The sequence below is a fragment of the Triticum aestivum genome, chromosome 3A, assembly GCF_018294505.1.
Source record: "Triticum aestivum cultivar Chinese Spring chromosome 3A, IWGSC CS RefSeq v2.1, whole genome shotgun sequence".
NCBI classification, from domain to species: domain Eukaryota; kingdom Viridiplantae; phylum Streptophyta; class Magnoliopsida; order Poales; family Poaceae; genus Triticum; species Triticum aestivum.
The window spans coordinates 559,183,373-559,255,461 of NC_057800.1; the positions used below are offsets into that span (position 1 = coordinate 559,183,373).

General features: G+C 42.5%; 4 protein-coding genes across 4 annotated transcripts; 2 read left to right on the plus strand and 2 right to left on the minus strand.

Annotated features, from left to right (window-relative positions):
* The first annotated feature begins 19,788 nt into the window (after positions 1-19,788).
* On the plus strand, positions 19,789-29,771 carry LOC123062213 (alpha-mannosidase I MNS4). The gene is made up of 17 exons (XM_044485630.1): positions 19,789-20,031; positions 22,644-22,763; positions 22,856-22,948; positions 23,503-23,589; positions 24,531-24,621; positions 25,121-25,176; positions 25,557-25,629; positions 25,738-25,847; positions 26,191-26,241; positions 26,471-26,559; positions 26,852-26,933; positions 27,016-27,129; positions 27,332-27,411; positions 27,654-27,789; positions 28,293-28,363; positions 28,450-28,666; positions 29,156-29,771. The coding sequence occupies exons 1-17, from the start codon at positions 19,879-19,881 to the stop codon at positions 29,552-29,554; spliced, it is 2,022 nt and encodes a 673-aa protein (XP_044341565.1). The 5' UTR covers positions 19,789-19,878; the 3' UTR covers positions 29,555-29,771.
* A 128-nt stretch (positions 29,772-29,899) lies between these two features.
* Positions 29,900-30,662, minus strand: LOC123062214 (photosystem II reaction center W protein, chloroplastic). The gene is made up of 2 exons (XM_044485631.1): positions 30,429-30,662; positions 29,900-30,334 (listed from the first exon to the last, which is right to left on the minus strand). The coding sequence occupies exons 1-2, from the start codon at positions 30,499-30,501 to the stop codon at positions 30,012-30,014; spliced, it is 396 nt and encodes a 131-aa protein (XP_044341566.1). The 5' UTR covers positions 30,502-30,662; the 3' UTR covers positions 29,900-30,011.
* Positions 30,663-33,321: 2,659 nt separating this feature from the next.
* Positions 33,322-35,507, plus strand: LOC123058636 (transcription factor BHLH148). Its single transcript, XM_044481341.1, has 3 exons — positions 33,322-33,876; positions 33,966-34,265; positions 35,116-35,507. The coding sequence occupies exons 1-3, from the start codon at positions 33,451-33,453 to the stop codon at positions 35,119-35,121; spliced, it is 732 nt and encodes a 243-aa protein (XP_044337276.1). The 5' UTR covers positions 33,322-33,450; the 3' UTR covers positions 35,122-35,507.
* A 774-nt stretch (positions 35,508-36,281) lies between these two features.
* Positions 36,282-38,362, minus strand: LOC123056986 (protein FAR1-RELATED SEQUENCE 5-like). The gene is made up of 2 exons (XM_044480179.1): positions 36,799-38,362; positions 36,282-36,724 (listed from the first exon to the last, which is right to left on the minus strand). Exons 1-2 carry the CDS (start codon positions 37,730-37,732, stop codon positions 36,282-36,284), a joined length of 1,377 nt encoding a protein of 458 aa, XP_044336114.1. The 5' UTR covers positions 37,733-38,362.
* Positions 38,363-72,089: the final 33,727 nt, after the last annotated feature.

Consider the following 72,089-nt stretch of genomic DNA (forward strand, 5'->3'; position numbering starts at 1 on the left):
TTCCTTTGCATTTTCGACACGGACATAAAACCTCTGTCAGGTTATTTTCCTTCATGTCCTGCACCGCCGACCACAACCACCTGTCCACCATCGTTCCATTGACCATCGTGAACTCTGCATGGTAATAATAAACAAATTTATTATAAAAATGCATGCATTCATCAAAGTCATACAAAAATTCGGCATGACCTTCCTTAAAAGTAGGACATATATAGATCTAGAGTTTGCCCGGAATTCGCCGAAACAGAAATAAATCGACATTTCGGCAAAACATAGGCAACTCAAATGCACAATTTGGCGTCAACTCATGCCACACACACAATTTCCATAAAAATATCACACACACATGCATAAACATATTTCCATTTTGCAAAAGCATGAAATATTAATCACACCTCTATCTCGAGATCGAGCACACGGTGGAGATGATGATGTAGGGAGGTCAAAAGTGCACAAAGCTCTTCTTGACAAAGAAAGATCTAGTTAGGGGGCAAATAGGTCACTTAACTAAATGCTACATCTACCTAGCTAGCTATTTTGGGAGGAGACAACTTCAACTAGTGGAGGGGGGAGGAAAAAGAGAAAGGAGATGAATTAATGGAGGTGGTGTAGTTATAGCTAAGAGTAATGAAGAGAGAGAAAGGTAGGTAGAAGAGGGAGAGTAATGGGGGGAGAAGTATTGAGGAAGAAGAAGAGTGAGAGAGGGAGGATGTGGGAGGTAGGGGAAAGGGAGGAGAGGAGATGGGGAGGGGGAGGTGGAAAAGGTGGTGGGTGCTGCGTCTTAACAGTAGCGTGGGAGAGAAAGCGCGCTGCTGCTAAGAGCGTAGCAACAGCGCGCTTTCCTGTCACGCGCTACTGCTAAACGGGCCAACCTTGTGCACAATTTCAAAATTAGCAGCAGCGAGGTGACAAAAAAGCGCGCTGCTACTATGGCATTAGCAGCAGCGCGCTCCCTGGCGTCGCGCTACTGGTAAACTTATGCCGCTGTGTACTGTCGGTGGATTTTTGTAGCAGCGCGGTTTAAGCATCACGCGCTACTGCTAAGTTTGCACCAGTAGCGAGCTTTCCGTAGCCGCGCTGCTACTACTTAGCAGCAACACCTGTTTTTATGCCGCGCTGCTGCTAAGATTTTGTGTATAAGGTTTTCCCTAGTAGTGACAAGATCTCGTGAGATAAGTTAGTATGAATCGACACAAAACCTTATCATTCTATATTGTAGAAAATAACTAAAATTATAATTTGACATTGCATACTAAATGCCTCTGCATATTTTAGAGCCCTATCCTTAAATAGAATCATTAAACAAGCAAACATATGCAAACAATGCAAACATAACAGCAATCTGTCTAAACAGATAGTCTGTAAAGAATGCAAGAGGAATCATACTTCTTTAACTCCAAAAATTATAAAAAATTACCACATTGTAGATAATTTGTTGTTACTCATTGTGTAAAAATTTCAAGATTTTATCATGGTCTGACTATTCACAAATATTCAAAACATAACATCAAACTTTCTTTTTTTAAACAGCAACATATGGACTTGCAAAATAAGCATGGTAAAGGCTATACTTGACCTTTTTATTGAAGTAAAAGATGCAAAATATTACTATAAATAACATCAAGCAAATCCTAATAAAATAAAATGACACTCCAAGCAAAACACATATCATGTGATGAATAAAAACATAGCTCCAAGTAAGTTTACCGATAAACGAAGACGAAAGAGGGGATGCCTTCCGGGGCATCCTCAAGCTTAGGCTCTTGGTTGTCCTTGAATATTACCTTGGGGTTCCTTGGGAATCCCCAATCTTAGTCTCTTGCCACTCCTTGTTCCGTAGTCCATCAAAACTTTACCCAAAACTTGAAAACTTCACAACACAAAACTTAACAGAAAACTCGCAAGCTTCGTTAGTATAAGAAAGCAAATCACCACTTAGGTACTGTCAAAACAAGATTCATAAATTTTATCACATGATTCCTACTATACCATACCATTTCTACAATTTATATTAAGCAATATAAGCCATAGAAACTAGAAAACAAGCAAACTATGCATCGAAAGCAGAATCTGTCAAAAACAGAACAGTCTATAGTAATCTGTAACTCTCGAATACTTATGTAACTCCAAAAATCCTAAAAAATTAGGAAGTTCTAGGCAATTTTTTTACTAATCCTCTTCAAAAAGAATCACTATTTTATCGCGCTTCTGTCAAAAATGAAAAGTAATCTCCTGGGTGCAAAAGTTTCTGTTTTTCAGCAAGATCAAATCAACTATCACCGTAAGCCATCCCAAAGGTATTACTTGGCACTTTATTGAAACAAAAGCTATAAAGCATGATTACTACAGTATCATAATCATGTGAACATGCAAAAACAATAGGTATAAATATTGGGTTGTCTCCCAACAAGCGCTTCTCTTTAATGCCTTCAAGCTTGGCATGATGATTTCAATGATGCTCACATAAAAGATAAGAATTGAAACATAAAGAGAGCATCATGAAGAATATGACTAGCACATTTAAGTCTAACCCACTTCCTATGCATAGGGATTTTGTGAGCAAACAATTTATGGGAACAAGAATCAACTAGCATAGGAAAACAAAACAAGCATAACTTCAATATTTTAACCACATAGAGAGGAAACTTGATATTATTGCAATTCCTACGAGCATATATTCCTCCCTCACAATTATTTTCAGTAGAATCATGAATGAATTCAACAATATAACCATCACATAAAGCATTATTTTCATGATGCACAAGCATAGAAATTTTACTACTCATCACATAAGCAAAATTCTTCTCATTCAGAATAGTGGGAGTAAACTCAACAAAATAACTATCATGTGAGGCATAATCCAATTGAAAATTAAAATCATGATGACAAGTTTCATGGTTATCATTATTATTATAACATACATGTCATCACAATAATCATCATAGATGGCAACTTTGTTCTCATAATCAATTTGAACCTCTTCCAAAATAGTGGATTCATCACTAAATAAAGTCATGACCTCTCCAAATCCACTTTCATCAATATAATCATCATAAATAGGAGGCATTCTATCATCATAATAAATATTCTCATCAAAACTTGGGACTAAAAATATCATCTTCATCAAACATAGCGTCCCCAAGCTTGTGGCTTTGCATATCATTAGCATCATGGATATTCAAAGGATACATACTAACAACATTGCAATCATGCTCATCATTCAAATATTTAGTGCCAAACATTTTAATGCATTCTTCTTCTAACACTTTGGCACAATTATCGGAATCCTTGTTTTCACGGAAGACATTAAAAAGATGAAGCATATGAGGCAACCTCAATTCCATTTTTTGTAGTTTTATTTTATAGACTAAACTAGTGATAAAACAAGAAACAAACAGATTCGATTGCAAGATCTAAAGATATACCTTCAAGCGCTAACCTCCCCGGCAACAGCGCCAGAAAAGAGCTTGATGTCTACTACACAACCTTCTTCTTGTAGACGTTGTTGGGCCTCCAAGTGCAGAGGTTTATAGGACAGTAGCAAATTTCCCTCAAGTGGATGACCTAAGGTTTATCAATCCATGGGAGGCGTAGGATGAAGATGGTCTCTCTCAAACAACCCTGCAACCATATAGTAAAGAGTCTCTTGTGTCCCCAACACACCCAATACAATGGTAAATTGTATAGGTGCACTAGTTCGGCGAAGAGATGGTGATACAAGTGCAATATGGATGGTAGATATATGTTTTTGTAATCAGAAAAAAATTACAATAGCAAGGTAACTAATGATAAAGTGAGCGAAAACGGTATTGCAACGCGTTGAAACAAGGCCTAGGGTTCATACTTTCATTAGTGCAAGTTCTCTCAACAAGGATAAGATAATTAGATCATATAACTATCCCTCAACATGCAACAAAGAGTCACTCCAAAGTCACTAATAGCGGAGAACAAACGAAGAGATTATTGTAGGGTACGAAACCACCTCAAAGTTATTCTTTCTGATCAATCCATTGGGCTATTCCTATAAGTGTCACAAACAGCCCTAGAGTTCATAGTAAAATAACACCTTAAGACACAAATTAACCAAATCCCTAATGTCACCTACATACTCCAATGTCACCTCAAGTATTTGTGGGTTTGATTATACGATATGCATCACACAATCTCAGATTCATGTATTCAACCAACACAAAGAACTTCAAAGAGTGCCCCAAAGTTTCTACCAGAGAGTCAAGACGAAAACGTGTGCCAACCCCTATGCATAGATTTCCAAGGTCACGGAACCCACAAGTTGATCACCAAAACATACATCAAGTGAATCAATAGAACACCCCATTGTCACCACGAGTATCCCACGCAAGACATACATCAAGTGTTCTCAAATCCTTAAAGACTCAATCCGATAAGATAACTTCAAAGGGAAAACTCAATCCATTACAAGAGATGGAGGGGGAGAAACATCATATGATCCAACTATAATAGCAAAGCTCGCGATACATCAAGATCGTGCCAAATCAAGAACACAAGAGAGAGAGAGAGAGAGTGAGAGAGATCAAACACATAGCTACTTGTACATACCCTCAGCCCCGTGGGTGAAATACTCCCTCATCATCATGGAGAGCACTGGGATGATGAAGATGGCCACCGGTGATGGATCCCCCCTCCGGCAGGCTGCCGGAACAGGGTCCCGGTTAATTTTTAGTGGCTACAGAGGCTTGCGGCGGCGGAACTCCCGATCTAGGTTATTTTTGGAGGTTTGGGATTTATAGGAGAGGTTGGCGTCGACAACAAGTCAGGAGGCCCCACGGGAAGTCCACGAGGCACAGGGGCGCGCCCTCCACCCTCGTGGGGCCCACGGGACTCCCCTATGGTAACTCTTCGTTCCAGTATTTTTTATATTTTCCAAAAAAAATCTCCGTTGTTTTTCAGCGCATTCCGAGAACTTTTATTTCTGCACAAAAACAACACCACAGTAGTTCTGGTGAAAACAGCGTCAGTCCGGGTTAGTTCTAACCAAATCATACCAAAATCATGTAAAAATATTATAAACATGGCATGAATACATCAAAAATTATAGATACATAGGAGACGTATCAATAATCAAGTGATTTCAAAAGCCCATCAGCATGGAGTTTCTTCATGCGCTTTACACCAATATGACCTAAACGGAAGTGCCACAAATAAGTTGCACTATCATTATTAAACTTATATCTTTTGGCTTCAATACTATGAATATGTGTATCACTACTATCAAGATTTAGTAAAAATAGACCACTCATTAAGGGTGCATGACCATAAAAGATATTATTCATATAAATAGAACGATCATTATTCTCTGATTTAAATGAATAACCGTCTCACATCAAACAAGATCCAGATATAATGTTCATGCTTAACGCTGGCACCAAATAACAATTATTTAGGTCTAGAACTAATCCCGAAGGTAGATGTAGAGGTAGCATGTCGACGACGATCAATCGACTTTGGAACCATTTCCCACGCACATCGTTGCCTCGTCCTTAGCCAATCTTCACTTAATCCGTAGCCCCTGTTTCGAGCTGCAAATATTAGCAACATAACCAGTACCAAATACCTAGGCGCTACGCGAGCATTAGTAAGGTACACATCAATAACATGTATATCAAATATACCTTTCACTTTGCCATCCTTCTTATCTGCCAAATACTTGGGGCAGTTCCGCTTCCAGTGACCAGTCCCTTTGCATTAGAAGCACTCAGTCTCAGGCTTAGGTCCAGACTTGGGCTTCTTCACTTGAGCAGCAACTTGCTTGTCATTCTTCTTGAAGTTCCCCTTCTTCCCTTTGCCCTTCTTCTTGAAACTGGTGGTCTTGTTGACCATCAACACTTGATGCTCCTTCTTGATTTCTACCTCCGCAGCCTTTAGCATCATGAAGAGCTCGGGAATTGTCGTATCCATCCCTTGCACATTATAGTTCATAGCGAAGCTTTTGTAGCTTGGTGGCAGTGATTGAAGAACTCTGTCAATGACACTATCAACTGGAAGATTAACTCCCAGCTGAGTCAAGTGATTATGGTACCCAGACATTCTGAGTATGTGTTCACTGACAGAACTATTCTCCTCCATTTTGCAGTTGTAGAATTTATTGGAGACTTCATATCTCTCAACCCGGGCATTTGCTTGAAATATTAACTTCAACTCATGGAACATCTCATATGCTCCATGATGTTCAAAACATCGTTGAAGTCCCGGTTCTAAGTCGTAAAGCATGGCACACTGAACTATCGAGTAGCCATCAGCTTTGCTCTACCAGGTGTTCATAATATCTGGAGTTACTCCTGCAGCGGGTTTGGCACCTAGCGATGCTTCCAGGAAATGTAATTCTTCTGTGCAGCAATGAGGATAATCCTCAAGTTACGGACCCAGTATGTGTAGTTGCTACCATCATCTTTCAACTTAGCTTTCTCTAGGAACGCATTAAAATTCAACGGAACAACAGCACGGGCCATTTATCTACAATAACATAGACATGGAAAATACTATCAGGTACTAAGGTCATGATAAATTAAAGTTCAATTAATCATATTACTTAAGAACTCCCACTTAGATAGACATCCCTCTAATCATCTAAGTTCACGTGATCCATATCAACTAAACCATGCCCGCTCATTACGTGAGATGGAGTAGTTTTCAATGGTGAACATCACTATGTTGATCATATCTACTATATGATTCACGCTCGACCTTTCGGTCTCAGTGTTCCGAGGCCATATCTGCATATGCTAGGCTCGTCAAGTTTAACCCGAGTATTCGGCGTGTGGAAAACTGGCTTGCACCCGTTGTATATGAATGTAGAGCTTATCACACCCGATCATCATGTGGTGTCTCGCCATGACGAACTGTAGCAACGGTGCATACTCAGGGAGAACACTTGTACCTTGATATTTAGTGAGAGATCATCTTATAATGCTACCTCCGTACTAAGCAAAATAAGATGCATAAAGGATAAACATCACATGCAATCAAATAAGTGATATGATATGGCCATCATCATCTTGTGCCTTGATACGTCTCCAATGTATCTATAATTTTTGATTATTCCATGTTATTATATTATCTGTTTTGGATGTTAATGGGCTTTATTTTACACTTTTATAGTATTTTTGGGACTAACCTATTAACCGAAGACCCAGCCCAAATTGTTGTTTTTTTGCCTATTTCATTGTTTCGTAGAAAAGGAATATCGAACGGAGTCCAAACAGAATGAAATCTTCGGGAGCGTTGTTTTTGGAACAAACGTGATCCAGGAGACTTGGAGTGGACGTCAAGAAACAATCGAGGAGGCTACGAGGTAGGGGGTGCGCCTACCCCCCTGGGTGCGCCCTCCCCCCTCGTGGGCCCCTCGTTGCTCCACCGACCTACTTCTTCCTCCTATATATATCCATATACCCCGCAAACATCCAGGAGCACCACGAAACCCTATTTCCACCGCCGCAACCTTCTGTACCCAAGAGATCCCATCTTGGGGCCTTTTCTGGAGCTCCGATGGAGGGGGCATTGATCACGGAGGGCCTCTACATCAACTCCATGGCCCTTCCGGTGATGTGTGAGTAGTTTACCTCAGACCTTCGGGTCCATAGCTAGTAGCTAGATGGCTCCTTCTCTCTCTTTGGATCTCAATACAAAGTTCTCCTCGATTCTCCTGGAGATCTATTCGATGTAACTCTTTTTGCGGTGTGTTTGTCGAGATCCGATGAATTGTGGGTTTATGATCAAGTTTATCTATGAACAATATTTGAATCTTCTCTAAATTCTTTTATGTATGATTGGTTTATATTTGCAAGTCTCTTCGAATTATCAGTTTGGTTTGGCCTACTAGATTGATCTTTCTTGCAATGGGAGAAGTGCTTAGCTTTGGGTTCAATCTTGCGGTGCTCGATCCTAGTGACAGAAAGGGAAACGAGACGTGTTGTATTGTTGCCATCGAGGATAAAAAGATGGGATTTACATCACATTGCATGAGTTTATCCCTCTACATCATGTCATCTTGCTTAAGGCGTTACTCTGTTCTTATGAACTTAATACTTTAGATGCATGCTGGATAGCGGTCGGTGTGTGGAGTAATAGTAGTAGATGCAGGCAGGAGTTGGTCTACTTGTCATGGACGTGATGCCTATATACATGATCATACCTAGATATTCTCATAATTATTCGCTTTTCTATCAAATGCTCGACAATAATTTGTTCACCCACCGTAATACTTATGCTATCTTGAGAGAAGCCACTAGTGAAACCTATGGCCCCCAGGTCTATTCTCCATCATATAAGTTTCCAATCTATTTTATTTTGCAATCTTTACTTTCAATCTATATCATAGAAATACCAAAAATGTTTATCTTATATTATCATCTCTATCAGATCTCACTCTTGCAAGTGGCCGAGAAGGGATTGACAACCCCTTCATCGCGTTGGTTGCGAGGTTCTTATTTGTTTGTGTAGGTACAAGGTGACTCGCACGTGGTCTCCTACTGGATTGATACCTTAGTTCTCAAAAACTAAGGGAAATACTTACGCTGCTTTACTGCATCACCCTTTCCTCTTCAAGGGAAAACCAACGCAGTGCTCAAGAGGTAGCAAGAAGGATTTGTAGCGCCGTTGCCGGGGAGATCTACACCAAGTCAAGACATACCAAGTACCCATCACAACTCTTATCCTTCGCATTACATTATTTGCCATTTGCCTCTCGTTTTCCTGTCCCCCACTTCACCCTTGCCATTTTATTCGCCCTCTTTTCCTTTCTCCCTCTCTTTACATTCATCTCTTTTCCCTTCTTGTCTTTTATGTGCTCGTTCTTTTGCAATCTGTTGCCATCATGTCTGAAACTGGGGAGGTTATCGTTGATAAGGATAATAATATGGAAAACTTTGATGCTATTGATGATCCTCTTGAAGATCTACTATTTTACACACTAAAAAGTTTCGGATTGGTAGCGGTAATATTATTGGGAAGGGAGTTATTCAAGATTTCTTTACTTGTGTCGGTGCTTTGCCTACCATGAGTGGATCTATCCTTCATAAAACTAGTAGTCTAGCAGATGCTATATCTTTGCTCATAGTTGAACTTGAAAGACAATTTTTACATATGCATCCTTCCATACAAAGGATTTTCCTAGAATTTTCTAATATTGAGCATTCTTCTGTTAAGTGAGCAGCAACCATCTTTTTAGCTCATGAGTTCAGATTTATAATAAAAGAAGCCAATGAAATTTTTGCGCATTATAGGGTGGATGCTGGCCATCCTCCCATAGAAGCAATCCTTTTCTATCAAGAAGACATTATGCATTTACGATCTTTAGATCATGTTGCTTTCAATGAAAACCTTAGAAAAAAGGTTCCTATCGATGCTCTTGTTAATAGGATCTCTGAACTTAATGATAATTTTGCCATCCAGAACAATGGCCTAGGCTTTTCTCTTGAATAAAGCCTCATGACTTTTTTCCAAAAGAATGCTTATAATGATGAATTGGTTGTGCAATATGAGGGGCCAAAGGAGGAACCAATACCTCCCGAGCTTGATCTTGGGGACTTTTGTCCCATTAAATTTAGCCCTTTTGATTACTATTGTTTGCCAAAAAGAAAGCTTGCTGCTGAACATAGGGAGTATGAGATGAGTTTTCACGATTTACCTTATCATTATTATGGCAATACCTAGATCTATCTTCGCTTTTATGCCTAGCTAGGGGCGTTAAACGATAGCGCTTGTTGGGAGGCAGCCCAATTTTATTTTTATTCCTTGCTTTTTGTTCCTGTTAAGTAATAAATATTTTATCTATACTCTGTTTTGGTTGTGTTTTTGTGTTTAATTAGTGTTTGTGCCAAGTAGAACCGTTGGGAAGACTTGGGGAAAATCTTTTTGATCTTGCTGTAAAAAACAAAAACTTTAGCGCTCACGAGAATTGCTGCCATTTTTACTGGAAAGTGCTATTTAGTCAATTCTTTTTGCAGATGCTTAATAGATAAATTACTCACGTCCAGAAATTTATTTTAGAATTTTGGGGGTTCCAGATTCGAAACCTACAGATTACTACAGACTGTTCTGTTTTTGACAGATTTTGTTTGTCGTGTGTTGTTTGCTTATTTTGATGAATCTATGGATAGTAATAGAGTTTATAAACCATATAAAAGTTGGAATAAATTAGGTTTAACACCAATATAAATAAATAATGAGTTCATTACAGTACCTTGAAGTGGTGTTTTGTTTTCTTTCGCTAACGGAGCTCAAGAGATTTTCTGTTAAGTTTTGTGTTGTGAAGTTTTCAAGTTTTGGGTAAAGATTTGATGGATTATGGAACAAGAAGTGGCAAGATCCTAAGCTTGGGGATGCCCAAGGCACCCCAAGGTAAAATCCAAAGACACCAAAAAGCCTAAGCTTGGGGATGCCCCGGAAGGCATCCCCTCTTTTGTCTTCGTTCATCGGTAACTTTACTTGGAGCTATATTTTTATTCACCACATGATATGTGTTTTGCCTGGAGCTTCTTGTATGATTTGAGTCTTTGCTTTTTAGTTTACCACAATCATCCTTGTTGTACACACCTTTTGAGAGAGACACACATGAATCGGGATTTATTAGAATACTCTATGTGCTTCACTTATATCTTTTGAGCTATATAGTCTTTGCTCTAGTGCTTCACTTATATCTTTTAGAGAACGGTGGTGGTTTCATTTTATAGAAATAATTGATCTCTCATGCTTCACTTATATTATTTTGAGAGTCCTTTAGAACAACATCGCAATTTGCTTTTAGGCATTATAAAAACCTTCATATAAGTGCATTGAATACTAAGAGAAGTTTGATACTTGATGATTGTTTTGAGATATGGAGATGGTGATATTAGAGTCATGCTAGTTGAGTAGTTGTGAATTTGAGAAATACTTGTGTTGATGTTTGTGATTCCTGTAGCATGCACGTATGGTGAACCGTTATGTGATGAAATCGGAGCATGATTTATTTATTGATTGCCTTCCTTATGAGTGGCGGTCAGGGACGAGCGATGGTCTTTTCCTACCAATCTATCCCCCTAGGAGCATGTGCATAGTACTTTGTTTCGATAACTAATAGATTTTTGCAATAAGTATGTGAGTTCTTTATGACTAATGTTGAGTCCATGGATTATACGCACCCTCACCCTTCCACATTTGCTAGCCTCTCTATTACCAGCTCGGTGATGTCCCTCAAACTCTAGATCCAGCTGAGGCCGAGGGAGAGTTTCGTCAGCACGACGGCGTGTTGACGATGATGATGAAGTTAACGACGCGGGGCTTCACCTAAGAACTACGACAATATAACCGAGGTGGAAATCTGTGGATGGGGGCACCGCACACGACTAAGAAATCAACTTGTGTCTATGGGGTGCCCCCTCCCCCGTATATAAAGGAGTGGAGGAGGGGGGCGGCCGGCCTCATAGGGCGCGCCCCAATGGGGGAATCCTACTCATACTAGGAGTAGGTTCCCCCCTTTCCTAGTCTAACTAGGAGGGGGAAGGAAAGGGAAGAGGGAAAGAAGGAAAGGGGGCCCGACCCCCTCCTCTCTCTTCCACTAAAGCCCATGAAGGCCCATTAACCCCCGGGGGTTCTGGTAACCCCCCGGTACTCCGGAAAATGCCTGAACCTATCCAAAACCTTTCCGGTGTCCAAACATAACCTTCCAATATATCAATCTTCATATCTTGACCATTTCAAGACTCCTCGTCATGTCCGTGATCACATCCGGGACTCCGAACAACCTTTGTTACATCAAATCACATAACTCACAATACATATCGTCATCGAACGTTAAGCGTGCGGACCCTACGGGTTCGAGAACTATGTAGACATGACTGAGACTCATCTCCGATAAATAACCAATAGTGTAACCTGGATGCTCATATTGGTTCCTACGTATTCTATGAAGATCTTTATAGTCAAATCGCATAACAACATACATTGTTCCCTTTGTCATCGGTATGTTACTTGCCCGAGATTCGATCGTCGGTATCATCATACCTAGTTCAATCTCGTTATCAGCAAGTCTCTTTACTCGTTCCGTAATGCAACAACCCATAACTAACTCATTAGTTACATTGCTTGCAAGGCTTATAATGATGTGCATTACCGAGAGGGCCCAGAGATACCTCTCTGACAATCGGAGTGACAAATCCTAATCTCGATATATGCCAACTCAACAAACACCATCGTAGACACCTGTAGAGCATCTTTATAATCACCCAGTTACGTTGTAATGTTTGATAGCACACTAAGTGTTCCTCCGGTATTCGGGAGTTGCATAATCTCATAGTCACAGGAACATGTATAAGTTATGGAGAAAGCAAGCAATAAACTAAATGATCAAAGTGCTAAGCTAACGGATGGGTCATGTCAATCACATCATTCTCTAATGATGTGACCTCGTTCATCAAATGACAACTCATGTCTATGGCTAGGAAACTCAACCATCTTTGATTAACGAGCTGGTCAAGTAGAGGCATACTAGTGACACTCTATTTTTTCTATGTATTCACACATGTACTAATTTTCTGGTTAATATAATTCTAGCATGAATAATAAACATTTATCATGATATAAGGAAATATAAATAACAACTTTATTATTGCCTCTAGGGCATATTTCCTTCATCAAGATCTATAGATATAGATCAAGACGCTTAATTGGACTTTCAGAAAGCACATACCTTGATAAAGTTTTGAAGAAGTTCAAAATGGATCAAGCAAAGAAAGGGTTCTTGCTTGTGTTACAAGGTGTGAAGTTGAGTCAGACTCAATGCCCGACCACTACAAAAGATAGAGAGAAATGAAAGTCATTCCCTATGCCTCAGCCATAGGTTCTATCATGTATGCAATGTTGTGTATCAGACCTGATGTGTGCCTTGCTATTAGTTTAGCAGGGAGGTACCAAAGTAATCCTGGAGTGGATCATTGGACAGCGGTTAAGAACATCCTGAAATACCTGAAAAGGACTAAGGATATGTTTCTTGTTTATGGAGGTGACAAAGAGCTTGTCGTAAATGGTTACGTGGATGCAAGCTTTAACACTGATCCGGATGACTCTAAGTCATAAATCGGATACGTATTTTTATTGAATGGTGGAGCTGTCAGTTGGTGCAGTTCTAAGCAGAGCGTCGTGGCGGGATCTACGTGTGAAGCGGAATACATAGCTGCTTCGGAAGCAGCAAATGAAGGAGTCTGGATTAAGGAGTTCATATCCGATCTAGGTGTAATACCTAGTGCATCGGTCCAATGAAAATATTTTGTGATAATACTGGTGCAATTGCCTTGGCAAAGGAATCCAGATTTCACAAGAGAACCAAGCACATCAAAAGACGCTTCAATTCCATCCGCTGTCAAGTCAAGGAAGGAGACATAGAGATTTGCAAGATACATACATATCTGAATGTTGTAGACCCGTTGACCAAGCCTCTCTCACGAGCAAAATATGATCAACACCAAGACTCCATGGGTGTTAGAATCATTATTCTGTAATGTAGATTATTGACTCTAGTGCAAGTGGGAGGCTGAAGGAAATATGCCCTAGATGCAATAATTAAGTTGTTATTTATATTTCCTTATATCATGATAAATGTTTATTATTCATGCTAGAATTGTATTAACCGGAAACATAGTACATGTGTGAATACATAGACAAACAGAGTGTCCCTAGTATGCCTCTACTAGACTAGCTCGTTAATCAAAGATGGTTAAGTTTCATGGCCATAGACATGAGTTGTCATTTGATGATGTGATGGACTAGGCCCACCCGTTAGCTTAGCACTATTATCATTTAGTTTATTGCTATTGCTTTCTTCATGACTTATACATGTTCCTGTGACTATGAGATTATGCAACTCCCGAATACCGGAGGAACACCTTGTGTGCTATCAAACGTCACAACGTAACTGGGTGATTATAAAGATGTTGTACAGGTGTCTCTGATGGTGTTTGTTGAGTTGGCATAGATCGAGATTAGGATTGGTCACTCCGATTGTCGGAGAGGTATCTCTGGGCCCTCTCGGTAATGCACATGACTATGAGCCTTGCAAGTAATGTGACTAATGAGTTAGTTGTGGGATGATGCATTACGGAACGAGTAAAGAGACTTCCCGGTGACGAGATTGAACTAGGTATGATGATACCGACGATCGAATCTCGGGCAAGTAACATACCGATGACAAAGGGAACAACATATGTTGTTGTGCGGTTTGACCGATAAAGATCTTCGTAGAATATGTGGGAACCAATATGAGCATCCATATTCCGCTGTTGGTTTTTGACCGGAGAAGTGTCTCGGTCATGTCTACATAGTTCTCGAACACGTAGGGTCTGCACGCTTAACGTTCAATGACGATTGGTATTATGAGTTTATGTGATTTGATGTACCGAAGGTTGTTCGGAGCCCCGGATGTGATCACGGATATGACGAGGAGTCTCGAAATGGTTGAGACATAAATATTGATATATTGGACCATGTTGTTTGGACACCGGAAGTGTTCCAGGGAGTTTCGGATAAAACTGGAGTGGCGAAGGGTTACCGGACCCCCCGGGAAGTTAATGGGCCAGCATGGGCCTTAGAGGAGAGAGGGCCGGCCAGGAGGTGGCGCCCCCCAGTCCGAATTGGACAAGGGGAGGGGGTGGCGCCCCCCTCCTTCCTTCTCTCCCCTTCCTCTTTCCTCCTCCTTATTGGACTAGGAAAGGGGGGAACCTACTCCTAGTAGGAGTAGGATTCCCCCCCTTGGGGCGCACCCCTTGAGGCCGACCGGCCCCCTCCTCCTCTCCTTTATATACGGGGGAGGGGGCACCCCATAGACACACAAGTTGATTTCTTAGCCGTGTGCGGTGCCCCCCTCCATAGATTTCCACCTTGGTCATATTTGTCGTAGTGCTTAGGCGAAGCCCTGCGTCGGTAACTTCATCATCACCGTCAACACGTCGTCGTGCTGACGAAACTCTCCCTCGGCCTCAGCTAGATCTAGAGTTTGAGGGACGTCACCGAGCTGAACATGTGCAGATCACGGAGGTGACGTGCGTTCGGTACTTGATAGGTTGGATCGTGAAGACATTCGACTACATCAACCGCGTTACTCAACGCTTCCGCTTTCGGTCTACGAGGGTACGTAGACACTCTCCCCTCTTGTTGCTATGCATCTCCTAGATAGATCTTGCGTGGTCGTAGGATTTTTTTGAAATACTGCGTTCCCCAACAGTGATGTCATATTCTTTCACTCTTTTAGGGTACATAGGATGGAAATAATTTCATATAATTTTTCTCTGAAAAATAATCCATTTGAAATTTAGAGGATTCTAATCTGTAAGTGACATTTGGACTGTGCGTTTTCTTATCCCTGTGTTTTCCATTTTAGACAATTGAAAGAAGCCTATAAATTAGAATTTTGTGCAATACTCCCGAAACACATTTTAACTCTTGCTTAGGACCGCATATTGATAAAGTGCCATGTATTTATGTAGTAGTTGGCAAAAAATTGGCTTCTTCGCCTTTGCAAATAAGAAAGCAAAGTAGGCACCAAGTAGGCACCACATCAATGAAGGATCATACCAAAATCAGTTAGAGAGACGAAGGTAAACATTTTCCAAAATTCAAGAAAATAATATCTTTTACAGAATTTACAAGCCTATAACAAGGTAACCGCCCCACAAGCGACATGTGAGATAGCAGTGGTCGAGAATACCCTCATGGGTTCATGGCACCAGCGCCAACAAATGGCCAAGCTCTTTCCCTCTTTCCTCGTTTTTTGTTATATCTAGTAGACTTTTGGTTTCTGTACGAACATTATCTCAGGTGCAAGTCATGGTACTTCCACGAGTGAAGTTTGGAGCGAATATTGCAAGGATCAACTCCATTAAACTATGTGTGAATCCATTAATCAATAGTGACATGTACTCGGTTTCTGAATTTGTTGGGTTCAACTGAACCCAATAACCGTATGTGACTTTGTGCTAGCATTGTTCTAAGCATTTTCTATGGTTATCCAGATTCTCGAGATTATGATAACACCCCTTCTACGGTGCTATTCTGAAACAAATGGTCAATGAGGTCATGAGGGGATGACATAGTATGATGTGAAGCATAAGTGTACAATGAAATTCCACTACAATAGGTATATGTTGCATTGTGTTGCTTATGTATGAATGTATCATGACAAGATTATGACATAGCTTTGGACTAGCTTATAGACAATGGGTGTGGAGTAATTTATTGTCTCTTGGCTCGCCTATGATTGAATCCTTTCTTTGCTTATTGTATTTTTCTGTGAGTAATGAGAGAGCTTTATTAACCGATCATAATATCCTCGTAGTCATCTGAAATAAGCTAAAAGTTGTATGTCAATGCAGCCAACCGTCAAACCCTCACGTGAATGTTCCTCGTAGCTGAAGAAGCTCGCGATCTACCTTGTTGCACTCCCTTTCACAACTTCAAAAGCTGATAATCAAGAATAAGCCATAAAAAGGCAGCCATCATTTATTTGAAGAAGTGTTTGAACAATCGGCCAACAACCTTTTACTGTAATACAACTACAATAGAGGCGCAATATAATTCCACCATAGCCGACATGGAAATCCATCATGTAGGAGTCTAATATCTTATAGGCGTGCAAGGATACTAGCCTTCTCAAGCATCAACGCGGACTTGGGGGACCTTCTGAGAAGACAACCCCCCAACCCCCCCGGAGGGGGGGGGCAAATTATGTATAACAATCACTCACTTGCTACTCCCGAGATGAGGAACGAAGCATCCATAATCAACTCTGGCTAGCCTGCCAGAGATCTAACCAATGCTCCACTGAATTTCCGTGCATCCTTGTTCAACAAGGAGATTGTCCACACCATGTTTTTTCTATGAGCTCTTGCTAGTCCACGACATCTGAAGTCCATACCCCGGCTGCTTAGAGAAATCACAAAAGTTATTGACTGGGGACTTCCCTTCATGGAAGATGGTATCATTCCTTAGTGCCAGATGTACTATAACATGAACTAGATCTTTGGGCGAGGGCTGGGGAGGACAAAATGTCACTATACGACAATAATTCATGTGCTACCTACTACACTGTTAAATCGTTGAGTTAGGATATTGATATGGACTTCAAACTATTCCCTTTTAGGGTTCAAAATAGCACTACAAACCGTGTTCAAAGTGAAGTAGATCGCTACAAAAGAAATTTCTATAGTTTTAGGCCCTACAAACCGAAAGAACTCCTACATGAAAAATCACGAGGAATGAAGTCCTACAAATTTCTTATGAAATTACTTAACCAAAAAACCGGAAAAATGAAAACAACACTATCATAGTATTTATATATATATACCAATATGAAAAAGATCGAAGGGCTAGATTCAACTAATCCCATTCATCGAACCATGTCAATCAGACGATTTAGACTGCTCCAAAAACAAACACTCAATATGTTTAGAATGCAATTAATATCATACCAAATATTAATATAGGTGCAAATATTTTTTTCTAAAATAAGCACAAACATACATATTATATGTTCATAGAATAAAGGCTCAGAAAACCGTCCACTGGTCTATACTGCTGGCTTAGAATTTGAGATACAACGACCACTCCCTAGACCTTCACCTAAGCAAATCTTGGAAGAAACATGAGATGTCTCCATGAAATAATTCTGCAACTTGCCAAGTCTTCCCCTCCTCCATAATCCTTCCCAAGACAACTTCAACGAATGGGGGAGATGCATTGCCGAATACGATTTGCATTGCGGTGCTTCACATTTTCCAACTCAAACAGCAACACAAAAGAGTACGTAGGTCTTTCCTTGGAGCAGTGATCATAATGAAACACACCCATGTAGAAGACGATCTGTCTTTAGAGTGGACCATTTCGTGTGTCTCTGGACAGTCACAGCTGGGTGCCAAACGACACGTGCAAAGACACAGACTACTAGCAAATGATCGATGATTTTTGACATTTGAAATAGAGAGGGCACATGTCTTGATGCGGTAATCCACGTCGGGGCATCCTGTCAGAAATCCAACAGTGGTTCTTGTAGGCCAACCAAGCAAATAACCTACATCATAACACACTTAATAGTCCCAGACGATCTTGGCCGCCACGTCATGCTCTCGACCAAAAAAATGGCTCGCATAAACAAATCTGACTGGAGAAATCACTTGGCCTCCCAAGCCCAGCGCTAATCACATAATTAACATATAATTAATGTTCTATCTAATATTTTTTGGGAAACGTTCCTGTTCGGTGCGCCGGCCGAACTTTCGACCGGCTCATGCGCCACGTTGGATCCTACTCCGTATGAGCCAGCCACGTCCACTCCCCACGCGTCATTTATTGGCCCTGCAAACCACATCCATCTTCCTCCTCCCTTATCCCTTTCGCTCAGTTTTTCCCCAAATCAACCATGACCTGCTTTGCTCCGATGACGTCCGCCTCCATCTGCCCCGTGCATTTTCGGCGAGCGGCTGCATCCACCTTGCCCTGCGCTGCTCCGGCGACCTCCTCGCCTCCACCTGCCCCCGTGCTGCTCTAACAAGGGGCTGCATCTACCTACCTCCACATTTCTTCAGCCTTTTGACCTGCCCCCACGCTGCTCCGGCGAGAGCCTCGTCCTCGACCCGTCGCCATGCCGCTCCGGCGAGCGTCGTCGTGCTCCACCCGTGCGGGAACGGCGACTACGTTGTGCACGAGCGGACGAGATGCTGGAATCGGTGTCGGCGGGAGCTTCAATTGGTGGTATTTTTTGCTACATCTGGCTTCTTGTTTTGCTGGAATCAGCGGCATTTTTTCCTGGGATCCACCTTGTTTGAGTGTCTTTTGCTGCAACCAGTCGAAAACTTTGCTACCATCATTTTGTTTTTTGCTACTACCGTCCAGTCCGTCTTTTTGATACTTTTTTCCTTAATTAGATCCATCTTTTTGCTGGAACCACTCTAACTTTTTGTTACCATGGTCTTTGAAATTTGCTTCTGCCGTGTTTGCTGGATCCATCTTTTTGCTACCACCCTGTTTTTGACTTTTTGTTGGATCCATCTTATTTTTGCTGGAACCACTTTAAGTTTTGCTACCATGGTCTTTGTATTTTGCTACCACCATCTTTTGTTTTTGCTACTACCCCATTTTTGATATTTTTGTTGGATCATTTTTTTGCTGGAATCACTTGCTACAACCAACGTCCTAGGAAGCTTCAATCGAAGGTAATGGAATTTGGGACCGGCCATGACGCAAAAAGCTTCAACCATGGCATGGTGGCTCCCGGCGACACTGGGAGCTGCAGCCGACGGCATGGCGGTGCTACGACGGCGACGACTAAGATGGACGGCGACCGGCGGCGAGGACGGCGACCGACGGCGATGTGGACGGTGACCGGCGATCGGCGACCGAGGGCGAGGACGGCGACCGGCGGCGAGCTGGTGATGCTTCAAGGTCAGCCCCTGGAGAGTCCATGGCGGGGTGTCCAGGACGAATAGCTCTTTTGGATTGGACATGATTTTCTATTGAGAAAAAAAAAACAATTCAAAGGCTGAATTTGACGGTGTGCAAAAGACAAACTAACGTTCCAGATACGACCGGCCCAACAGTTGGACCGGCGCACCGGCGCAGATCACTGCCCATATTTTTTAGGATATTCTATATCTTTGTTTAGGATATTCTATCTAATATCAAGATGCAATTAATATTCTGCCAAATATCAATATGCATAGCACGGTGGTATGTTTTTCTTTTTTCAGAACACGTCTCCTCGTATCTTAAAAAAAAACACGTCTCCTGGAGACGGAGTACCCGGTCCTGGCACTGGCAGTCCTATCTCCCTCCTCCCGGGCTCCCCCTCGTCTCTCGGGCCCGTCCCCAAACTCGAACATGATGCAGCCGATGCGGCTGCGGCTGCGGCGCCAAGGCCGCGCCTCCCCCCTCCTCTGCCTCTCCGCCGCCATCCTCGCGGCCGCTCTGCTCCCTGGCGCCGCCGTCGCAGACGGCGTCACGCCTTCCGAGGCGCGCCTGCTTCGCGACGAGGTACCCCGCCCCTCCCTCAGATCCGCCGCTCCTAGCCGCAGCCCGTCCTAGCTTAGTATAGCTAGTTCCGTGATTCCATTACAGTTCGGCTCCCTGCGGCTTGCTGAACGGTGTCGTTTGCTTCAGTTCGATTGCTAGCTGGTTTGGTAATCTGGTGTTAGGCTCCCCGGATTGATCACTTTACTTGGTCTGGTTAATTAAATTGTTAGATTCATGGCTTTTGCCGCACCCCACAGTTTCTTCCTGGAAACATTGTTAGATTCCTGGCTTCCGTCGCACCCACTGTTTGTTCCAGGAGAACGTGTGTTGTAGGAATCAACTTTCAAGAGTTCACTACCTGGGGCGGAGTAAACCACATGAAACCACCACATTTGGGAGATGTATCATATAACCATCACTTTCGGTCTTTTCATGCCTGATGTGAGATGCCATAAGGCACTGTTAGTGTTCCTGTCAGCGCACATTTTTTTGGATTCATGGGTATTGCTGGCACCTTTAGTGAAAGATCCATACACCCCCCACCCCCCCCCCCCCCTCCCCCCACTCAAGATCATTGTTCGATTGTGAGCATGTCTGCTATTTAAGCCTACTAGCAAACGTGCCCGTGCGATGCACCGGGAGATATAAATTAGCGCGTCTTTCAAAATGTCCATCAGCGCAGCATGACAACATTCGAACGGCGCCACCAAAACGTCCATCAGCACAACACGACAACATCCGAATGGTGACACCCGACGCTAGCTGGAGCGTGCACGCCGAGGTCTAGCAGAAATGTATATTGACGACGCATATATTAATTGCATGTCCACTGAGACCTTCCCACAATGTTGTGGCCATTATCAGGTCTTTATCTTTTTTTATTGGCATGTGCAACCACGTATCACAATTTGTGGAGCTAATTTCTTCATCGGGTCTTTTTATTTTTATTGGCACGTGCAGCCACACATCACAATTTGTGGAGTTAATTTCTTCATCTGGTGTTTTTATTGGCAATGTGCAGCCACACATTACAATTTTGGAGTTAATTTCTCCATCAGGTCTTTCTTTCTTTTCTATTTCACCATCGGGTCTTTATTTCTTTTCTTTCATTGGCCTATGCAGCCACGCATCACAATTTGTGGACTTCATTGGGCATCACAATTTGTGGAGTTAATTTCTCCATCGGGTCTTTCTTTCTTTCCTTTTCCCTTGTTCCTAGAATAAATGAGCCACACTTTACCCTCTTATCTAGGTGGCTTGCTGATGTTGAGGTAACTCATCGATGTATATAAATTGGTGAAGTTTTGTGTACAGGAGCGAGGTGGTATTATTTAAGTTTATAACGAACCAACTCTCTACCACGAGCATTAGCTGGCTCAGGTAGCTGCAGCGGTTAAGATAGGAAGCAAGTTCGTGAGTTCGAACCCCACCCGCAACGATTTTTTTGCTACTTCCGTGCTGTCCCAGCTACCAACTCGGTCGATGTGAAAACTGCGCGCGGCCCAGGGGCCAGCTGGGGATAGATCGACGTGCACGTATATGGCGAAGCAAGCGGACGAAACAAAAATAGAAAATGAAAGCGGACGAAACCAGTATGGCGGACAAATAAATGTAAGAAAATTTGGTACCAAACCAAGAATATCACCTCCCTTTATTAGTAGGTATAGATATAGATATAGATATAGAGTTGAGTGAAAAAAAAGACCACAGCTCAGTTTTGGATTTGGCATTCCTGAGACACACTGGCACATGTTATTAGTTATAAAGATTGTGTCATCAGAGGTACCGTTTGGGACTTGAAGCAACTGTCCCTACACCCTATCCCAATTACAAATTACAAAGGCACTCTTGTGAGCATGTCCGTTGAATTTTACTGGACGGGATCATTTTATGAATTTCACTGGACCACTCCATTTTCGGGCCTTCTGGTGCTTTTGAGGTTGCCTTGTTTTGAGAAAAAGACTTCACTTTCTTTTTTCCATTCCTTCTTAAATTTATCTTGTAATGAAGCATTTCTGGGGTAAGGCTCTGAATTTTTTGTGCCTTGTGCGAGGCACATTCTGATGATGTTCCCAATGGCAGGATATGGGGTATAATCCAAGTTATAGCTCATTTTTTACGAGTTGCAGCTTAGGCCAGTTCAGTTATCTGATTTATCCAGGATTCCAAGTATATGTCTTACTCTTGTACTCAACCAAGATAACATCGCGTATTTACTTGTTAACCGATCATGTTTTTAACAGTATCTTACCTTGGCCGGCAGTAGTGGCAATAGCTCGAGAGTCTCTAAATGGCACTAGTAAATGTCCACGTGCAATGCATGTTGATATCAGGAGAAAATTAATTGCACATTAATACTAATAGGTAGTATATAGTTAGGTGTTAATTGTGTGATTAGCAGTTTAGCACATGCGTTGATATTTGGTATAATATTATTTGCGCGCTAAACGTGTTGAAAGCTCACCATTGGAGCAATCTAGGTTGTTGGATTGACATGGTTTGATGGCTGTGATGAATTGGATCTGCCCGTTTGGGTGGTATAGATAAGAACAAGCTAGCATAGTTTTTAATGCCCTGTATTGACCTAAACTTTGTTGAAATGCTAACAGACAGAAGTATATATTTTTATGCAGGTGAAAGATATGTTTTATCATGCATTTGATGGGTACATGCAACATGCTTTTCCACTTGATGAGTTGCGACCGTTGAGTTGTCAAGGGGAAGACTCCCTTGGTGGTTATGCACTTACTCTTGTAAGAACTAGCAAACTGGTTCCTCAGTATTTTTGCAAACATCTGTTACTTTAGTGGATTATCATTAATCACGAACAAACATTGTTGAACAGATCGATTCTTTGGATACTCTGGCTTTACTAGGTGATAAGGAGAGATTTGCTGCTGGTGTGGAGTGGGTTGGTAAGAACGTCCGCTTTGATATCGTAAGTAAACATGAGTGACATTTAGTGAATCTGGTTTCACTAATTACAGATCTAACGAAATGCATTTTATCCTTTGCTTGTTAGTTTCCGAGTTAAGAAAATGCATCCAGTAAATAGCAAAGAAAATGAAGTACTCTCATATCTTAATTTCTGCTGGGCAGCAAAATGATCAACTGCTTGCTGACCAAATTATTATTATCTCAATGAATTTGTTGATCTACTTCGCAAATGATGACATGAAGTAGCAATACCCTTTTTGGAGCCTTGCATTCTGATTATGTAAAACATATCAGTGTGCTGTGAAGTAGCATGCCCTTTTTGGGGCATTGCAATTTGATTTTGAAAAACATACCATCTATTATGTAGGTACCCCATTAATTCGTTATATTTGACTGTTCTACTTCTACTTAGCGTACTTGTTTTTTCGTCTGAATTTCAGCGTGTACAAATCAGAATGTTTCTTCCTTATGGCATTTATGAGTCTGTTATTTAACACTTGATTGTTGTTTAGAACTCACGCCATTTGAGTAATCATGTTTCCTCTGTGCATGCAGAACAAAACTGTCTCAGTTTTTGAAACCAATATACGTATACTTGGGGGTCTGTTATCAGCTCACCTGATTGCCAGTGACTATGCCACTGTATGTCTGCTCGATCCTATCTCATCTTTGCTGTGACTGTTTATGTTCTTACCTATTTCCTGATAACATCACTTTTAGTATGACATGAAAAAGTATACACTTATAGATAGAAACTATAATATATACTTTAGTACAGCATAAAAATCTTACTGAAGCAGCAGCTGTGGTGCAAAACAAAGCTACTAACGTAAGACCATTTTTTTGAACTGAAATTTGCAAGACCATATTGATAATATGTATGCCTACTTTTGACACCAAACTGTAACTTATTACTTGGGAATAACCATGCGGAATATTTTAGTTTTAGTCCCTCTAGACCATCTGTATCCCAATTTCAACACTTCTGTTTTTTGTTTGAGATTATTTTGTAATATTGCAATGGCTGAATGTGATGCATTAAGTAATAGGCGTGGTCACGTGTCAGTTTTTTCTTTAGTTTGCCACGTTTCACTAAAAGCACCCCCATGTAATGAAGAAAATGTTTTCATTAAAAAGAAAAATAATCCACTGTAAAAAGAGGAGAAAGTGACCAAAGAACGCCTCATTACTACTAAACTCTGTTCACCTTATTTGTTCAACTATCAAGTGTGCAGAGTCAATACGATATGAAACCAGTAAAAATGTAAGAAGGTTAGGTAATGCTTCCACTTTAACTTTCTCAGTCTGAACTACAAAAGTGTGACCATAAATGGATACATATTTCTAAGTGGTGGAGCACAAAGAAGCATGACAGTGTGTGAAACATAACTTGTGGAGAAAGTATATATACAACTTTCTCTTGTCATCACATGCATGGCTTCAAGTGCTGCGATCTACCAATAAATATCTGCATCAGTTTGAATGACTGAAATTTTACTTAATGTATTTTATTTTGCAAAAAAAGCTGAACATAGATATGGGCATATGGCTCAAGTATTCCAGTATTAACTATTCATTGACAGGGTATGGAGATCGAGTCTTATGATGGTCAGTTACTTCATTTGTCCGTTGACTTGGCCCAGAGGTTGTTACCTGCATTTGACACTCCTACAGGTTCACTACTTTGTCTATTTGTATCTTTTTGTAATGGAATATGTTATGTATCCCATCAGTACAGCAGACATTGGACTATTTTTCACCGGCCAGGGTGGTGGTACTAGACCTAATTACAAGGAAAATCATGTTCATTTTAACAATACACACTCACATACATGTGAAAACGCATGGACGGCACACTCATAATGCAAGCATGCACACACTTCACAAATTTATAAAAAGGAAAATATCTTATATGTGACTTGGCAACATGCTGGATTTGCCACTGGAGTTTGGCTGTTGTTGAACCGGTTTCACCGCATCACTGGTGTTTAATGCCACTTTCGATGGCCACAGGTAGAAACGTATACCAAATTGGTTTGGATAAGAAATTTCCCCTTGCATCTCTCGGTCACTCATTTATGATGGATTGAACAAAAAGGCTTTTCAAGTTTCTTAGTTCTTATTGTGTTCTGATTTCCTATTGTTTGCCTAACTAGTGCAATTTGTCTTGTAGGTATTCCATTTGGATCTGTTAATTTATTGTATGGAGTCGATGATGATGAAAGCAAGGCAAGCTTCTTTCTTCTTCCCTTTTGCTGGCTGTAAAGTTTTGCAAAGAGAAACGTCTCTAGAAACATGTTAATTACCAATAATGTTGAGATTTGCTGAGAGTTCCAAAATTCTTATGCATTTTGCTTCAGTAATTTTGGAATGGTTATTCTACTGATTTTGTAACCATTAAACATATTACCTGAGTGTCATCTAATCCTCTATATCACTTTTGAATTACCTCTACTCATGTTCAGTAATTTTTGACGATAAATACCATCACATATGTCCTGCTTAATCTCTCGTATTCATGCTTGTAACTAGCACGAGCAAGTTACCTGGCTATTAAGTGGACATGAACATACATTAGATTTGCTGTTGACATCTGGATGTTACTCCAGATAACATCGACGGCTGGTGGCGGCACTTTGACATTGGAGTTCGGTGTCTTGAGTCGGTTGACTAATAACACTGGTCAGTATTGGCAATATGAATCAGTGTTGTGCTTTGATCTTGTAGTATCGCTTTCTTATTGTTAGTGCATTATATCATTCTTTGTTAAATTTGCTACTCCCATCGCAGTTTTTGAGCAAGTTGCAAAAAAATCAGTGCGTGGGATATGGGCACGCAGGTCGAAACTCAACCTTGTTGGTGCCCATATAAATGTCTTTACTGGTGAATGGACACAAAAGGTATTAATTGTTATCCTCGTATGACAATTTTTGAGCCACCAAATGTATTTTTCTGCACTCTCTTGCCGTATAACACTTTGATGTACAAGAAGCTAGCTCATGGTATTTGTGTAGGCATGTACCACTGTCTGGGATAAATACCATGTCCCATGCTACTCACTATGTCTATTTATTAAATTGATATGACTGGTCACGCCAGTGGAGTGGAAACATGTTTGTTCTGCGTTGTATCGTCGCTTTTGCTTGTCTGGGGGCCGTGCTAACAATACCAACATAATTACTTCCAATTTTTTCCCTTTGCATTCTTAGTTTCTGAAGACGATTCACCATTACCATCATGCAGGATGCAGGAATCGGCACAAGCATCGACTCGTTCTACGAATATGTTCTGAAGGTGTCCAAAACTCTAAATAATGTAGAACATAGATATTATTTTTTTGGAAAAAAGTATTGTACAATCGAATGTAATAAGATAGGCGTGCCAGATATTTTTGAATAATCCTTGATACATGTTTATTCTATAGCTTGACCAAAACCCTGCTCATCATCTAGTTGGTTCTCTCTTAATCTATTTCTTGACTTCCCTACCATAGATTTTAACAGTTATTATTTTGTATCAACAGGCATATTTATTGTTCGGAGATGAAGAATACTTGTATGTATTTCAAGAGGCTTACAAGGCTGCCATGCACTACCTCCACCATGATCCTTGGTAAAAATGCTATTACTTTTTAAATCATATTCAACGCTGTTAAGCCCCAGTATCATGTCATTGTTTGAGGATATTTGGTTATTTTGCAAGGTTGTATTTTTTAAAGGTCAAAATTGGAATTTGATCTCTATAACATGATGAAACTGTAACGTACAACTACATAAGTTCAATCATGTTTTCTTGCTCAGCATATACGGTCAGATAGTTTATGTTTTCATGCTATTGTAAGTTTTTCAGCTGCTTCCTGTTGAATGTTCAAGTTTGATGTCTAATTTTCAAAATTCCATGTTAGGTATATTGAGGTAAATATGAATTCTGGTGCTACTGTTTGGCCACTATTCAATAGTCTGCAGGCATTCTGGCCAGGACTTCAGGTTTGGGTTCTTCATATAACAGAACATATACCAGCTCTGCAGCACATATTTTAGATAATTGCTTATGCTACTTAGATTTAAGGTTTTAGCTGGAGATGTCGATCCTGCCATTCGAACACATGCTGCCTTCTTTAGCGTCTGGAAAAAATATGGGTTCACTCCAGAAGGGTTTAATCTGGCTACATCCACTGTTCAGGTAATGGAATAACCGAATAAATTTTATGCGTTTATGGGTTAATAATTTTTGGTCCTCAATCTGGCCGGATACACCGCAAGCCTTGAACTTCAAATGGAATTATCAATTCTAAAAGACAAATATGGTCCTAGCAAAACTGCTGTAATGAGAGTATTTACCACTTTCTTATTCTCACCATTTGATATGTTCCAATGTTTCATAGAACGGACAAAGGAGCTACCCGCTGCGGCCTGAGTTGATTGAAAGCACATATTGGCTATTCAAGGCTACCAGAGATTATAGGTGTGTTTTCTTTGCAAGTAAGATATAGTTTGTTCTTGTGTAAACAGACCAATCTTTTAGAATCAAGTGCTCTTACCACTTAAAGGGACATATGAGACCTGAGTGAAGCTCTCCATGTATGATTCTTTTATGTGATGCTGATGTGGACAAAAGAAGTGTTCACCTTCGCTATTATTGATGGGAACCTGTTGATTTTTAGTTAAGTGCAAAACTATAACTTTGTTACCATGAAAAATTTGCAGGTACCTTGATGTTGGAAGGGATATACTAGCAAGCCTTCAATATGCTGCTAAATGTCCTTGCGGCTACTGCCACATTTCAGATGTGGAAACCCACAAGCAGGATGACCACATGGAGAGTTTTTTCCTTGCAGAAACGGCAAGTAATTTTATATCAAAATATGCAATATATTCTTTGCCAATAAAATGCTGGCATGATTTTTTTCGTGGACCAGCACCGCACATCACCTAGATCAGTTTGTTAGAAATGAGATTAGCATGTGTATGGGTAACTACTTAGTACTTCCTCCGTAAAGAAATATAAGAGCGTTTAGATCACTACTTTAGTGATCTAAACGCTCTTATATTTCTTCACCAGTTCTAAACATTTAGTCATTTTTCTTGTAGGGTATCTTAGTCTACTAACACGAGAGTGAACCATAAACTTTAAAACAATCTCTTCTCTGGACCCTAACATTTATGATTAGATCTGGCGAACTACGAAATATAATCATCTACTTTGTGTCTCCTAAAATTTATGTGCACATTATATTTCCTCGAGCCCTTCTCCCGAATCATAATATGTATGAATGCTTGACATGAATTAAAAAAACAGTCATTTCATGTCTGTACCAGTTAAATCTAACTACGAACACATTGCAGGTAAAATATCTCTGGCTTCTTTTTGATTTAGCTGTAGGCCCTGATAACATTGTTGAAAATGGGCCATATAAGTAAGTACGACTTCTGTGGAGTTATTGAGTTCAGTTGCTTATTCAGATGTAACATTCCAACTTACCATGTATCATTGACTCTGCAGATACATATTCAGCACAGAAGGCCATTTGTTACCTGCTACTCCCGAAATAACCTTGGTAGATGAGCATTGTCTTTATTTTGGAGACCGTGGCTACGGCAGTGGTGATGGTTCCAGTATACAGCAAAGTGCTAACTGTGCCCAGTTTGATGAAAGACGGACTGTTTCCAGTCAAAATTCATTGTCCAATGTTTTGTTCACAACAAGAGGTTACATCAAGGTATGCTCTACTGCATTTCTGATTAACTTTTCTTTAGGCACCTTCTCTGCCTTGCAGAAAGAAAATGGACGATAATGGAACATGTTGTTTAAATTGAATCTGCTTTAATGATATATTAACTGTTTGCATGGAGCATATTTTATTGTGTTATTAACGTTCCACTTGTTGTTACCGGTCCTTCACTAGGTGAGGAAAGATGAGATTGAACAGTGGAATGTATATTTTATCTGAGTAGTTTAGGAGTGGACTTCGAATGCCATGCATGGTTTCCGTGTCAATCTGATGTTGCGTTCGAGTGTTCAATATGTAAGAACTAAAGATGGACGGCCTTATTTTATGGTTTATTATGGTGCTTGTGCTATTGTACAGGAATACCACACTTACCAAGCGGATCTTTTAAGATCTTTTGTCACTTCGATCTAGTATATACGTTGGTTTGAAGTTGAAGGTGTGTTTTTCTTTTCTGACTGCGATACATCTTTTTGCTAGGGAGTTTGTCCAGGATTGAGTCATGCACAGAAACTTGGCATATCATACCATGGCGAAGAGGATAACACGCAGAATTCTAGAAGTCATGAGCACCCCGATGAATCTTATGTGGACCAATCCAGTGTCCAGATTCAATCGAGTTCTGTAATATTGATCTCTCATCCAGCCACAAGCCCACCTGATGAGCCTTTGAAAACCAGGTCAAGAGCTCAGCACCTTGAAAATATTGTGGTAACTGGCGATTCTGAGCCAATAGAAGTTACTGATGCTACTGGTGGCTCGTCCGAAGGAAACACTGAAATTTTTTCCGAGGTCACCTTAAGCATCTCTGAACAGATAGAAGTTACTGCTGAAGAGATTGTGACTCAGGACAATCATATTGAAGATAGTACCAGCTGACCATTAGAGTAGGCACCAGTTTTTACACCTAACCTGGAGCACCTTGAGAATCAACATTCATCAACAGATTTTGTTGTAGATCAAAAAGTTAATATTCTGTTGCAGCGAACCGATATATGTTCTGTTATATGGGTTTGATCAAATAGCTGATGTAAAGTTATGTACACTAGAAGCAAAGGAACTATATGGCCAAAATGGCACATACCATCACAGATCAGCAATTTTACTGAGAACTTGGACCTATCTGTGCGTGCGTGAAATTTTCCTTGGATGTTTTTATTATTCATCCAAGTCGCGAGACGCAGTCTTCAAGGCGGGGCGAGCAAACCATCTGACGGCGAAACATCTCAGAATGGAAACGCTTAGATACAAATATCCATCTCTGGAATTACATTACACCGATCATGGCGATGCTCGCGAGCGGATTACATGAGACGACGAGGAAACTATGTGTAGCTTAGAGCGAGAGGCCGCCGGACTCCTCGTCCTCGTCGAGGCCGGAGGTGTAGACGGTGTAGAGCGACCAGATGAGGCCGAAGACGCCCAGGAGGATCCACCCCAGCAGGTTGTTGCTCAGCCCCAGGCTCAGCCCGGTGCCCTCCGTCGACATCCGCTCGTCGACCAGCGCCAGCGCCGGCCCCGCGGACGCGGTCACCGCGCCCGCCGCGGCGAGTAGGGACGCGCCAGCCCCGCGGACGGCGGCGGCAGGGGTCGCCTCCTTGGCGTCCTTGGAGTAGCTGCACCTCACCCTCTCGCTCCTCGTCCTCAGCTGGGGCAGACCTGCACGGTTAATCGGCTCAGCTCAGCTCAGGCTTGGGCTGCGAACGCTGCACATGGAACACACACACGCGCAGCGACACGTAGCGCTACGTACCTAGGGCCTGCGGCCTGGCGATGGCGGCACGGGCGACGACGGTGGTCGCCGCGGCGGCGCTGATGGTGGCCATTTGGTTGTTGTGCTTGCGCTGCTTGCCGCCGGCCTGCTGGTGCTGGAGAGTGTGGCTTGCTCGGGTCTTGCTTGGCTAGCGTGTGCTGGTCCGCACGGTGTATCCTTAATAAGGCGACGTGTGAAAATATCGACAATAAGCGGGGCCGCGGATCGCTTGGCACCACCAGGATTGGGTGAGGCGGGAGATTGGCTATCCTGTCGTGGCCAATCAGAGCTTGCCGCGTGGACCCGCAGATTCTCCGGTGGAAATAAGTGGACGTCTGCACAGCGACTCTAGTTTGGCTGAGTGGTACTGGTATTTCGAGAGGAGAAATCGCATGTTGTAGGAATTTTTGCCATATTGATTAATTAATCGCATGCTGTCCCGATGCTAATTCTCTAGCCCGGCTATGGGAAGTTTTGGCCCCACTTGTTTCATTTCGACCTATTATATAAAACCTACATACACAGTATTTTCCTATGCATGCCATAATACAGCTTATGGGCTACCCAACTTGCTCAACTTCTTTTAGACGGTCATTGAACTCTTAAACTACGGGCCTGTTTGGTTTGGCTAATTTTGTCATAGTTTGCCACTCAAATTTTGCTAAACTTGTCTAACTTTAGGTTCACAAACTCTTAGCAACACTTCAGATTGCCTAAGAAAATATTGTCACATTTTTGTGCGTACGGCATGCCGAGTTTATTTTTTCACAAAAGGAATCTTGTCTACGGTGTGGCTTGAACCAAACATCCGTTCAATTTGATCAAACATATCTAACATCGGTCGAATGAACACCATATATTGCATTGATATGCAAAAAGTAACTTTGGACCATAGGCATACTGTGTCCTTTTTTTTTCAAAGTTCAAAGAAACGGATTTTTATAGCTAAAAAAATTCTGAAATTCTTCGTACATGCACACATAGAGGGGTAATATATGTGTGTGAATTTTCATCAAAATTTGCGCTTGTATGTGAGAGATAGAAAATACAAATAAATGCAAAAATCATCTTGTTTTTTGTTACCGGATCTTTGTCTTTTTTGCAGGGTATAATATAGCATAACTGTGAAACAAAATTTGAATGTCACTTAGAGCACATGCATAAATTTTGAGTGTGAAAACAATCAATTCTTTTTTAAACCTTTAAGTGCCAGTTTCTAGCCTTTAATAAAACATGCTCAGTGGCCACCGTGCTTGAAAAGTCCTCTTTGGTTGCTATGTACCTCTTCAAGCAATTTTTATTTAGATGGCGCTTCTATGGGCCGCACAATTTTTATTTTGATTTTTCAAGTTATTTATTTTTATTTTCATATTATTTTACCATTCAAAAAAATAATGTAAGAAAAATTACAATTGCCATAAACTTGAAGAAACTGTTAGTGCGTTTTAAAACTGTTCAACATGTTTTTGGAGGATGTTTCACGTGTACTAAAAAATTATAGCGTGTTTTTGAAAAAAAATGTTCATCTTGCATTAAACAATTGGAAATTTGTATTAAAAAGAGTTCAATTTGTATTAAGAATCATTCTATAGCATTTTGAATATTTGTATTAATTTTTTTAACACAATACTTTTTAATGCATGCTGAATACTCCATAATAATTAGGTATTTTAATTTGTTAACAATAGAAATACAATAAAGATAAACAATAGTGTGTGTGCCTTGTGGTCCAGAATCATATATTTAGACAACAATTTCTAATATAGGTTAAACTATTTCAATCCCCATAAATTGTTGAAAAAAATTCATGTCTAGCTCTTCAAAGTACGTGCAACAAAACTAAACATGATCTTTTAAAAAAACCGATAGATAACACATTAGAAAATTTGCAGAGCGATATGTGGAAAGCGTCTACAAAGCTTTCTATCTAAGAGGTGAACACATGGCATATTTTGGCCAAGTGGGCAGACCGAGTCGTAGTTGATCAGGAAGTGTCAGGTTCGATACCCCTACATTATGAATTTTTCATGTTATTTCTCACCACCGTACACTGTGTTTGAGGTCTTTTTTCATGAGGGGGGTTTCCGCTAAAAAAAATCCTCACGCACGGAGTACCCAACATTGTCCCTGCTCTCAGCAACTGACAGGTGGGTCACTGCCATGCTGGCATGCCACACGGGTTAGATGTACGGGCGGATATAGAAGGAGGCACCCCATTTACACGGCCGGGCAAGTTCAAACACTTATTTTATGTATTTTACAACTTTAAACATCAAACCGAACATGCAGGACAAGTTGAGTCACCTTCAATGTATTTAACTTTAATCGGAGTGCGTAGACATTCCATATAGAGCATGTAAACCATGCGCATGCGATCGAAAGAAACCATCCCGCTGTTCTGTGCAGGCTGCAGCTTCCGGGATACTACTGGCCATCTCTCCCAGAACCGCATTACGGCCAGCAATCAACGCACGCATCGTGCGTATACACCGCACGCCGAAACAAAAGGAGGGCCAAGTAGAAGTTTTCAATCCTTCTATCTGAATCTGACCATCGATCGGTGCTTTCTGTTCTGATGTTGCCTCGGAGCAGAGGACACCGAGCTCCTTCCATCGTACGTATATGCATGGCATACAGACTACGCGCGGGTACTGTACGGCCGTCTTTCTAAATGAAAAACAGGTACACCGTAGACCGTACACACCATGCAGACGCAGACACGCAGTGCTGCAGTGAGAAGCCGTGCTGCTTCTGCTTTCACTTTTCAGCCAGCCAGCCAGCCTTCAAACAGTGTGCCCGGTCAAACCAAACCACCCGCGGGCGTGACGACCTTTCTTCTCCTCCTCCTCCTCCTCCTCGGTCTTTTTTTTGTCGTGCCGCCACACCTGGACGCCCGCGTATACAAGCGCAGACACGCGCGCGATCGCGGCACCACCAACAGCGGCAACATCGGCATGCGTGCAAGCATAGCCTCGGCATTCAGAGCACCCAGAGGCCACCGGGAGAACTTGGTCCTTGAGCCATGGACGAGTGGTTCTTCTCCGTCGACCGGGACGACGACGACGGCCTGATGAGCCTGATGGGCCTCCTCTCGCCCCCGCCCGCGGTGGCGCACCAGGGCAGCGCCTTCGCGCCGTACCAGCGGCGTAGTACGGCGACGTCGTCGCTGGCGTCCCCGGGCCGGCGGCAGCGCGCGCGGGGCAGAGCCAACGTCCACCGGAGCATGCACGAGTACCTGAGGCCGAGGCGCATCAATGGCCTTGAGTCGTCTCCCCAGGGGACATCTTCTGGAGCACGAGCGGCGCCGCCAGCGAAGGAGCCGATCGAGCCGCAGGTGCCGCGCAGCTCGGCGTTCCGGCACATCACGCGGGAGCGGCTGCGGCGGGAGCGCCTCAGCCAGGGCTACGCCGACATCCGCGCCCTCCTGCCCCCGGGACGGGCACCAAACGTACGTACGTTGATCACATCAATTGGTCGCTGAACTGCAAACGCAAGTGAAGTGACACGAGCATTTCTCTTCTGCACGTTCGTATGCAGGGTGCCAAGAACTTCGTCCTCGCCGCGGCGGTCGACTACATCAGGGAGCTGGAGGGGAGGAAGGGCCGGCTTGGCGCGCGGAATGCAGAGCTGGTGAGATCGTCAGAATCAGACGGCGCGTCCCGCGGCGGTGTGGTGGTCAAGGTGCGCGGCGAGGGCGTGTGTTCTTCTATGGCTGGCGTGCTTGAGGCGGTGCTCCGGCGGCTCAAAGCCATGCATGAGCTGCGGGTGACGGCGATCCGGTCGTGGTGCTGCGACGGCGCCATGTGCATGGACGTCGCGGTCGCGGTGGAGTCAACGGTACGTGCGCCGGAAAGCCTAATCCGACTTTAGTTCTTTCGACGAATTGCTCTCCATCAGTGCCCGAGTTAACGGGGTAGGAGTAGTATAATATAGGGAAGAAAATTTCGTGGACACCGGCTGCAAAGTCCATCCTGTGCGTACCCTTGCCCAGATTCGTCCACGTGTCCTCTCCTTACATTCGACATTGCAGTTCATCCCGATCCGTTCGCTCCTTCCGTCGGCTCGGGAGCACTCGCTCGGCTCCAAATACGTGCGATCCCAGCTCCCTCACGAGGCAAGGCCGGCTGAGGCGGAGGCCCACATAGTCGGCCCTTTTGTCTCGCAGTCGCCCGGTTCCAAGCCTCCGCGTCTTTCATCCGCCGCAGCCGCCGCCGCCGCTGATGGAAGGCACGGTGTGCCCAAACCAAGGTGATCCCGTCTCCGGCGCCGGCCTCTCACTCCCCCACGCGCACCTCCATCTCGCCCAGTTCAGAACTGGTGACCCCCTCCCTTGCAAGTCTGAAAGTTTGTGTTTCCTTTTGGCTGTTAGCATGCAATTAGCTCCTTCAGGTAAGAGGTTTGATTTGCTAATCGTACACGACCACATGTTAATCACATATTTTGATTAAACTGGGACGAACGAAGTGCAACCTAGCAAGCTCGTACTTGATCGGATTGTTTGATTCGCTCAGTCGAGCTACAAAATCAATTGCATCACTAGTTTCAGAGTAAAGAAAGTGTAGTTTCAGACCGAAGGGTGTTTATCTTACAGGAGGATGAACTGTACATTATTTTGCTATACGTCTGACAACTATCTGACCAAACTCACATGCTAATAATTCAATGCGATTTGTGCATGTCTTTGCAGTCGTGAAAGAGAAGTTTTCAAATTGGCAAGGATTCCCCCTGGTCCAACTAGCTAAGATGGTAGAAAAGGGAACAAAGAGCAAACAGGAGGTCACCTACTCATGCAACAGTCATGCTTCGCCATCATTCTACTGGACGAAGACCCCGAAGTACACCGCTGGAACAAGACAACTGACGCCATGGAAACAACATCAATAATTCCTGATGAGTAGACTTAAAAGTAGGATTTTGAGATATTACAAATCTGGAGTAGACTTCGTGACAAATCGTGTACTAGTATATAGCTGATTGCTCTCTCTGACAATTTCCAACTATAATGTACAGTTGTACATTGTATCTTTTTTCATCTAAGATATATATGAATGAGGTGCTCGACCTCGAAGATTTAAATCAGAGGTCTGGAAATCTAAAACTATTGCAGGTGCTCGGCCTTGAAGATTTAACACTTAACACATTCTGTCGCATAATCAATGCAATCTCACAGAAATCCAGAAATGATGAAAAACCATACTCAGTGTAGTACAAAATTATACCCAAACATTCTAAATGAAGACAAAATTCAGTCTACTACAGTGCATCAATTATAATTCATAGATACACCAAATGACATTAAAAAAATTGTACTCCTTATAGGCTGCCCGTAATACTAATCATCAAAAGGTAACTTTCTAGCAGCCGAGGACAATGTGGCATCCTGCTCAACCCCAAGTAAAAGACTTGTAAATCCGCCTTGGATAGATGGAGCAGACATGGTTGAAGGTTGCCCATACACATCATTTGCAAATGTTAGCATTGTGGCATTAGCGTATCTGCCTTGGATCAACGGTGCAGCCATGATCGAAGATCGCCCTCGCCCATAGACATCATTTGAAAATTTTGGCATGGTATTAGTAATGTCAATACTACCAGCATTCACATCCTGTATCATAGAATATGAAATTGTTCATAAAACATGCAAGTCAAATATGAAAAGGGGATACTGATTCTGAGTCAAATGGTTTACCATCATTTCCTTCGGATCAATGCCGCCATCCCTATTTTGTACTACATTTTTTCGATTTTCTCCTAAAGTCAGACATATGAATTGAAAGAAAAGTAAAAGGATTAACAATAGAAGTATAGAATGGAAAAGGCTTGCTAGAATGGGTAGGATCGGTACCTTTCTTTTTAGCACTTTATTTTTCTTCCATTTCTTTTTTTCGAGGGAGATGGTTGCCCTTTACGCTTTGCGCCTTTCACCACCTGAGGAACTCTAAATGATATTGTACCATTTATTGTGTTTGTAGCACACTCAGCCGAAACTAGCGGAACCTCACTGGATTTTTCCTCCATCTTGCTAAGAGTGTTATCTGCTTCCAAGTCTAACTTATCTATAGCTTTCTCGAAATCATCAAGAAGTTGTTTTGACCGAGTACACTTCAATGCAACTGATGTAGCCTTCCTTGAGATACGTGCAGCTTGTGTTTTCAAGCTTTCCTCCTCGGATCCTTGTTTTTCAACATAAAATCCTCTTTTCGCATATTTTGTCCATCTTCCTAGTATATATTGTGGTGGCAAAATGAAAACATCATTCATATTGAAGACTTTGAATGCATGCTTGCACAATATACCTGCAAGATATGGATGTCATATTTCATCAAGTTGTATTACATAGCAAATTGCATCATAAATTCTGTATATATACCTATGGATTCGAACTTTCTGCAACAACATGTAATAGTTGTGTCCGTGGTATTGAATGTAACTTTTGCTCCATGCTCGCTGTTCATATGTGTGACCATATATGTCAACACCGGACCGTCGGTTTGTAATAGTTTACAAGAGAATGAAAATTGGCTTTTGAATTCTGTTTCAAATTCTGAATACATCCGCCTTGTATATGATTCAGATGCGGTCTTTAGCAAAGGAAAATTTGGACTGTAAGCAACAGGTTTCTTTCGACGCGAACTAAAATCTGCATCCAACTCATTTTCACGAAGACTTCCAGAAACCTTCTCACATTCTACAAGGAGTTCTGAAAGACCAAGTCTCCTATGAAATCTTTGCTTGAATACATTATTCATACCTTCACTCCTTTGAGTCGAGTTCATATCAGCTGTAAAGGAGTCACGATAGACAGCAGCCCACTTTTCCCTCAACTCATACAACTTTTTCATCCATTCATTGTCCTCAAGGTTGTATTGATCCAACAATTCAAACCATTTTTTATTGAAGTAAAATTCTGACCTATCTTCATAGACACATTTCTTAAAATCAGGTAAAAACTTCTCAGGATGCTCATGAATTACATGCCCATGATGTTTTGCAGCATTAAGATAAATGTGCCACAAACAAAGCCGATGACTTGTATTTGGAAACACATATGCAATTGCTCCGTCCATGGCCTTGTCCTGATCAGTGAAAATAGTGCTCGGATGCTTGCCTGACATCGCTGTTAAAAATGTTTCAAAGAGCCAAACAAATGAATCGATACTCTCATTAAATATCAGCGCGGCACCAAAAATTACTGTCTGCTTGTGATGGTTGGTACCAACGAATGGAGCAAAAGGCATTTCAAACTTGTTAGTCTGAAAAGTGGTATCAAATGATACAGCATCCCCAAAATATGTGTAATCCATGATAGACTGACCATCTGCCCAAAAGAAATTAGCTATCTGGTCATCAACTTGATCTATCTGAATGGCATAAAAAATGTAGGATCCTCTCTTTGCTTATTTTTCAAGTATTCCAACAGTGTCTGTGCATCATTTGATTCTAAATACTTCTTGCGTTCGCGACCAATCTCATTATTGCAGTCCATCTTTGAGAATGGTACTTTGTCGGGTCCTCCGTAAAATGCTACCATAAAGTCATATACCTGGGATGGCTTCATCCCGGCTTCCCGTATCTGGCCAATTAGATGTATATCCGCTTCTATAACACGTCTTTGGGACCTCAGCTTGTGCACCTTATTGGGACTAGCAAGATAATGATTGTGCTCGGTTATAAGCTTTTGCACTGTCCAAATACCATCCTTGTTGACACTAAACTGAATACGAGCCTCACAACCTGTCCTTGTAGTGTCCTTAGATGATTGGGTATCTCGATGGCCTTCGTTACTGCAAACTATATATTTTTGAGATATACTTTTATCACCTCGTCGCTTTGTGTGACTTTTTCTGACACTGAACCCAACCTTGGCGGCATATACGTTGTACATATCATAAGCGCTGTCCTCTGAATCGAAAGCCAATCCAACTTTTGGAACAATCAACGTTTGTCCAACTTTATCAATCGCCTGCCATACAATGAGTCCAGAGTTAAATTTATATTACCATAATGTGATGTGGGAAAATGTTTTTCTCATGCACTTTGTGAATTTGTTTTCCTAAGCTTACTGAAGAACACATATTAATTTTGAGCAGTCATTTGCCAAGTAATCAGTGCATAGTACAGTACTAGAGTACGATGATCTTATGCCGACTGTCTGAATAGGATATCGCTTTTCAACCCGTACCTGCATTCTTTGCTCTACACCGGCGACCCCGTCGTCCTGCTGACCTCCTTCTTCATGGCGGTGGTCGTATCCTCCCGGACTCCTCCTCCTGACATGACGTGTGGGGCCTGCAAGTTCATGGCGTGCGCACAACCATTCTCATCTGCGAGATTTATGCGGGACAAGTCGTCGGCAGTGCCACCGTGGTCCGTCATGGCCGCTCCCGTCCTTCTCGACGGTACTGCAGCTTCAAACTGTGGCGGCCATGAATATCCTTCTAGGCTGATGCGGCCATGCGAAGGAGAGGATGATGATGCGTTTGGGCGTGAGGCAAACATAGTTGTGCTCTCCCCCGACGGAGTGAGTGCCGGACCAGGGTTCCCTCGGCCGCCACCAGTCTCATCTGCCATGATCAGATCGCCACTATTCAAGGGAAGCAGATGCTATCAATCACAAGTATGCGTATCTAATTGAAAAGGCATAACGACGGGAGCTGATTGCCTGCAGTTTTTGCAGCCGAGCGGAGCCCAGGGAGCCGGGATCGCACGTATTTGGAGCCGAGCGAGCACTCCCAAGCCGACGGAAGGAGCGAACGGATCGGAACGAACGGCGGCGGTCGGATGTAAGGAGGGGACACGTGGACGAATCTGGGCAGGGGTACGCACAGGATGGGCGTTGCAGCCGGTGTCCACGAAATTTTCTTCCATAATATAGAGGGTGTTTGTTTACACGGACTTATTGGTCTAGGGACTTAAATAAGTCTCTATAAGGGACTTAAAGTGGACATTTGAGACTTATGAAATAAGACTCTCAAGGAGGAACTTATAGGGACTTATAGTTGTAATATGGTCTTATAGAAACTTATAAGTCTCAGGAACCAAACAGGTAGGGACTTGAGACTTATAAGTTGGGACTAAAAAAAGTCTTAGGACTTATGAACCAAACAGGGCCATAGTAACAGGTTGACTGCTTCTTCGGTCAGAATGAGTCAACATGGTTCGATTCAGTATCATGCGAAATTTAATTATATACTACTCTACTTGCTAAACTCCGTTTATCTCGTGCTCGTGTAGGTATCTTCGTTTGAGGTGGACATGCGAATAACAAATGCCTTGATAGAGCTTGAGGAAATCAAACCCGGCCGCTTGAAGGATCCAGTGAAGCGTAGCTCCAATTTTAGTTTTCAAGTTGTGAGTTGATGTAGTAAGAAATATATTCGCAAAAAAAAGAAGAAAAGATGTAGCATCCTTTAATTCACAATATGCTCCCTATGATGTGAAGCTCTCACAATCAATTGAGGTGTACAACTTGAGATTTTGGTGGGTCCCTTTGGTCACTGCATGAGATTTCATTGGTCATTGCATGAGATTTCATTCTGGTCATTGCATGAGATTCGACTAGACGGGGCGTTCGGCCTAGCTGAACTGATCGGTTCGGTTCTTCAAGTAATATAGAAAGTTGGCTCATTCATATATGTGATGACTAGTTGGTTACTCCACAAATGCAAAATGTATTGTCTTTTGCACCGAGACCGAGGCAAAATGCAAGATGTATTGTTTTTAGGCTTCATCAGCCATCGGGCATTTATGTGTTCGGGCCAGGCTTGGGCCTAAAAACCAGGCCTGATGGCTGGGCCGGGTCGGGCTCGGGCCTAGTTTTTTTGACTCGGGCTTAGCTAGGCCCGACCCGAAGCCCGGACCGACCCGAGTTTTGGCCAGTGTAACACCCCGACACCGATGTGCCAGGTGTCCTCCAGTTATTCGCTGTTGTTGCCTTGTCATTGCTTGCGTGTCATGCATTGCATATCATATCATCATGTGTATTTCATTTGCATACGTGTTCGTCTCATGCATCCGAGCATTTTCCCCGTTGTCCGTTTTGCATTCCGGCGTTCCGTTCTCCTCCGGTGGTCATTTCTATCTTTCTTTCATGTGTGGGGATTAAACATTTTCGGATTGAACCGAGACTTGTCTTGCGGCCTTGGTTTACTACCAGTAGACCGCCTGTCAAGTTTCGTACCATTTGGACTTCGTTTGATACTCCAACGGTTAACCGAGAGATCGAAAAGGCCTCGTGTGTGTTGCAGCCCAACATCCTTCCAAAGTGGCCCAAAACCCATCTAAACCTCCTTCATCATCTCGGTCGTTCGATCACGATCGCGTGGCCGAAAACCGCACCTCATTTGGACTCTCCTAGCTTCCTCTAGCTATAAATATGTGCTCTCCTCCCGAAATTCGCGGATGAACCCTAGCCTTCCCCTTCCTCGCGCCGCCGGACATGTCCGTCCGCGCCGGACGCGTCCGCCGGCCACCTCACTCCGCCCAATGGCAGCGTGCCACGTCACTCCGCCGCTACAGCCAGCCACTCCCCTCGCGCCACCTCAGCCCCGCCCCCTTTCTCTCTCCTCCCCGCCTCCCGCGGCCCGCCGGACCCGAGGCAGGCCCGCCCGGGCCCGGATCTGCGCGCGCCTGCCCCGCCGCCTGGGGGCGCCCGCGCCGCCACCGGACCGTTCCAGCCCCGCCGCATCTTCGCCGCGCCTCCGCTTGACGCCGCGCGCCTCGCCGGCCGCGAGCTCCGGCCACCGCGAGCCGGCCCGCCTCCGTCCGTCGTCCGCCGCCCAACCTCGCCGCGGGGGCCGCCAGCGCCGCCACCAGCTCCGGCCGACGACCTCGGCCTCCTCCTCCTCGACCTCGAGCCGGCCACCGCTCCCCTGCTCTCCGGCGTCAACTCCGGCGCATGCCCGGCCCTGCCTCAATCTGCGTGCACCCGGGTCAAAACCCTAGATCTGTCTCGGAGTGGTAATTTTCGCTAAGTCCCTGAGTTTTCCATGTTTCAAATGCCCTTGTTCATCATGTTGTATCTCCGTATCCGTAGCTCCGTTTTGAGCGTGTAGCATATCGAAATGTTCATCTCAGAGAGCACATCATTTCATCTCATTGCATCATTTTCTTTTGAGTTCATCTTGATGCCCGAAATGCTGTTGGAAGAGAGCTATTTGAGTTAGTTGTCAGATCTGCTGCTCCAATTAGATATTTGTCATTTTTGCCATGATTTATGTGTGCATGATATGCCCCTGAGCTCTACATGTGTTTTGTTATATGCTTTTCCATCTTTCCAGAGGTGCAACCCATGTATTTTTTGTGATGTGTGTGGTGACTAGCACAAGCTTGCAAAGTGGTGCATTCGTTAATGCTGATTTCAGGGACTTAGCAATTCCACTAAGTCCTTGATCTATTTATTTCAATATGTCATATGTTCATGTTGTTTCCTAGTGATCCGTGCCTCTTTTGAGGATGATCAGTAAGGATGTTTTGTTAATCTTGTAGTGCTCTATCCATCCATGTCTTTGTTTGCAATTATGGAGCACCCTAGCTTGAGTCAATCGAGCTCTACTTTTGCTATTTCGTGAATCTGGGCAGATTGTCTACTTGTTAGCGATTTTGCCGAGGATGTTGTAGTTGATCCGTGCATTCTATGCTATTGTTATTGCCATTTTTAGCTTGTATAATGTGTATTCTTGATGGGTGTATGCTTAGATTGTCATGCCTTGCTCTGTAGTGAGTGCATCGAGCTCGTAAACATGCCTACTTGATATCTGATTTGCATGCTCTAGTTTTTCACTAAGTCTGTGATCTGATTATATTTTTGCCATGTTCACATGCTTGCAATTGTATTTTCTGATCCCTTTTGGCTCAAGGTCACTAAGGGACTTTTGTTAAGCTCTTTGAGTAGCTCCATGCCATGCTTTACTTTGCCATGTTCAGGCCCTGTAGCATATAGTTTTATTGCTCCAAAGTGTGCTACCTGATCTGAAATTCCAGGCTTGTGTTAATTTCACTAAGTCTGAGATCTGTTTACCAATTGCTCTTTTGCCATGCTTGTTTGAACCTGTTAATGGATGAATTGGCCGTAGCTCAGTGTTCATCTTTTGTTAAGCTTTATGAATGGATCCCTGCCATGTATTTTGTTGCCATGTTTGAGTGCTGTAGCATGTTCAACTTGTTGCATTTAGATGGCTACTTGCTGTATATCGCAGACCGGTGCCATATTTGAATTGCTCGCCATTTCCAAACCGCAACTCCGATTCCGGTGATCTTTATATCGTTTTCAAGCGATTTCATCTCACCTTTCCAGTGGCACACTTGAATTTCCAAGTTGAAGCCAGGTTCAATCATTCCTTGTCAAATCATGCATATGCATCGCATACCGCATCCCGCATATCATACCATGTTCATGTGTTGGTTGCTTACTATGTTGTGTGCTTCTTTCCGGTGTTTGCTTCTTCGGGTTGGTTCCGGTAACATTGCATTTGTGAGGATCCGTTCGACTACGTCCGTTTGTCTTCTTCATGGACTCGTTCTTCTACCTTGCGGGATTTCAGGCAAGATGATCATACCCTCGAAATCACTTCTATCTTTGCTTGCTAGATGCTCGTTCTTTTGCTATGCCTATGCTGCGATACCTACCACTTGCTTATCATGACTCCCATATTGTTAACCCAAGCCTCTAACCACCTTGTCCTAGCAAACCGTTGTTTGGCTATGTTACCGCTTTGCTCAGCCCCTCTTATAGCGTTGTTAGTTGCAGGTGAAGATTAAAGTTTGTTCCTTGTTGGAACATGGAGATGTTGTTCCTTGTTGGAACATGTTTACTTGTTGGGATATCACAATATATCTTATTTAATTAATGCATCTATATACTTGGTAAAGGGTGGAAGGCTCGGCCTTATGCCTGGTGTTTTGTTCCACTCTTGCCGCCCTAGTTTCCGTCATATCGGTGTTATGTTCCCGGATTTTGCGTTCCTTACGCGGTTGGGTTATAATGGAACCCCTTGACAGTTCGCTTTGAATAAAACTCCTCCAGCAAGGCCCAACCTTGGTTTTACCATTCGCCACCTAGCCTTTTTCCCTTGGGTTAGGCCAACCCAAGGGTCATCTTTATTTTACCCCCCCCGGGCCAGTGCTTGTCTAAGTGTTGGTCCGAAACAGAGCCACTTGCGGCGCCACCTCGGGGAAACCCGAGGGCTGGTTTTAGCTATACGTAGTGTTCATCTGGTGTTGCCCTGAGAACGAGATATGTGCAGCTCCTATCAGGATGTCGGCGCATCGGGTGGTCTTGCTGGACTTGTTTTACCATTGTCGAGGATGTCTTGTAACCGGGATTCCGAGCCTGATCGGGTCTTCCTGCTAGAAGGAATATCCTTCATTGACCGTGAGAGCTTGTGATGGGCTAAGTTGGGACACCCCTGCAGGGATATGATCTTTCGAAAGCCGTGCCCGCGGTTATGGGCAGATAGGAATTTGTTAACGTCCGGTTGTAGAAAACCTGAAGTTGATCTTAATTAAAATACATCAACCGCGTGTGTTACCGTGATGGTCTCTTTCCGGCGGAGTCCGGGAAGTGAACACGGTGTTGGAGTTATGCTTGACGTAGGTTGTTCTAGGATCACTTCTTGATCATAGTTTCTCGATCGTGCTTTGCCTTCTCTTCTCGCTCTCATTTGCGTATGTTAGCCACCATATATGCTAGTCGCTTGCTGCAGCTCCACCTCATACCTTTACCTTACCCATAAGCTTAAATAGTCTTGATCGCGAGGGTGTGAGATTGCTGAGTCCCCGTGACTCACAGATACTTCCAAAACCAGCTTGCAGGTGCCGTTGAACCGTGCCAGTGACGCAACTGAGCTCAGGAGGAGCTCGATGAAGATCTTGTCCTTTGTGTTGTTTCGTTTCAGTCGATCAGTAGTGGAGCCCAGTTGGGGTCGATCGGGGACCTTGTCGCATTTGGGGTTCTTCTTTTATTTTGGTTCCGTAGTCGGACCTTGATTGTATTTGGATGTTGTAATGCTTTATCCATGTAATTGTGTGAAGTGGCGATTGTAAGCCAACTATGTATCTCTTTTCCTTATGTATTACATGGGTTGTGTGAAGATTACCTCACTTGCGATATTGCTTTCAATGCGGTTATGCCTCTAAGTCGTGCTTCGACACGTGGGAGATATAGCCACATCGAGGGCGTTACAGCCAGATATACTCTTGAGATTCGATGTTTGGTCGGTGGTCTCTGGGCTATGTGTTTTCGCTTTGATTTGATGGAATTTTGGGGTTATGCCTATTTGCCATGGTGTGCAGATGTTATAGTTCTTGCATTGGGAGTGGTGCCATCTGGCTTTTTATTAGGGGCAATGTCTCACGATTTTGTCTATTGTTACGGAAAAAGGCTTTCGCCCCGCTTTATATATAAAGCACCGATCAACAAGCACCCAGTACGAACGCATGCCACCACAACACACGCACACACCCAAGGCAAGATACATAGGCGCTGAGTGCAACAATGATAACCCACAAGTATAGAGGATCAATTGTAGCCTCTTTCGATAAGTAAGAGTGTCGAACCCAACGATGAGCTAAAGGTAGAAAAAATATTCTCTCAAGTTCTATCGACCACTGATACAACTCTACACACGCTTAACGTTCGCTTTACCTAAAACAAGTATGAAACTAGAAGTACTTTGTAGGTGTAACAGGATAGGTTTGCAAGAATATAAAGAGCACGTAAATAAAAACCAGGGGCTGTTTTAGGTAAAGAAGCAATAAAGTTAGTATAGCGAGTGTGGAAAAGTGGTGGTAGGAGTTGCGAAATTGTCCCTAAGCAATTGACTACTTTACTAGACCGATAGCAAGTTTTATGTGAGAGAGGCCACTGCTAACATGTCATCCCTGACATGAAATTCTATGCACTTATGATTAGAACTATTAGCAAGCATCTGCAACTACTAACGTTCATTAAGGTAAAACCCAACCATAACATTAGGATATATTGGTCCCCCTTCAATCCCATATGCATCTCTATGCTAGGTTGAAGCTTCTGTCACTCTTGCCCTCCAATACATAGTCCTATCAACATACAACTGACCCTATGGTGTGATCCACGCGTGCGCTCATATGATGGGCACCAAAGGACAGCAACATAACCACAAGCAAATTAAACCAATCATAGCAATTCACCAATTACCGATAGGACAACGAAAATCTACTCAGACACCATAGGATGGCAACACATCATTGGATAATAATATGAAGCATAAAGCACCATGTTCAAGTATAGAGTACATCGGGTTGCGGGAGAGTGGACCGCTGTAGATAGATGGGAGAAGGTGATGAAGACGTTGGTGAAGATGACAGAGGTGTTGGTGTAGATCGCCGTCACACGATGATGGCCCCGGCGGCGTTCTAGTGCCACCGGGAGAGAGGGGGAGAGGGCCCCCCTTCTTCTTCTTCTTCTTCTTCCTTGACCTTCTCCCTAGATGGGAGAAGGGTTTCCCCTCTGGTCCATGGCCTCCATGGCGGCGGAGGGGCGAGAGCCCCTCCGAGATTGGATATGTCTCTCTGTCTCTCTCTGTTTAGGCGTTCCAGATTCTGGCCTTTCACCGTTTCTTAAATTCCCGGAGATCCGTAACTCCGATTGGGCTGAAATTTTATCATGATTTGCATCTGGATATTAGCTTTCTTGCGGCGAAAGAAGGGTACCAACTGCCTTACGGGGTGGCCACGAGGGCCCAGGGCGCGCCTGACCCCCTGGGGCGCCCCCCTGCCTCGTGGCCCCCTCGGGCATCGTCTCGCGTTGATTCTTCTTCCCAAAAATCACATATATTCCAAAAATATCTCCGTCAGTTTTTATCATGTTTGGACTCTGTTTGATATGGATTTTCTGTGAAACAAATAACATGCAACAAACAGGAACTGACACTCGGCACTGGATCAATGTGTTAGTCCCAAAAATAGTATATAAAGTTGCCAAAAATATATGAAAGTTGTATAATATTGGCATGGAACAATAAAAAATTATTGATACGACGGAGACATATCAGCATCCCCAAGCTTAATTCCTGCTCGTCCTCGAGTAGGTAAATGATAAAAAAGATAATTTTTGATGTGGAATCTACCTAGCTTAATCTTGATCATGTAATCTAATCATGGCATGAATATTAAGACACGAGTGATTCAAAGCAATAGTCTATCATTTGACATTAAGACAATAATACTTCAAGCATACTAATAAAGCAATCATGTCTTTTCAAAATAACATGGCCAAAGAAAGTTATCCCTACAAAATCATATGGTCTGGCTATGCTCCATCTTCACCACACAAAATATTCAAATCATGCACAACCCCGATGATAAGCCAAGCAATTGTTTCATACTTTTGACATTCTCAAACCTTTTCAACTTTCACGCAATACATGAGTATGAGCCATGGATATAGCACTATAGGTGGAATAGAATATGATGGTGGAGGTTGTGTGTAGAAGACAAAAAGGAAGAAAGTCTCACATCGACGCGACTAATCAATGGGCTATGGAGGTGCCCATCAACTGATGTCAATGTGGGTTGTAGGGATTGCCATGCAACGGATGCACTAAGAGCTATAAGTGTATGAAATCTCAAACTGAAAACTAAGTGGGTGTGCATCCAACTTGCTTGCTCATGAAGACCTAGGGCATTTGAGGAAGCCCATCGTTGGAATATACAAGCCAAGTTCTATAATGAAAATTCCCACTAGTATATAAAGTGATAACTCAAGAGACTCTCTATATGAAGAACATGGTGCTACTCTGAAGCACAAGTGTGGTAAAAGGATAGTAACATTGTCCCTTCTCTCTTTTCTCTCGTTTTTAATTTTTTTTTCTCTTTTTTTCTCTTTTTTTCTTTTTTAGGCTTCTTTGGCCTCTCTCTCTTTTTGGGGGGCTTCTTTGGCCATTTTTATTTTGATAACCTCACATGGGACAATGTTCTAATAATGATGATGATCACATTTTTATTTACTTACAACTTGATAATAGAACAAAATATGACTCTATATGAATGCCTCCGGCGGTGTACCGGGATATGCAATGATCTACCATAGCAATGAAATAAAAAAACGGGCAAGCCATGAAAACATCATGCTAGCTATCTTACGATCATGCAAAGTAATATGACAATAAATGCTCCAGTCATGTCTATGATGATGATGGAAGTTGCATGGCAATATATCTCGGAATGGCTATGGAAATGCCATGATAGGTAGGTATGTGGCTGTTTTGAGGAGGATATAAGGAGGTTTATGTGTGATAGAGCATATCATATCACGGGGTTTGGATGCACCGGCGAAGTTTGCACCGACTCTCAAGGTGAGAAAGGACAATGCATGGTACCAAAGAGGCTAGCAATGATGGAAGGGTGAGAGTGCGTATGATCCATGGACTCAACATTAGTCATAAAGAACTCACATACTTATTGCAAAAATCTATTAGTCATCGAAACAAAGTACTATGCGCATACTCCTAGGGGGATAGATTGGTAGGAAAAGACCATCGCTCGTCCCCGACCACCGCTCATAAGGAAGACAATCAATAAATACCTCATGCTCCAACTTCGTTACATAACGGTTCATCATACGTGCATGCTACGGGAATCACAAACTTCAACACAAGTATTTCTACAATCCACAACTACCCACTAGAATGACTCTAATATCACCATCTTTATATCGCAAAACTATTGCAAGGAATCAAACATATCATATTCAATGATCTACAAGTTTTTTTGTAGGATTTTATGACTAACCATGTGAATGACCAATTCCTGTCATCTCTTTAAATAGATATAAGTGAAGCAAGAGAGTTTAATTCTTTCTAAAAAAGATATGCCCACACTCTAACAAATATAAGTGAAGCAAAAGAGCATTCTACAAATGGCAGTTTTCTATGTGAAGAAAAACAGGCAATCCAAACTTCAAATGATATAAGTGAAGCACATGGAGCATTCTATAAAGCCATACTCAAAAGATATAAGTGAAGTGCAAAGAGCATTCTACAAATCAACCAAGGACTATCTCATACCAGCATGGTGCATAAAAGAAAGTTAAAACTAAATGCAAAAGACGCTCCAAGATTTGCACATATCGCATGAACGAAACGAATCCGAAAACATACCGATACTTGTTGAAGAAAGATGGGATGCATTCCGGGGCATCCCCAAGCTTAGACGCTTGAGTCTCCTTGAATATTTACTTGGGGTGCCTTGGGCATCCCCAATATTGAGCTCTTGCCTCTCCTCCTTATCCTCATATCGAGACATCCTCGATCTTCAAACACTTCATCCACACAAAACTCAACAGAAAACTCGGTAAGATCCGTTAGTATAATAAAGCAAATCACTACTCTAAGTACTGTTGCAAACCAATTCATATTTTTTTGCATTGCAGCTACTGTAATATAACTTTTCATTGGCTTAATCCATTGATAGAAATCGATAGTTTCATTAAAACAAGCAAACTATGCATCAAAAAACAGAATTTGTCTTAAATAGGACAGTCTGTAGTAATCTGAACATTCACCATAATTCTGGTACTCCAAAAATTCTGAAACAATTAGGAAAAATAAACAATTTGTATAGAAGGACAATGCAAAAAGTTTCAGAACCGTTTGACGTTCTAGTAAAAATGTAAAATCGCGCACTATAGCCACAGTTTATGTTTTGCACCGCACAAACCAACAAGCAACGTAAACATCCTAAAGGCAAATCTTGGCACATTATTTTTATTTTTAAACTTTATAAAAGCACACAACAGAAATAAATGACTCTCTAAAACTTTCGGGTTGTCTCCCTGGCAGCGCTTTCTTTAAAGCCATTAAGCTAGGCATATAGTGCTCAAGTAATGGATCCATCCGGATCCCAAGGTATATCAAAGCCAATTTTAATTAACAATGATTTGTGATTTTGTAGTGAGCACAAAGTAACATATATCATGTAACAACAAAGTCTAACTCTCTTCCTATGCATCGGCATGTCATAAAAGAACAATTCATGCACACATAGTAAAGGCCAATGCATAGTATAAACAGTTTCTTGCAATTTTATCGTGTGGGAAACATAGAGAGGTGGAGATATAGTTCCTCTCTCATAATAATTGCAAGTAGGAGCAGCAAGCACATGCATATTATATCTATCAAAATCATCATGTGTAGTAGTAAAATACAACCCATCAATATAATTCTTAATAAGGGCAAACTTCTCCAATATAGTGTAGTCGGGAGAATTCAAAAAGATAATAGGACTATCATGCGTGGGTGCAATAGCAATAATTTCATGTTTAACATAAGGAACTATAGCAAGTTCATCTCCATAAGCATAATTCATATTGGCATCTTGGCCACAAGCATAGCAAGTATCATCAAAAAGGGATATTTCAAAAGAATCAACGGGATCATAACAATCACCATAGCATTCATCCTTTGTAAGAACGAAGGGACATTAAATAATGTATGAGTTGGAGAGTTACTCTCATTAGAAGGTGGGCACGAGTAGCTAATCCGATCTTCCTCCTTTTGTTCTTCGCTCTCCTCATCATCTTTTTCATCCAATGAGCTCACAGTTTCATCAATTTCTTCTTTCGTAGACTCCTGCAAAATATTAGTCTCTTCTCGGACAGCGGAAACTTTCTCAATAAATTCATCAATATCATAATTGTATTTATAGTTCTCATAGCAATATTTAAGGATAGACAAATTTTCAGGTCTATAAACTGAATCATCAAAATCTTCAAACTCTTTAAACAAAGATTCAATTTCACAAGCACCCTTAAAAGCAACAAATTCTTCTATTCGTTCCACATCATAGTAATCATATATACCATTAGAATAAGAAGCTAAGGTTTCATTATCATTAAATTTGCATGAAAAGGGAAGGTGTGGAGCTTTCATCCTAGAGCAACAAGTATAATCATATCTCAAGCATAGTTGCCGAGCATACCGTGCAATATATAAATTTGATCCCATAATAGTTTCCCTTTTTGAGTCAAGCGATAATTCCTAAAGTATTCATGTTGATCCAACGTGTCTGCCATTATATAATTGAATGGGGTTTTCTCAGGATTATTAAAGTAGTGCATAATATCTTTCACATAATGAGAATCGAGGGTTTTAGGAGGTTCCCCATCTCCATGAGTAGCAAGTAAACCTAATTTTTTTGGTATTTCGTGTTACATACCATAACTAAAGATAGAGAACAACTTAGAACATCAAAAAATTACTTAGTGATAAAGCAACCAAGCACACACGAGAATATTCACCCCACGCTATAACTCCCCGGCAACGGCGCCAGAAAAAGGTCTTGATAACCCACAAGTATATGGAATCAATTGTAGCCTCTTTCGATAAGTAAGAGTGTCGAACCCAAAGAGGAGCTAAAGGTAGAACAAATATTCCCTCAAGTTCTATCGACCACTGATACAACTCTACGCACGCTTAATGTTCGCTTTACCTAGAACAAGTCTGAAACTAGAAGTACTTTGTAGGTGTAACGGGATAGGTTTGCAAGAATATAAAGAGCACGTAAATAAAAACCAGGGGCTGTTTTAGGTAAAGAAGCAATAAAGTTAGTATAGCGAGTGTAGAAAAGTGGTGGTAGGAGTTGCGAAATTGTCCCTAAGCAATTGACTACTTTACTAGACCGATAGCAAGTTTTATGTGGGAGAGGCCACTGCTAGCATGTCATCCCTGATTTGGAATTCTATGCATTTATGATTGGAACTATTAGCAAGCATCCGCAACTACTAACGTTCATTAAGGTAAAACCCAACCATAACATTAAGATATATTGGTCCCCCTTCAATCCCGTATGCATCAATTTCTATGCTAGGTTGAAGCTTCTATCACTCTTTCCCTCCAATACATAGTCCTATCAACATACAACTAACCCTATGGTGTGAGTGTTGGGGAATGTAGTAATTTCAAAAAAAATCCTACGCACACGCAAGATCATGGTGATGCATATCAACGAGAGGGCAGAGTATCGTCCACATACCCTCATAGACCGTAAGCGGAAGCATTATGAGAACGTGGTTGATGTAGTCGAACGTCTTCACGATCTGACCGATCCAAGTACCGAACGCACGGCACCTCCGAGTTCAGCACACGTTCAGATCGATGATGTCCCACGAACTCCGATCCAGCAGAGCTTCACGGGAGAGTTCCGTCAGCACGACGGCGTGATGATGGTGATGATGTTGCTACCGACACAAGGCTTCGCCTAAGCACCGCTACGATATGATTGAGGTGGATTATGGTGGAGGGGGCCACCGCACACGGCTTGGAACAATCAACTTGTGTGTCCATGGGGTGCCCTCCTCCCCCGTATATAAAGGAGTGGAGGAGTGGGATGGCCGACCCTCTACTATGGCGCGCCCTGGGGAGTCCTACTCCCACCGGGAGTAGGATTCCCTCCTTCCATGTAGTAGGAGTAGGAGAGAAGGAAAGGGAAATGAGAAGAGAAGGAAGGAGGGGGCGCCGCCCCTCCCCCTAGTCCAATCCGGACTAGGCCTTGGGAGGCGCGCATCCTCCCCTCTCTCTTTCCCCTAAAGCCCAATAAGGCCCATATACTCTCCGGCGAATTCCCGTAACTCCCCGGTACTCCTATAAATACCCCAACCACTCATAACCTTTTCGATGTCCGAATATAGCCTTCCAATATATTAATCTTTACGTCTCGAACATTTAGAGACTCCTCGTCATGTCCCCGATCTCATCCGGGACTCCGAACAACATTCGGTACATCAAAACACATAAACTCATAATACCGATCGTCACCGAACGTTAAGCGTGCGGATCCTACGGGTTTGAGAACTATGTAGTGATGACCCACAAGTATAGGGTATCTATCATAGTCCTTTCTATAAGTAAGAGTGTCGAACCCAACGAGGAGCAGAAGGAAATGATAAGCAGTTTTCAGCAAGGTATTCTCTGCAAGTACTGAAATAAGTGGTAACAGATAGTTTTGTGATAGGATAAATTGTAACGAGCAACAAGTAAAAAAAGTAAATAAAGTGCAGCAAGATGGCCCAATCCTTTTGTAGCAAAGGACAAGCCGGAACAAACTCTTATAATAGGAAAAGCGCTCCTGAGGACACATGGGAATATCGTCAAGCTAGTTTTCATCACGTTCATATGATTCACGTTCGATACTTTGATAATTTGATATGTGGGTGGACCGGTGCTTGGGTGCTGTTCTTACTTGAACAAACATCCCACTTATGATTAACCTCTATTGCAAGCATCCGCAACTACAATAAAAGTATTAAGGTAAACCTAACCATAGCATGAAACATATGGATCCAAATCAGCCCCTTATGAAGCAACACATAAACTTGGGTTTAAGCTTCTGTCACTCTAGCAACCCATCATCTACTTATTACTTCCCAATGCCTTCCTCTAGGCCTAATAATGGTGAAGTGTTATGTAGTCTACGTTCACATAACACCACTAGAGGCTAGACAACATACATCTTATCAAAATATTAAACGAATACCAAATTCACATGACTACTCATAGCAAGACTTCTCCCTTGTCCTTTGGAACGGACGTAATTAATCACAAAGCATATTCATGTTCATAATCAGAGGGGTAATAATATGCATATAGGATCTGAACATATGATCTTCCACCAATTAAACCAACTAGCATCAACTACAAGGAGTAATCAACACTACTAGCAACCTACTAGCACCAATCCCGGACTTTGAGACAAGAATTGGATACAAGAGATGAACTAGGGTTTGGAGATGAGATGGTGATGGTGAAGATGTTGATGGAGATTGCCCTCTCCCGATGAGAGGAGCGTTGGTGATGACGATGGTGATGATTTCCCCCTCCCGGAGGGAAGTATCCCCGGCAGAACAGCTCTGCCGGAGCTCTAGATTGGATCCGCCAAGGTTCCGCCTCGTGGCGGCGGAGTCTCGTCCCGAAAAGTTCCTTCTTATTTTTTTCTCATCGAAAGACCTCATATAGGAGAAGATGGACGTCGGAGAGCCACCAGGGGGCCCACGAGGTAGGGGGGCGCGCCCTAGGGGGGGGGGGCGCCCCCACCCTCGTGAGCATGGTGTGGGCCCCCTGGCCTTCATCTTTGGCGAGGATTTTTCTTTATTTATTTTAAGACGTTCCGTGGAGTTTCAGGACTTTTGGAGTTGCGCAGAATAGGTCTCTAATATTTGCTCCTTTTCCAGCCCAGAATTCCAGCTCCCGACATTCTCCCTCCTTATGTAAACCTTGTAAAATAAGAGAGAATAGCCATAAGTATTGTGACATAAAGTGAAATAACAGCCCATAATGCAATAAATATTGATATAAAAGCATGATGCAAAATGGACGTATCAACTCCCCCAAGCTTAGACCTCGCTTGTCCTCAAGCGAAAAGCCGATAACAATAAATATGTCCTCATGTTTAGAGGTAGAGGCGTCGATAAAAATAAAATACGGACATGAAGGCATCATGATTATTCTCATAACAGCAACATATATAGATTTTGTCATATGATTACTTATGTTCAAGTGATGATCTATTCACAATGCAAAAGTATAAATCATAAACCTTATTGGGCTCCGACAAACTATAATCTCAGTCATTGAAGCAATTGTAATTTATCATAACATCAGAAAGAGTCTATGTCAGAGCTAAAAAGCAAGTCCACATACTCAACTATCATTTAGTCCTCCATAATTGCCAAAACTCACGCGATACTTGTGGTTACGGAGTTTTAATCGGACACAGAGAAAGATAGGGGCTTATAGTTTTGCCCCACAACCTTTTACCTCAAGGGTAATGTCAACAATAATGGTTCATGCTCCCCTACATCCAATTATATATATATATATATATATATATATATATATATATATCATGTTCTTTCCAACATGCTGAGCTTGCCAAAGGATAAAATGAAAAAGAAAAGGTGAAGATCACCATGACTCTTGCATAAGGTAGAAGGTAATAATAAAGGATAGGCCCTTCGCAGAGGGAAGCAGAGGTTGCCATGCGCTTTTATGGTTGGATATATAAAATCTCAATGTGAAAGAACGTCACTTTATATTGCCCCTTGTGATATGAACCTTTATTATGCAGTCCGTCGCTTTTATTACTTACACATCACAAGATCGTATAAAGCTTACTTCTACCACACCAATCAATCATACATATTTAGAGCAATTTTTATTGCTTTGCACCGATGACAACTTACTTGAAGGATCTTACTCAATCCATAGGTAGATATGGTGGACATGGCAAAACTGGTTTAGGGATTTTGGAAGCACAAGTCGTATTTCTACTTAGTGCTGAGAATTTGGCTAGCATGAGGGGGAAAGGCAAGCTCAACAAGTTATAGGATCCATGGCAGCATACTTTATCTCAGATATAAGAAAGACATAACTCATTACGTTGTCTTCCTTGCCCAACACCCACTCTTTAGCATGTCATATTTTAATGAGTGCTCCCAATCATAAAAGATGTCAATGATAATATATCTATATGTGAAAACCTCTCTTTCCTTATTACTTCCTATTAATTGCAACAATGACCAAAGCTATGTCTGCCAACTCCCAACAACTTTTAATCATCATACTCTTTCTATGTGAAGTCATTACTCTCAATAAGATCAATATGAACTTTTTGTTTCTTTTTATTCTTTTTCTTTTTTCTTTTATTCACCCAAGATCATGGCAAAATAATCAAGCCCTTGACTCAACACTAATCTTTATTATATATAACTCACGGACTCGATTACAAATAAAGATCACAAAGCAAACTCAAAACTAGATCATGCCATAAACTTTATTCTACTAGATCAAGATACTACTAATAGGATCGAACTGAGAAAAAACGGTAAAGATAGGAGTTGTGATTGTGATACGATACCGGGGCACCTCCCCCAAGCTTGGCAGTTGCCAAGGGGAGTGCCCATACCCATGTGATTATGTTTCCTTTGTCGGTGAAGAAGGTGGAGGCGACGGATAATCGCACATCGAGCGTAAGAGGTCCTCCAGCTTGCGAATAATGTCCTTGAGTGTAACAATATGCTCCTTCAACAAAATATTTTCTTGTGTGAGATATTTGTTTTGTATACGAGCTAACTCAATCATCTTGAAAGCTTTGATCTCAGTTGGGGTAAGAAGGTTATGATCAGGTTGAAGGATGTCTTTTGCTGCCGGAGCTTGATCCTCCGTGGCCTTCTTGATCCTTTCATCCTTGTTGACCCTCGTGGGTTCTTCCCTTTTCAGATCTATCTTCATTAGCCAAGCATCGTTGTCACCATTGTTGGAGGAGGGAGACGACATGATGCCTAGCCTGGAAAACCCTGACAGAAAACAGCTAGAAACAAGAACAGAGGAGGTTTGCGTGATACGGGAGTCAAAACCCTCGGGAGGTTATATAATGAATTTTTACCGACCAAAATATGTATCATGCAAGAAAACAGAGTCCAGAAGGCACACGAGGTTCTCACGAGGTAGGGGGCGCGCCCAGGGGGTAGGGCGCGCCCACCACCCTCGTGGGGCCCTCGTGTCCTTCCCGGGCTGCTACTTATTTTTCTATTTTTCTAAATATTCCAGAACGGAGAAATATTACCTTAAAAATTGTTTTAGAGTCGGTTTACTTACCGTACCACATACCTATTCCTTTTCGGAGTCTGAAACGTTTCGGAAAGTGTCTCTTATGTATTCCTCCGGGGTTACGGTTTCAATAATATTGGTTTCAACATTTATGGGATTACCTGAGATATAATGTTAGATTCTTTGACCGTTTACCACTTTCGGATTTGTGCCCTCGAAGTTGTTGATCTTTATGGCACCAGAACGATAGACCTCTTCGATAACATAGGGGCCTTCCCATTTAGAGAGAAGTTTGCCTGCAAAAAATCTTAAACGAGAGTTGTATAGCAATACATAATCACCTACATTAAACTCACGCCTTTGTATCCTTTTGTCATGCCATATTTTAACTTTTTCTTTAAACAACTTGGCATTTTCATAAGCTTGGGTTCTCCATTCATCAAGTGAGCTAATATCAAATAACCTCTTCTCACTGGCAAGTTTAAAATCATAGTTGAGCTCTTTAATGGCCCAATATGCCTTATGTTCTAGTTCGAGAGGTAAGTGACATGCTTTTCCATAAACCATTTTATACGGAGACATACCCATATGATTTTTGTATGCAGTTCTATAAGCCCATAATGCATCATCAAGTTTCTTAGACCAATTCTTTCTGGACCTATTAACAGTCTTCTGCAAAATTAATTTGAGCTCTCTATTGCTCAACTCTACTTGAACACTAGACTGAGGGTGATAAGGAGATGCAATTCTATGATTAACATCATATTTAGCAAGCATTTTACGGAAAGCACCATGAATAAAGTGTGAACCACCATCAGTCATTAAATATCTAGGGACTCTAAACCTCGGGAAAATAACTTCCTTAAGCATTTTAATAGAAGTGTTATGATCATCACTACTAGTTGGAATGGCTTCTACCCACTTAGTAACGTAATCAACAGCAACTAGAATATGTGTGTATCCATTAGAGGCAGGAAAAGGTCCCATATAATCAAAGCCCCAAACATCAAACGGTTCAATAACAAGAGAATAATTCATAGGCATTTCTTGACGTCTACTAATATTACCAATTCTTTGACATTCATCACAAGACAAGACAAACTTACGGGTGTCCTTGAAGAGAGTAGGCCAATAAAAACCAGATTGCAATACCTTATGTGCAGTTCTATCTCCAGCGTGGTGTCCTCCATAAGACTCGGAATGACACTTGCCTAGGATCTGTTCCTGTTCATGCTCAGGTACACAACATCTAATAACACCATCTACTCCTTTATAAAGACGTGGGTCATCCCAAAAGTAATGTCTTAAATCATAGAAAATCTTTTTCTTTTGCTGGTATGTGAAGCTAGGTGGTATAAACTTAGCAACATTATAATTAGCATAATCAACATACCATGGAGTACTACGAGAAGTACTTATAACATTTAATTGTTCATGAGGAAAGCTATCATTAATAGGTAGTGGGTCATCAAGAATATTTTCTAACCTAGACAAGTTGTCTACAACGGGGTTCTCAGCTCCCTTTCTATCAACAATATGCAAATCAAATTCTTGTAGCAAGAGAACCCATCTAATAAGTCTAGGTTTAGCATCTTTCTTTTCCATAAGGTATTTAATAGCAGCATGATCAGTTTGAATAGTTACTTTAGAATCAACAATATAAGATCTGAACTTATCACAAGCAAATACAACTGCTAAAAGCTCTTTTTCAGTAGTAGCATAATTTCTTTGAGCATTGTCTAGAGTCTTACTAGCATAATGAATAACATTTAATTTATTATCAACTATTTGCCCTGGAACAGCACCTACAACATAATCACTAGCATCACACATAATTTCAAAGGGTAGGTTCCAATCAGGTGGCTGAACAACAGGTGCAGTGACTAATGCTTTCTTAAGTATTTCAAATACTTCTACACAATCATCATCAAAGACAAATGGAATATCTTTTTGCAATAAATTAGTCAGAGGCCAGGAAATTTTTGAGAAATCCTTAATGAACCTCCTATAAAATCCGGCGTGACCAAGGAAACTTCTTATACCTTTGATGTCCTTGGGACATGGCATCTTTTCAATAGCATCAACCTTGGCTTTATCAACTTCAATACCTCTTTCAGAAACTTTGTGCCCCAAGACAATACCTTCATTAACCATAAAGTGGCACTTTTCCCAATTCAAGACAAGATTAGTTTCTTCACATCTCTGCAGAACTCGATCAAGATTGCTCAAGCAATCATCAAAAGAGGAACCATAGACGGAAAAGTCGTCCATGAAAACCTCACAAATCTTTTCACAAAAGTCAGAGAATATAGCCATCATGCATCTTTCAAAGGTAGCAGGTGCATTACATAAACCAAAAGGCATACGTCTATAAGCAAAAGTACCAAAAGGGCATGTAAGAGTAGTCTTTGATTGATCTCTAGCCGACACAACTATTTGAGAGAAACCAGAATAACCATCTAGAAAGCAATAGTGTGTATGTTTGCATAATCTTTCTAGCATTTGATCAATAAAAGGTAAGGGATAATGATCTTTCTTAGTAGCTTTATTTAATTTGCGGAAATCAATTACCATCCTATAACCTGTGATAATTCTTTGTGGAATCAATTCATCTTTATCATTGGGAACAGCAGTAATACCTCCCTTCGTAGGGACACAATGGACAGGACTTACCCACTCACTATCAGCAACGGGATAGATTATACCTGCTTCCAGAAGCTTGAGTATTTCTTTTCTTACCACTTCTTTCATTTTAGGATTCAGACGTCGTTGAGGATCACGAACTGGTTTGGCATCTGCTTCCAAATTTATTTTATGTTGACATAGAGTGGGACTAATGCCCTGAAGATCATCAAGAGTATATCCAATAGCAGCACGATGCTTCTTCAGAGTTTTCAATAATCTTTCTTCTTCATGCTCTGAAAGGTTAGCACTAATAATAACAGGATATATCTTCTTTTCATCAAGATAAGCATATTTAAGATTATCAGGCAAAGGTTTAAGCTCAAACACGGGATCACCCTTGGGTGGAGGAGGATCCCCTAAAATTTCAACAGGCAAATTGTGTTGCAGAATAGGTTCCTGTTTAAAGAATACTTCATCTATTTCTCTTCTTTCATTCACGAACATATCATTTTCATGGTCTAACAAATAGTGTTCTAAAGGATCACTAGGAGGTACGACAATAGAAGCAAGACCAATAATTTCATCCTTACTAGGTAATTCTTCCTCACGATGTTGTTTACTAAATTTAGAGAAATTAAACTCATGAACCATATCATCCAATCCAATAGTAACAACATTCTTTGTGCAGTCTATGGTAGCATTGACAGTATTTAAGAAGGGTCTACCAAATATAATGGGACAAAAGCTATCTTGTGGGGAACCAAGAACAAGAAAATCAGCAGGATATTTAGTTTTCCCACACAAGACTTCAACATCTCTAACAATTCCAATTGGTGCAATAGTATCTCTATTAGCAAGTTTAATAGTAACATCAATATCTTCTAACTCGACAGGTGCAATTTCATTCTTAATTTCTTCGTATAAGTCAATAGGTATTACACTAGCACTAGCACCCATATCACATAAGCCATGATAACAATGATCTCCTATTTCAACAGAAATAACAGGCACGCCTACCACAGGTCTATGTTTATCCTTATCACAAGGTTTAGCAATTCTAGCAGTTTCACCTTCGAACTGAATAACATGCCCATGTATATTATCATACAAGAGATCTTTAACAATAGCAATATTAGGTTCTACTTTAACATTCTCAGGAGGTGTATAAGTTCTAATATTGCTTTTACGAACAACAGTTGAAGCTTTAGCATGATCCTTTATTCTAACAGGGAAAGGTGGTTTCTCAATATAAGAAGTAGGAACAATAGGATCATTATAAGTGACAGCCTTTTCTTCAGCTTTAATAGGTGCAACTAGTTTTACTTCTATGGGAGGATGATATTTAAACCACTTCTCCTTAGGGAGATCAACATAAGTAGCAAAAGATTCACAGAAAGAAGCTACTATCTCAGAGTCAAGTCCATATTTAGTACTAAACTTACGGAAAATATCGGTATCCATAAAAGATTTAACACAATCAAACTTACGTGTCATACCTGACTCCTTACCTTCGTCGAGGTCCCAATCTTCAGAGTTGCGTTTAATTCTATCCAATAAATTCCATCTGAATTCAATAGTCTTCATCATAAAAGAGCCAGCACAAGAAGTATCGAGCATGGTGCGATTGTTATCAGAAAGCCGAGCATATAAGTTTTGAATAATCATTTCTCTTGAGAGCTCATGATTGAGGCATGAATATAACATTGATTTAAGCCTCCCCCAAGCTTGAGCGATGCTTTCTCCTTCGCGAGGCTAGAAATTATATATATAATTGCGATCACGATGAACAAGATGCATAGGGTAATACTTTCGATGAAATTCCAGCTTCAATCTTTTATAGTCCCAGAATCTCATGTCATCACATAGCCTATACCATATCAATGCGTCTCCCTTCAAAGATAAAGGGAAGACCTTCTTCTTAGCAACATCATCGGGTATACCTGCAAGCTTAAATAACCCACAAACTTCATCCACATATATTAAGTGCTCATCAGGATGCTTTATTCCATCTCCCGTAAAAGGGTCAGCTAGCAGTTTTTCCATCATACCCGAAGGAAATTCAAAAGGAGTTTCATTTTCAATAGGTTCAGTAGGTTGAGGAGCAACTCTTTGCTCTACGAGACAGGGTGAAGATACCCCGAACAAGCCCCTCAGAAAATTACTTTCCATAGTAACAAGTGACAGTAAATTTCAGCACACTATATAAATTTTTCCTTACCAAATTCCACCTACCAAAGGCGCTACACTCCCCGGCAACGGTGCCAGAAAAGAGTCTTGATGACCCACAAGTATAGGGGATCTATCATAGTCCTTTCGATAAGTAAGAGTGTCGAACCCAACGAGGAGCAGAAGGAAATGATAAGCGGTTTTCAGCAAGGTATTCTCTACAAGTACTGAAATAAGTGGTAACAGATAGTTTTGTGATAGGATAAATTGTAACGAGCAACAAGTAACAAAAGTAAATAAAGTGCAGCAAGATGGCCCAATCCTTTTGTAGAAAAGGACAAGTCGGAACAAACTCTTATAATAGGAAAAGCGCTCCCGAGGACACATGGGAATATCGTCAAGCTAGTTTTCATCACGTTCATATGATTCGCGTTCGATACTTTGATAATTTGATATGTGGGTGGACCGGTGCTTGGGTGCCGTTCTTACTTGAACAAACATCCCACTTATGATTAACCTCTATTGCAAGCATCCGCAACTACAATAAAAGTATTAAGGTAAACCTAACCATAACATGAAACATGTGGATCCAAATCAGCCCCTTATGAAGCAACACATAAACTAGGGTTTAAGCTTCTGTCACTCTAGCAACCCATCATCTACTTATTACTTCCCAATGCCTTCCTCTAGGCCCAAATAATGGTGAAGTGTTATGTAGTCGACGTTCACATAACACCACTAGAGGCTAGACAACATACATCTTATCAAAATATCAAACGAATACCAAATTCACATGACTACTCATAGCAAGACTTCTCCCTTGTCCTCTGGAACGAACGTAATTAATCACAAAGCATATTCATGTTCATAATCAGAGGGGTAATAATATGCATATAGGATCTGAACATATGATCTTCCACCAATTAAACCAACTAGCATCAATTACAAGGAGTAATCAACACTACTAGCAACCTACTAGCACCAATCCCGGACTTTGAGACAAGAATTGGATACAAGAGATGAACTAGGGTTTGGAGATGAGATGGTGATGGTGAAGATGTTGATGAAGATTGCCCTCTCCCGATGAGAGGAGCGTTGGTGATGACGATGGTGATGATTTCCCCCTCCCGGAGGGAAGTATCCCCGGCAGAACAGCTCTGCCGGAGCTCTAGATTGGATCCACCTCGTGGCGGCGGAGTCTCATCCCGAGAAGTTCCTTCTTATTTTTTTCTCATCGAAAGACCTCATATAGGAGAAGATGGACGTTGGAGAGCCACCAGGGGGCCCACGAGGTAGGGGGGCGCGCCCTAGGGGGGGGGGGGGGCGCCCCCACCCTCGTGAGCAGGGTGTGGCCCCCCTGGCCTTCATCTTTGGCGAGGATTTTTCTTTATTTATTTTAAGACATTCCGTGGAGTTTCAGGACTTTTGGAGTTGCGCAGAATAGGTCTCTAATATTTGCTCCTTTTCCAGCCCAGAATTCCAGCTGCCGGCATTCTCCCTCCTTATGTAAACCTTGTAAAATAAGAGAGAATAGCCATAAGTATTGTGACATAAATTGAAATAACAGCCCATAATGCAATAAATATTGATATAAAAGCATGATGCAAAATGGACGTATCATGTAGACATGACCGAGACTCATCTCCGGTCAATAACTAATAGAGGAACCTGGATGCTCATATTGGCTCCTACATATTCTACGAAGATCTTTATCGGTCAAACCGCATAACGGCATACGTTGTTCCCTTTTTCATCGGTATGTTACTTGCCCGAGATTCGATCTTCGGTATCGCAATACCTAGTTCAATCTCGTTACTGGAAAGTCTCTTTACTCATTCAGTAATGCCTCATTCTGCAACTAACTCATTAGTCACATTGTTTGCAAGGCTTATAGTGATGTGCATTACCGAGAGGGCCCAGAGATACCTCTACGACAATCAGAGTGACAAATCCTAATCTTGATCTATGCCAACTCAACAAGTACCATCGGAGACACCTGTAGAGCAACTTTATAATCATCCAGTTACGTTGTGATGTTTGGTAGCACACAAAGTGTTCCTCGGTATTCGGGAGTTGCATAATATCATAGTTAGATGAACATGTATAAGTCATGAAGAAAGCAGTAGCAACAAACTGAACGATCATCATGCTAAGATAACAGAATGGGTCAAGTCAATCACATCATTCTCTATGATGTGATCCCATTAATCAAATTACAACTCATGTCTATGGCTAGGAAACTTAACCATTTTTATTCAACGAGCTAGTCAAGTAGAGGCAAACTAGTGACACTCTGTTTGTCTATGTATTCACACATGTACTAAGTTTCTAGTTAATACAATTCTAGCATGAATAATAAACATTTATCATGATATACGGAAATAAATAATAACATATTTCCTTCAGTCTCCCACTTGCACTAGAGTCAATAATCTAGTTCACATCTTTATGTGATTAGTTCACATCTCCATGTGACTAATACCCAAAGGGTTTACTAGAGTCAATAATGTAGTTCACATCGCTATGTGATTAACACCCAAAGAGTGATCATGTTTTGCTTGTGAGAGAAATTTAGTCAACGGGTCTACCACATTCAGAGCCGTGTGTATTTTGCAAATTTTCTATGTCTACAATGCTCTGCATGGAGCTACTCTAGCTAATTGCTCCCACTTTCAATATGTATCCAGATTTCTGCTGTGGTGGGGTTTTGGGTCTTTACTCAACTTCACACCTTGCAACACAGGCAGGAACTCCTTCTTTGACTTTTCCATTTTGAACTATTTCAAAATCTTGTCAAGGTATGTACTCATTGAAAATATATCAAGCGTCTTGATCTATTTCTATAGATCTTGATGCTCAATATGTAAGTAGCTTCACCAAGGTCTTTCTTTGAAAAACTCCTTTCAAACACTCCTTTATGCTTTCCAAAAAGTTCTACATTATTTTTGATCAACAATATGTCATTGACATATACTTATCAGAAATGCTGTAGTGCTCCCACTCACTTTCTTGTAAATACAGGCTTCACCGCAAATCTGTATAGAACCATATGCTTTGATCACTTTATCAAAGCATATGTTCCAACTCCGAGATGCTTGCACCAGTTCATAGATGGATCGTTGGAGCTTGCTCACTTTGTTAGCACCTTTAGGATTGACAAAACCTTCTGGTTGCATCATATACAACTCCTCTTTAAGAAATCCATGAAGGAATACAATTTTGACATCCATTTGCCAGATTTCATAAAATACGACAACTGTTAACATTATTCGGACAGACTTTTAAGCATCGATACGAGTGAGAAAATCTCATCGTATTCAACACCTTGAACTTGTCGAAAACATTTTGCGACAATTCAATCTTTGTAGATAGTAACACTACTATCAGCATCCGTCTTCCTCTTGAAGATCCATTGTAACGCCCGAATAATCAAGCGATAGTAAAACTCTGCTAATGATGCCACGTCACCTCCGTCACTGTTGGTAATCTCTCGTTAGTTCAAAACCCGTTCAAAATTTGTATTAAAAAATATGGCAAACGATAAAAGTTTATCTTGGGCATGTCATCTCCAAGGTGTTGGGGAACGTTGCAGAAACCAAAAAAATTTCCTACGGTTTCACCAAGATCTATCTATGAGTTCATCTAGCAACGAGTGATCGGATTGCATCTACATACCTTTGTAGATCACGCGCGGAAGCGTTCAAAGAACGGGGATGAGGGAGTCGTACTCGACGTGATCCAAATCACCGGAGATCCTAGCGCCGAACGGACGGCACATCCGTGTTCAACACACGTACGGTCAGCGTGACGTCTCCTCCTTCTTGATCCAGCAAGGGGGGAGGAGAGGTTGATGAAGATCCAGCAACACGACAGCGTGGTGGTGGATGCAGGAGTCACCGCAGTAGGGCTTCGCCGTTTTACTACGAGAGGGACAGGTGTAGCAGGGGAGAGGGAGGCGCCAAGAGTCAAGGGTGCGGCTGCCCCTCCCTCCCCCCTTTATATAGGCTCCCCAAGGGGGGGCGCCGACCCTAGGAGATGGGATCTCCTAGGGGGGGCGGCGGCCAAGGGTGGAGTGGCCCCCAAGGCAAGTGGGGCGCCCCCCCACCCTAGGGTTTCCAACCCTAGGCACAGGGGGTGGGCCAAGGGGGGCGCACCAGCCCACTATGGGCTGGTTCCCCTCCCCACTTCAGCCCATGGGGCCCTCCGGGATGGGTGGTCCCACCCGATGGACCCCCGGGACCCATCCGATGGTCCCGGTACAATACCGGTGACCCCCAAAACTCTCCCGATGGCCGAAACTGCACTTCCTATATATAATTCTTCACCTCCGGACCATTCTGGAACTCCTCGTGACGTCCGGGATCTCACCCGGGACTCCGAACAACTTTCGGGTTACTGCATATTCATATCTCTACAACCCTAGCGTCACCAAACCTTAAGTGTGTAGACCCTACGGGTTCGGGAGACATGTAGACATGACCTGTAGACATGACCGAGATGGCTCTCCGGTCAATAACCAACAGCGGGATCTGGATACCCATGTTGGCTCCCACATGCTCCTCGATGATCTCATCGGATGAACCACGATGTCGAGGATTCAAGCAACCTCGTATACAATTCCCTTTGTCAATCGGTATGTTACTTGCCCGAGATTCGATCGTCGGTATCCCAATACCTCGTTCAATCTCGTTACCGGCAAGTCACTTTACTCGTACCATAATGCATGATCCCGTTACCAAACACTTGGTCACTTTGAGCTCATTATGATGATGCATTACCGAGTGGGCCCAGAGATACCTCTCCGTCATACGGAGTGACAAATCCCAGTCTTGATCCGCGTCAACCCAACAGACACTTTCGGAGATACCCGTAGTATACCTTTATAGTCACCCAGTTACGTTGTGACGTTTGGTATAACCAAAGCACTCCTATGGTATCCGGGAGTTACATGATCTCATGGTCTAAGGAAAAGATACTTGACATTGGAAAAACTCTAGCAAACGAACTATACGATCTTGTGCTATGTTTAGGATTGGGTCTTGTCCATCACATCATTCTCCTAATGATGTGATCTCGTTATCAATGACATCCAATGTCCATAGTCAGGAAACCATGACTATCTATTGATCAACGAGCTAGTCAACTAGAGGCTTACTAGGGACATGTTGGTGTCTATGTATTCACACATGTATTACGATTTCCGGATAACACAATTATAGCATGAATAAAAGACAATTATCATGAACAAGGAAATATAATAATAATCCTTTTATTATTGCCTCTAGGGCATATTTCCAACACAAGGATGGTATTGCCGTCAACCCTGAACGAGTCTAGGCTATTCTCGACTGGACTCCTCCGAAGAATGTCAAGCAAGTCCGAAGTTTTCTCTGTCTCACCAGCTATTGTTGTTGATTCATGGAGAACTTCTCCAAGATCGCTAGGCCTCTGACTAATCTTTTGCATAAGGGCGTCAAGTTCCAATGGACAGACAAATGTCAGGAAAGTTTTCAGTCACTCAAAGACAAGTTGACTTCTGCCCCAGTGCTTGCTCCACCTGACACTAAGAAGGACTTCGTCATTTACTGCGATGCTTCCCGTCAAGGATTAGGCTGTGTCCTAATGCAAGAGCGTAGAGTGATTGCTTATGCCTCTCGTCAACTGCGCCCTCACGAAGAAAACTACCCAGTTCACGACCTCGAGCTTGCTGTTGTCATTCATGCACTGAAGCAGTGGCGACCTTACCTTCCCGGTAATCGTTGCGAGATCTTCACCGACCACCAAAGTCTGAAGTATCTGTTTACTTAGCCAGACCTGAACCTTCGTCGGCAGAGATGGATGGAGACTGTTGCAGACTTTGACGTGGGTATATCCTATACACCAGGCAAGGCTAATGTAATGGCTGATGCCTTGAGCCGCAAGTCCTACTGCAACCACCTCCAGGTTCACAAGGTTCAACTCTCGCTTGTTGAAGAATTCAGAAAGCTGAACCTCCATATAGTTCCTCTGGGTGCACTCACTCCCCCTTCCCCCGAGTGCCGCAAGATGAACCTCCATGTTGTTTCCCAGGGTTCTCTCAATACCCTGGTCGCTAAACATGATCTCGTGGACAACATCAAAATGCTATAGAATTATGACTCTCAAGCCCACAAGATTAAGTGCTACCCCGCTGAAGGAAGGCCCTCGTTCTTCACTATTGCTGATGATGGCATCTTGTACTTCAAGGGCCGCCTAGTGGTGCCTGTTGGGGAACGTAGCAGAATTTAAAATTTTCTACGCATCACCAAGATCAATCTATGGAGTCTTCTAGCAATGAGAGGAAAGGAGTGCATCTACATACCCTTGTAGATCGCGAGCGGAAGCGTTCAAGAGAACAGGGTTGATGGAGTCGTACTCATCGTGATCCAAATCACCGATGACCGAGCGCCGAACGGATGGCACCTCCGCGTTCAACACACGTACGGTTGGGGAAGACATCTCCTCCTTCTTGATCCAGCAAGGGGGAAGGATAGGTTGATGGAGATCCAGCAGCACGACGGCATGGTGGTGGAAGCAGCGGTGATCTCGGCAGGGCTTCGCCAAGCTCAGCGAGAGGGAGAGGTGTCACGGGCGGGAGAGGGAGGCGCCAGGGGCTAGGGTGCGCAGCCCTCCCTCCCCCCTCTTTATATAGGGGTCCAGGGGGGCGCCGGCCCCTATAGATCCCATCTAGATGGGGGAGGGGGCGGCCAAGGGGGTGGCTTGCCCCCCAAGCCAAGTGGGGCGCCCCCACCCCTAAGGTTTCCAACCCTAGGCGCAGGGGGAGGCCCAAGAGGGGCGCACCAGCCTATTAGAGGCTGGTTCCCCTCCCACTTCAGCCCATGGGGCCCTCCGGGATAGGTGGCCCCACCCGATGGACCCCCGGGACCCTTCCGGTGGTCCCGGTACAATACCGGTGACCCCCGAAACTTTCCCGGTGGCCGAAACTGGACTTCCTATATACAATTCTTCACCTCCGGACCATTCCGGAACTCCTCGTGACGTCCGGGATCTCATCCGGGACTCCGAACAACTTTCGGGTTACCGCATACTAATATCTCAACAACCCTAGTGTCACCGAACCTTAAGTGTGTAGACCCTACGGGTTCGGGAGACACGCAGACATGACCGAGACGACTCTCCAGTCAATAACCAACAGCGGGATCTGGATACCCATGTTGGCTCCCACATGCTCCTCAATGATCTCATCAGATGAACCACGATGTCGAGGATTCAATCAATCCCGTATACAATTCCCTTTGTCAATCGGTACGTTACTCGCCCGAGACTCGATTGTCGGTATCCCAATACCTCGTTCAATCTCATTACCGGCAAGTCACTTTACTCGTACCTTAATGCATGATCCCGTGATCACTTGGTCACATTGAGCTCATTATGATGATGCATTACCGAGTGGGCCCAGAGATACCTCTCCGTCATACGGAGTGACAAATCCCAGTCTCGATTCGTGCCAACCCAACAGACACTTTTGGAGATACCCGTAGTGCACCTTTATAGTCACCCAGTTACGTTGTGACGTTCGGCACACCCAAAGCACTCCTATGGTATCCGGGAGTTGCACAATCTCATGGTCTAAGGAAATGATACTTGACATTCGGAAAGCTCTAGCAAACGAACTACACGATCTTGTGATATGCTTAGGATTGGGTCTTGTCCATCACATCATTCTCCTAATGATGTGATCCCGTTATCAATGACATCTAATGTCCATAGTCAGGAAACCATGACTATCTTTTGATCAACGAGCTAGTCAACTAGAGGCTCACTAGGGACGTGTTGTGGTCTATGTATTCACACATGTATTACGATTTCTGGATAACACAATTATAGCATGAACAATAGACAATTATCATGAACTAGGAAATATAATAATAACCATTTTATTATTGCCTCTAGGGCATATTTCCAACAGTCTCCCACTTGCACTAGAGTCAATAATCTAGTTACATTGTGATGAATCGAACACCCATAGAGTTCTGGTGTTGATCATGTTTTGCTCTAGGGAGAGGTTTAGTCAACGGATCTGCTACATTCAGGTCCGTATGTACTTTACAAATATCTATGTCTCCATTTTGAACACTTTCACGAATGGAGTTGAAGCGACGCTTGATATGCCTGGTCTTCCTGTGAAACCTGGGCTCCTTGGCAAGGGCAATAGCTCCAGTGTTGTCACAGAAGAGAGCCATCAGGCCCGACGCATTGGGAATGACTCCTAGGTCGGTAATGAACTCCTTCACCCAGATTGCTTCTTGTGCTGCCTCCGAGGCTGCCATGTACTCCGCTTCACATGTAGATCCCGCCACAACGCTTTGCTTGCAACTGCACCAGCTTACTGCCCCACCATTCAAAATATACACGTATCCGGTTTGTGACTTAGAGTCATCCAGATCTGTGTCGAAGCTAGCATCGACGTAACCCTTTATGACGAGCTCTTCGTCACCTCCATAAACGAGAACCATATCCTTAGTCCTCTTCAGGTACTTCAGGATATTCTTGACCGCTGTCCAGTGTTTCATGCCGGGATTACTTTGGTACCTTCCTACCAAACTTACGGCAAGGTTTACATCAGGTCTGGTACACAGCATGTCATACATAATAGACCCTATGGCTGAGGCATAGGGGACGACACTCATCTTTTCTCTATCTTCTGCCATGGTCGGGCATTGAGCCGTGCTCAATTGCACACCTTGCAATACAGGCAAGAACCCCTTCTTGGACTGATCCATATTGAAATTTTTCAATATCTTGTCAAGGTACATACTTTGTGAAAGACCAATGAGGCGTCTCAATCTATCTCTAGATTTTGATGCCTAATATATAAGCAGCTTCTCCAAGATCCTTCATTGAAAAACACTTGTTCAAGTAGGCCTTTATGCTTTCCAAGAATTCTATATCATTTCCCATCAACTGTATGTCATCCACATATAATATGAGAAATGCTACGGAGCTCCCACTCACTTTCTTGTAAACACAGGCTTCTCCATAAGTCTGTGTAAACCCAAACGCTTTGATCATCTCATCAAATCGAATGTTCCAACTCCGAGATGCTTGCACCAGCCCATAGATTGAGCGTTGGAGCTTGCACACCTGTTAGCATTCTTAGGATCGACAAAACCTTCCGGCTGCATCATATACAATTCTTCCTTAAGAAAGCCATTAAGGAATGCCGTTTTGATGTCCATTTGCCATATTTCATAATCATAGAATGTGGCAATTGCTAATATGATTCGGACGGACTTCAGCTTCGCTACAGGTGAGAAAGTCTCATCGTAGTCAACCCCTTGAACTTGTCGATAACCCTTAGAGACGAGTCGAGCCTTGTAGATGGTCACATTACCATCTGCGTCTGTCTTCTTTTTAAAGATCCATTTATTTTCTATGGCTCGCCGATCATCGGGCAAGTCAGTCAAAGTCCATACTTCATTTTCATACATGGATCCTATCTCGGATTTCATGGCTTCTAGCCATTTGTCAGAATCTAGGCCCGCCATCGCTTCCTCATAGTTCGAAGGTTCACCATTGTCTAACAACATGTTCCAAGACAGGGTTGCCGTACCACTCTGGTGCGGAACGTGTCCTTGTGGACCTATGAAGTTCAGTAGCAACTTGATCTGAAGTTTCATGATCATCATCATTAACTTCCTCTCTAGTCGGTGCAGGCACCTCAGGAACATTTTCCTGAGTTGCGCCACTTTCCGGTTCAAGAGGTAATACTTCATCAAGTTCTACTTTCCTCCCACTTATTTCTTTCTAGAGAAACTCTTTCTCTAGAAAGGATCCATTCTTGGCAACAAAGATCTTGCCTTCGGATCTGAGGTAGAAGGTATACCCAATAGTTTCTTTAGGGTATCCTATGAAGACGCATTTTCCTGACTTGGGTTCAAGCTTTTCAGGTTGAAGTTTCTTGACATAAGCATCGCATCCCCAAACTTTTAGAAACGACAACTTAGGTTTCTTCCCAAACCATAATTCATATGGTGTCGTCTCAACGGATTTCGACGGAGCCCTATTTAAAGTGAATGCGGCAGTCTCTAAAGCATAGCCCCAAAATGACAGCGGTAGATCGGTAAGAGACATCATAGATCGCACCATATCCAATAGAGTGCGATTACGACGTTCAGACACACCATTACGCTGAGGTGTTCCAGGCGGCATGAGTTGTGAAACTATTCCACATTTCCTTAAGTGCGTGCCAAATTCGCGACTCAAGTATTCTCCCCCATGATCTGATCGCAAGAACTTGATTTTCCTGTCACGTTGATTCTCAACCTCACTCTGAAATTCCTTGAACTTTTCAAAGGTCTCAGACTTGTGTTTCATTAAGTAGACATACCCATATCTACTCAAGTCATCAGTGAGGGTGAGAACATAACGATAGCCACCGCGAGCCTCAACACTCATTGGACCGCACACATCAGTATGTATGATTTCCAATAAGTTGGTTGCTCGCTCCATTGTTCCTGAGAACGGAGTCTTGGTCATTTTACCCATGAGGCATGGTTCGCACGTGTCAAATGATTCGTAATCAAGAGACTCCAAAAGTCCATCTGCATGGAGCTTCTTCATGCGTTTGACACCTATGTGACCAAGGCGGCAGTGCCACAAGTATGTGGGACTATCATTATCAACCTTACATCTTTTGGTATTCACACTATGAATATGTGTAACATTACGCTCGAGATTCATTAAGAATAAACCATTCACCAGCGGGGCATGACCATAAAACATATCTCTCATATAAATAGAACAACCATTATTCTCAGATTTAAATGAGTAGCCATCTCGAATTAAACAAGATCCTGATACAATGTTCATGCTCAAAGCTGGCACTAAATAACAATTATTGAGGTTTAAAACTAATCCCGTAGGTAAATGTAGAGGTAGCGTGCCGACGACGATCACATCGACCTTGGAACCATTCCCGACACGCATCGTCACCTCGTCCTTCGCCAGTCTCCGCTTATTCCGCAGCTCCTGCTTTGAGTTACAAATGTGAGCAACCGCACCGGTATCAAATACCCAGGAGCTACTACGAGTACTGGTAAGGTACACATCAATTACATGTATATCACATATACCTTTAGTGTTGCCGGCCTTCTTGTCCGCTAAGTATTTGGGGCAGTTCCGCTTCCAGTGACCACTTCCCTTGCAATAAAAACACTCAGTCTCGGGCTTGGGTCCATTCTTTGGCTTCTTCCCGGCAGCTTGCTTACCGGGCGCGGCAAACCCCCTTGTCGTCCTTCTTGAAGTTCTT

Excerpts from the sequence above, each read along its gene's own strand:
- LOC123062213 (XM_044485630.1), top strand. The coding sequence starts at position 19,879 with ATGATGCAGCCGATGCGGCTGCGGCTGCGGCGCCAAGGCCGCGCCTCC. Across the intron at positions 22,949-23,502 it reads AGAACGTCCGCTTTGATATC|AACAAAACTGTCTCAGTTTT; the intron begins GTAAGTAAACAT and ends CTGTGCATGCAG. Across the intron at positions 26,934-27,015 it reads CATTCTGGCCAGGACTTCAG|GTTTTAGCTGGAGATGTCGA; the intron begins GTTTGGGTTCTT and ends CTTAGATTTAAG.
- LOC123062214 (XM_044485631.1), bottom strand. The coding sequence starts at position 30,501 with ATGGCCACCATCAGCGCCGCCGCGGCGACCACCGTCGTCGCCCGTGCC. Across the intron at positions 30,335-30,428 it reads CGCCAGGCCGCAGGCCCTAG|GTCTGCCCCAGCTGAGGACG; the intron begins GTACGTAGCGCT and ends TTAACCGTGCAG.
- LOC123058636 (XM_044481341.1), top strand. The coding sequence starts at position 33,451 with ATGGACGAGTGGTTCTTCTCCGTCGACCGGGACGACGACGACGGCCTG. Across the intron at positions 33,877-33,965 it reads CCCCGGGACGGGCACCAAAC|GGTGCCAAGAACTTCGTCCT; the intron begins GTACGTACGTTG and ends GTTCGTATGCAG.
- LOC123056986 (XM_044480179.1), bottom strand. The coding sequence starts at position 37,732 with ATGGATTACACATATTTTGGGGATGCTGTATCATTTGATACCACTTTT. Across the intron at positions 36,725-36,798 it reads CAGAAAGTTCGAATCCATAG|GTATATTGTGCAAGCATGCA; the intron begins GTATATATACAG and ends CATATCTTGCAG.